Source organism: Hylobates moloch, unplaced genomic scaffold, assembly GCF_009828535.3.
Source record: "Hylobates moloch isolate HMO894 unplaced genomic scaffold, HMol_V3 SCAFFOLD_3, whole genome shotgun sequence".
Taxonomy (NCBI): Eukaryota; Metazoa; Chordata; class Mammalia; order Primates; family Hylobatidae; genus Hylobates; species Hylobates moloch.
The window spans coordinates 78121867-78191730 of record NW_026652278.1 but is presented as its reverse complement, the minus strand read 5'-3'; the positions used below and the strand labels follow the sequence as shown (position 1 = coordinate 78191730).

The following is a 69864-nucleotide window of genomic DNA, read 5'->3' as shown; positions in this document are numbered from 1 at the left end:
GGATTTTTTTCTCAGTATAAGTTTCTGGAGATTCACCCAGGTTGTTGTGTATATCAATAGTTCATTCTTTTTGATTACTGAATACTATTCCATGTACGTACATACTACAGTTTGTTCAATCATTTACCTTTTGAAGGACAGCTATGTATATTCCACTGTGGGGCAAAAAGGCTGTTATCAGCATTTGTGTATAGGTCTTTTTGTGTGAACAGAAGGCTTCATTTCTCTGGAATAAATGCCCGGAGGTGTACTAGGTGGTATGGTAGTTGCACTTTCAGTTTTTAAGAAAACTACCAAGCTATCTTTCAGAGTGGCTGTACCATTTTACATGCCCACCAGCAATGTGTCAGTGGTGAATTTTCCGCATGTTCTCACTGGCATTAGATGTTGTCTCTGTTTGTACTTATTTATTTATTTATAATGACTGGGTCTTACTATGTTGCCCAGGCTGGTCTCAAACTGCTGTGCTCAAACCATCCTCCTGCCTCAGCCTCCTAAAATTTTGGGATTACAGGCATGAACCAACATGTGTGGCCTCTTTTTAATTTTAGTCATTTTAATAGCTATGTTAGGTTACCTCGCTCTGGTTTTAATTTGCATTTTCTTAGTGGCTAATAAGGTTGAACATCTTTTCATGTGCTTATTTGCCATCCGTATATTCTCTTCAGTACAATATCTCTGCATATATTTGCCCATTTTTAGTTGCATTATTTTTTAACTGTTGAGTCTTGAGGTTCTTTATATACTCTAGACACTAGCACTTTGTCAGACATATTGTTTCCAAATATTTTCTTCCATTCTGAAGCTTGTCTTTTCATCCTCATAACAGAGTCCTTTTGCAGATCAAAAGTTTTTAATTTGATGAAGAGCAATTTATCAGGTTTTTCTTTTAAGACTTATCCTTTTGGTATCAATTCTAAGAACACTCTTCCTGGCCCTCTATTCTGTAGATTTTTCTCCCAAGTTTTTTACTGACAGTTGTATAGTTTTACATTTTATATCTATATCCGTGATCTATTTTGAGTTAATTTTTGTATAAGATGTAGGACATAGGTCAAGGTTTAGTTTTGTTTGTTGTTTATTTATTTTTGTCTGTGGATGTCCAATTGCACCATTTGTTGGAAAGATTATCCTTCCATTGAATCGCTTCTGCACCATTGTCAAAAACAGTTGGGCATGTTGATATGGGTTTGTTTCTGGGTTCTCTGTGCTGTTCCACTGACCTGTATGACCATCCTTCTGCCAAATTACACAGTCTTGGTTACTGTAGCTCTGTGTCTTAAAATCGAATAGACAGATTTCTCCTTCTTTATTTTTCTTTTCCAAAAACTTTAAAGTAATCTTGCTTTTTTGCCTTTCTTATGAATTTGAAAATAATCTATAGCTACAAACATTTTGCTAGGATTTTAATAGTCATTGCTTTCTACCTGTATATCAATTCGGGGAGAATTAATATTTAACAGTGTTGAATAGTCCAGTTCATGAACATGATGTGTCTTTCTGTGTATTCGGATCTTCTTTGATTTCTTTCATCAGCATTGCATAGTTTTCAGTATACAAATCCTGTACATGCTATTTTATATTTGCACCTGAGTATTTAATTTTCTTTGAGCAATTATAAGTGGTATTGCATTCTAATTTCAGTTTCCACGTGTTGCTAGTATACAGAAAAAATTTGCTTTTTATATGTTTATGCTGCAGCCTGCATTGATGGTGACTTAATTCTGGGAGCTTATTTGTAAGATGCTGTGGGATTTTCTATGCAGACAATCATGTCATCTGCAAAGTGAGGCAGTTCGATTTCTTCCTTTCTAACCTGTACGCATTTTATTTCCTTTTCTTGCCTTAATTGCTCTAGCTAGAAATTCTAGCACTATGTTGAATAAGATTGGTGAGAGCAGACAGCTTGCTTTGCTCCTGATCTCAGGAGGAAAGAATTCAGTTTTTCACCATTAAGTATGTTAGCTATAAGTTTTTGTAGATTGTGTATCAAGTTAAAGAAGTTCTCCTCTATTCTTATATTTCTGAGTTTTTGCTATGAACGGGTGTTGAATTTTGTCAAATACCTTTTCTATGTCTATTGATATGATCATGGGATTTTAAATTCTTTAGTACGTTAGTATGATCGGTTATAATGATTAATTTTCCCATATGAAAATTAGCCGTGTATGCCTGGGAATAAACCCTGTTTGATCATGGTATATAATCCTTTTTGTATGTTGTTAATTTCTATTTGATAATATTCTGTTAAGGGCTTTTGCATCTATATTCATGACAGGTATTGGTCTGTAGTTTTATTTTCTTGTCATATCTGGTTTGGGTATCAGGTTAATACTAACTTCATAAAATGAATTGAGAAGTGTTTCCTCTGCTTCCATATTCTAGACAATATTGTATAGAATGGGTATTCATTCTTCTTTAAACATTAGATGGAATTCACTGATAAAATCATCTGGGTCTGGAATTTCTTTTTTAAGAGTTTTGAAATTATAAATTCAATTTACTTAATAGTTGTTGGGTTAGTTACTTTGTTTTTATTTTTTAGTTTTTTGAGATGGAATCTCGCTCTGTCACCCATGCTGGAGTGTAGTGGTGTGATCTCGGCTCACTGCAACCTCTGCCTCCCAAATTCAAACGATTTTTATGCCTCAACCTCCCTAGTGGTTGGGATTACAGGCAAGTGCCACCACACTGGGCTAAAGGGCTATTTAAATAATCTATTTCATATTGGGTGAACTGTAGTAGTTTGTGCTTTTTTGAGGGATTGATCCATTTCATCTAGGCTTGGAGATTTATGAGTGTAGACTGTAGTATTTCCATATTATCCTTTTGCTGTCTGCAGGATCTGTAGAGATATCCCGGTTTTATTCTTGATATTTGAAATTTTTGTTTTCTCTCTTTTATTGTTTGTCATCTTACAAGAGTTTTGTGAATTTAGCTTTTCCAAAAAAAAAAAAAGTCTTTGTTTTATTGGTTTTCTGTAGATTTGTGTTTTTAATTTCAGTGATTTTGCTGTTATTTATTTATTTACTTTTGAGATGCAGTTTCACTCTTGTCGCCCAGGCTGGAGTGCAATGGCACAATCTTGGTTCACTGCAACCTCCGCCTCCCGGGTTCAAGCGATTATCCTGCCTTAGCCTCTGGAGTAGCTGAGATTACAGGTGTGCACCACCACTCCTGGCTAAATTTTCTTGTATTATTATTTGAGATGGGGTTTCACCATGTTGGCTAGACTGGTCTCGAACTCCTGTCCTCAGGTCATTCACCCGCCTTGGTCTCCCAAAGTGCTGGGATTACAGGCGTGAGCCATGGCGTCCAGCCAATTTTGTTGTTATCTTTATTATTTGCTTTATTCTGCTTGCCTTGGGTTTATTTTGCTCTTCTTTTGTAGATTCTTGAGGTGGGAGCTTAGATAATTGAGTTTAAATCTTTTCTCTTTTCTAGTGAATGTATTTAGTGCTATTAATTTCCCTCTCAGCACTCATGTAGCTGTGTCTCATGCATTTTCATGTGTTTTATTTTTTAATTTTCATTCAGTTAAATGCATTTTAAAAATTTCCCTTGATGCTTTCCCTTTCACTCATGAATCATTTAAAAGTATTTTGTTTAGTTTGCAAATGTTGGAAGATTTTCCTGTTATCTTTCTGTTGTTGATTTCTATTTTGGTTTGTTATGATTAGAGAACATACTCTATATCATTTCAGTTATTTTAAATTTGTTGGCCGGGTGTGGTGGCTCACACCTGTAATCCCAGCACTTTGGGAGGCCAAGACCAGCCTGGTCAACCTGGCGAAACCCCGTCTCTACTAAAAATACAAAAATTAGCTGGGTGTGGTGGCACACACCTGTAATTCCAGCTACTAGGGAGGCTGAGGCACGAGATTTGCTTGAACTTGGGAGGCGGAGGTTGCAGTGAGCTGAGATCATGCCACTACACTCTGTGACACAAAATATTACCTGTCATGGTATATGTTCTGTGGGCATTTGAAAAGTATGTATATTCTGCTGCTGGTGAGTAGAACATTCTATAAATGTTGATTAGATACCATTCCTTGATGGTGTGTTGAGTTTTTGTACATCCTGGCTTATTTTCTGCCTAGTTGTTCTCACAATTATTGAGAGGGAGTTGTTGAAGTTTCCACTGTTTAATTCTGCTTTCAATTCCATCAGTTTTTGCTTCACATATTTTTCAGCTCTGGCATTTGGTGCATACACTTTCAGAATTATTAAGTCTTCTTGGAGGATTTACACTTTATCATATATAGGGTTCTTCTCTCTCTTTGGCAATTTTCTTTGCTCTGACATCTGCTTTATCTGACACCAGTGTAGCTGCTCCTGCTTTATTTTGTTTAATATTTCTTCTCTCCCCTCCATTCTGCTGTTGAGCCCATTCAGAGTTTTTTCTTTATATAATCTGTTTCCTAGATGAGTTTTTCTAATTCTTTGCATTTGTTTCATGCATGTTCCAAATTGTTTGTTAAAATATTGGCCGGGTGCGGTGGCTTACGCCTGTAATCCCAACACTTTGGGAGGCCAAGGCAGGCAAACTGCTTGAGGCCAGGGGTTCGAGACCAGCCTGGCCAACATGGTGAAACCCCGTCTCAAATAATAATACAAGAAAATTTAGCCAGGAGTGGTGGTGCACACCTGTAATCACAGCTACTCGGAAGGCTGAGGCTTGAGAATTGCCTGAACCCGGGAGGTAGAGGCTGCAGTGAGCCGAGATTGTGCCAATGCACTCCAGCCTGGGCAACGGGGCAAGACTCTGTCTCAAAACACACACACACACACACACACACACACACACACACACACACACACACACACACAATATACATATATATATGAGCTACTTTAAAGTCTTTGTCAGATAATCCTAATCATCTCTTTCTCATCTTAGTGTTGGCATCTATAATTGTTTGTTTTTCATCTAGTTTGAGATCTTCCTGGTTCTGTATATGATGAGTAATTTTCGCTTGCAATCTGGATATTTTCCCATAATATGAGCCTGTGGATCTTATTTAAACTTTCCGTTTTAGCTGGGATTCCCTGGCACTTTTCTGGCAAGGGAAGGAGGGGTCACCTCTTTGTTACTTCCAGGTAGAAGTAGAAGTCCAGGTTCTCCACCTGGCCTCTGTCGACATCTGAGGTTGGGGGAGGGCCCCTCATTACTGCCAGATAGAAGTGAAGTCCAGGCTGATCATGTGGTCGCCACTGACAATTTGGGGTGGGCTTATTACTGATTGTTGAGCATAAAAGTCTCAGTTCCCTACTTGGACTTACCTGACACCATCTCAAAAGGGGGCTTTGTTGCCTTTTTACAGCTCTGACAGGGTAGAAGTCTAGGCTCCCCATTCAACCTTTGCTGGGCTGGTGGGGGTGGGGGCCATGGTCTTTTCCATGGAGTTTTGCTGGAGTGGAACAGCTATTGCCTAAAGGCTGCCCTTTTCCCATTTATTTGGCTAAACACATCAGGCCTTTATTGGGGCTGTATTTTTCTTTCTTTTTTTTTTTTTTCTGCGTTAATTATCTTGACTGAGCTACTGGCTTCTTCTTTAGTTTCAAATCTGGGGTAAATGAGGCAAAAAGAAAACCCAGAGAACTCACCACTGTGTCATTCTTCCATCTTGAGATGTCTAGGCAGCTTTTCCTTCTTTGCGTCTTTCAGTTTCCTGTGTTTGTTTTATACATAAAATGTCGAGGGTGTTTAGTGGCACTTAGCAAGAGGAATAGGGAAGGGTTCCTCTATTTCGTTTTCCTGGAAGCAGTTCTCTCATTGTGGTTTTAGTTTGCATTTCTCTAATGCCAAATGATGTTGAACATCTCTTCTCGTGCTTATGTGGCATCTGCAATTCTCTTCCGTGAAATTCAACTATTATCTTAAGCTCTTATTCTCTCAACCTTCTGACCATCTTATTTCCTGCTTTGTTAACAGCAGATTTTCCTCTTCTCAAAGAAAATTGAAGTCATCAAATGGGAATTTCCTCAAATTTCTAACACCAATCCCACAAATGAATCAAAATTTGCCCCTTTCAGCCTTTCTCTCCTGCTGCCTGGGGTCCTACCCCCTTCCTCTTTTCAGAACCCTATGCCATTAATTATTGCTTATCTTTCCCATATATTCAATTACTTCTCAATCAACCTTTCCCAAGAACATTTAAACCTGCTCAAGCTTCACTTTGTTAAACAAAAGCACACTGGACCTCCCCTCCCTTGTGTTATTTTGTTTCTCTCTTCTATCTCAGTCAAAATTTCTCAAAACGAACACTTCATTTCTACAAAAAAAAATTTTTTTAAATAGAGGCAGTGTCTTACTATGTTGCTTAGGCTGGTCTCAAACTCCTGGCCTCCAATGATCCTCCGGCCTCAGCCCAAAGTGCTGGAATTACAGATGTGTGCCTCCATGCCTGGCAAAACAAGCACTTATCTTTCCAGTCTGGCTTCTGTTCTCTTCCCCTCACCGAAAGCTCTTGCTCCGGTCAATGAAGGCCACCAAGTCACCAAATCCAGTGGGCATTCATCCACCCTTACTTTACTTAACGATTCTTTTTTCTTGAAATACCCTCTTCCTTATACTTCGGGAAACTCTCACTCCAGGCTTTCTTCCTGGTGCTCTGGATACTCATTCTGGTCCCCCTTGCAGACTCTTCCTCCCCACCAGGCTATTCAGTGTAGTGGATTCCTCAAGGCTCAGTCAGGTTCTTTTCTCTCTTCCATTTAAAACTTCTCCCTGGGAAACCTCATCCACCACCAACGCTTCAGTTACCAACTCCATAGCAAAGACTTTCACATCTATATCCCCACCCAGACTTCTCTGAGCTGCAAACTCTCATATTCAATCACCTTTTCTAAATCTCCACTTGGCCATCACAAAGACACATCAACCATAACAGTGCCAGACAGAACTCATGCCCTTCCCCCATAAGCCCAGTCACCTTCTGTTGCTCTTTTCTCCATTTCCACTGCCACCACTACTGTCCAAGCCATCACCATCTTTCACCTGGATGTCCATAAATAGCCTCAACTGGACTCCCTGCATCCCCTCCACCTGGATGGATGGATGGTTCTTTGTACCACAATGCCAAAATAGAAATTGGATTATAACAGCTTCTGCTTAAACCCTTTTAATACCTCCAATTACACTGAGCATCAAGCCCCAAATCCTTTTTATCAAGCCCCAAATCCCCCCCCTTTTTTTTTCTGAGACAAGCTCTCCCTCCATCACTCAGGCTGGAGTGCAGTGGCACAATAATAGCTTACTATGGCCTCAAATTCCTGGGCTTAAGCAATCCATCTGCCTTGGCCTCTTAAAGTGCTGAGGTTACAGGTGTGCACCACCATGCCCTGCTAATTTTTTAAATTTTTTGTTTGTAGATACAGAGTCTTGCTGTGTTTCCCAAGCTAGCCTCGAACTCCTCGGCTCAAGGGATCCTCCTGCCTTGCCCTCCCAAAGTGCTGGGATTACAGGCTCAAGTCACTGCACCTGGTCAGCCCCAAATCCTCAACCTGGCCTGTAAGGGTTTCTGTGTTCTGGACCCTGTCTCTTGTCTAGTCTCATGTCATATCATTCCCTCCCTTTCATTTATCACTTAAGCTCCAATGGCCTTCAATCGGTGCCTTTACCCTCATCTCAAAAACACCCCAACTAAAAGGGTATGATGTTCTCAAACCTCAGCAATATGAAGGTCCAGAAAGCCAGAGGGGAAGCCACCTCCTGTTCTAAATGTGAACATTCTCTGCTTCAGAACCTTGAATTATGATTCCGCTCCTCCCAGCACTGCCCATTTCCAAATCTGTCCTTCATCCGCCCGCCTGGAGGCTTCCACCACTGCCTGTGGATTGTTTCTGTCTTCTGTCTCCTATTCAGATCAATACACTCCTAATGGATCCTGGCATTGGGACATGACATCCTTACCAGCATTGCTTCTGTGGCTCTGTTATGCTGAAGCATAGTGCTTGGTCACTATGCTTCCATGCTACAAGTCACGGAATAATGCCCTTTACACCCTGACATTCAGCTTCTAGTAGCCCCCTTCCCTTTCATCCCCAAAAGCAACCTTTCCCACCCAGCTCCGAACTTGAACATGGGGAAAATATGAGAATTTTTGTGCAAGATGTCTGCTAGAAATTGATTTAAAAACGACAATAAAAAATGTATTTAGGTGTAGAAGAAGCTTCTACTGAAAAACACGTGAACAGATGGGGCTGGGGGATTTTGTGATTATTACGTAAAGCCTGTATAGAGGAGAGGAAGACACTGTGAAGGAGTATCAGGATGTGAAGTAGGACCTTTCTGCTCTGCTGAGACATTAGTTTTGAAAATAATTTTGCATGTACTATGCTTCAGGGCCTTGAGAGTTAAGAAGGGGAGAACTTGTTTCACTTCCTCAGGGAAGCCTTTGTGGATCCCTCCTGCTGCTTTTGAGTTTCATCTTTTCTGAGTTCCCATTGCACTTTCCATTAATTCATTAAATTAATTAATTATTAATTTTTATTAAGAGATAATTTATATACCATAGAATTCATTCTTTTAAAATGTACAATTTACTGGTTTTCAGTATATTCAAAAAGTTATAAAATCATCACCACTATTTAATTTCAGAACGTTTTCAATATCCCCAAAATAAGCCTCATACCTAGTAGCAATTACCTCTCAAACTCCTGTTCTCCCAGCCCCTGGCAACCACTAACTTACTTCTGTCTCTATAAATTTTCCTATTCTGGATAGTTTGTATAAATGAAATAATTCAACATGTGATCTTTTGTGTCTGGCTTGTTTCAATGTTTGTTCGTATTGCAGCATGCATCAATACTTCATTTTTATGGCTGAATAATATTTCCTTGCATGGATAAATTACATTTTACTTATCCATTCATCAGTTGACTGACATTTGGGTTGTTTCTACATTTTGTCTATTGTTAAAAATGTTGCTATGAATACTGGTATACAAGATTTTGTGTAGAAGTATGTTTTCAATTATCTTGGGTATGTACCTAGAAGTAGAATTGCTGAGCACATGATAACTGTATTTTTAACTCTTTGAGGAACTTCCAAATTGTTTTCCAAAATGCTGTACCATTTAACATTCTTACTAGCAACGTATAAAGTTTCCAGTGCCTTCACATCCTTGCCAACACTTGTTATTATTGACCCTTTTGATTTCAGCCATTCTAGTAGATATGAAATGACATCTCATTATGGTTTTGATTTGCATTTCTCTAATAACTAACGAAGTTGAGCATTTTTATGGGCTTATTAGCCACTTGTGTAACTCTTTGGAGAAATATCTATATAAATGCTTTGGCCATTAAAAAATTGGTTATTTGTCCTTTTACTGTTGAACTATAAGAGTTTTAAAATATATTCTGAATACTAGTGACTTATAAGATATATAATTTGCAAATGTTCCCCCAGTCTGTGGGCTGTATTTTCATGTTCTTGTGCATTTTTTGAAGCACAAATGTTCTTAATTTTGGAGAAGTCCAGTTTAGCCATTTTTATTATTGTTTGGCTTGTGCTTTTGCTACTGTATGTAAGCAACCACTGCCTAATCCAAGGCTATTAATATTTATGCCTATGTTTTCTTCTAGAGTTTCATAAATTTAGCCTCCGTTTTCTCACATAGGCAATGCAGATAATAAAACTTAAGATCATAATATTGTAATCTTAGTATTGTTCAGAGGCTTGGATATGTTGACACATGGAAAGCCCATAATAAAGGGTTAGACTCTGCTGTTTCATAATTACCAGTGTTTATTCTTCTTACCGTCCTAACTTCAAGGAGTCCTTTAATCACTTCCTGTTTAACTTGAGAAGATTTGGCAAATACACCTGCTAACAGCAACTGATAAATAATGTTATCTGCAGCTTTCTAATGCCTGAGCTTCTACAAAGGCCTTCTTTAAACCCAGGTAGGCTGAACAACAAGGTACTCTATCCACTGGGCTCATGCACTAACATCACTGTGAACAGAGGACAACACCTGCTGTCTGTGGCACTGGCCAGGTGTGAAGAGAGGGACTATGAGGCCGTTTTCCTGGAGTAGTTGGGGCATTAGAACTGGGGGAAGGCAGGCAATCTTAGAACTTACCTAAAAAGAGATGCAACCCACCGACTCCTAGAAGGCAAAGCAGAGTGGGTTGCAGATTTCTAAGGTGGTAGTCATGGGGGAGGAGGCTTATCCCCATTCACCATCTTAAACATTTGATAGGAGAAGTTATGCTGGGATTTCTTTAATTTATTTATATTTCCTGGTGTGTGTTTTTTTTTCTCAAAGAAAATGCTTCAGTTTTTGTGTGTGTGTGTGTGGGTGGGTGGTGGTGGGGGGAGACGAAGTCTTGCTCTGTCACCCAGGCTGTAGTTCAGTGGCACAATCGTGGCTCACTGCAACCTCCACCTCCCAGGTTCAAGCGATTCTCCTGCCTCAGCCTCCCAAGTAGCTGGGATTACAGGCACATGCCACCATTCCTGGCTAATTTTTGTATTTTTAATGGATATAGTTTTTATCATGTTGGCTAGGCTGGTCTTGAACTCCTGACCTCAAGTGATCCGCCTGCCTCAGCTTCCCAAAGTGCTGGGATTACAGGCATGAGCCACCATGCCCAGCTGAAGCATAAGTCACCTACTTCCAGCCGGAATTGAACCAGTGACCTAAGGATTGCTTCAGTTTTTTAAAAGAAGTTTGAAAACAACTGATGTAATCCAACCCATCATAAATGAAAATGCAGCCCAGAAAAATTCAGTGACTCACCCAAAGTCACACAGGAAGGGAGCAGCAAAGCTGGAACTCCAAAGTAGGTGTTTGTTCTGACCAGGAGACCAAGATTCTTTCTATGTCACCTGCTGCCTCCCTGTTAAGTCACCTCCCACAGCATCTGAAAAATTCTTAGCATGTGCTGACTTGAGTCATAGAATATCTTTGGTCGTAGATATATTGTCCCCAGGAATTGATTTATCTGATCATAGATGTTTGGATCTGCAGGGTGTAGGGACTAGATTTAGGATCAAGAGGATGGATTCCAAACTCAGGTTCTGGTGGACCTGGGGTGCCACTTAACCTGTGCACATGTCAGCTTTTTCATCTGAAAAATGGGATTCTAAATTCTCTTCCTGCTACCTTTCTTTCATTGTTCTGAGGATTGCTCATACAAAAGACATGAAAAAGATGTGTAATTGTGATGTATTCATTTGGGTCGTCATTTGTTCCTTTAGTAGCAGAATACTGATGCTCATAGCTTTCTTTGGTTTAGAGAATCACTAGTTCTAACCTTCTCATCACAGAGTTTTTCTTCTGATTCCTGAGCTGTCAGGCAGAGGCTGTGCTAAGTGGCTGAAAGTTTGTCACTCTGTCCCACACCTAGAGGATGCCATGTGATGTGGGTGACTCCACCCAGGACAACTCCCTTCAGCTCTTGCTCATATTTCCAGATGCTCACTAGACTCAAATACCTGAGTATCTAAGAGGCATCTGTATTTACTCTCCCCCAAGCCTGGTTTGTCTTCCTCATCTTGGTATATGGCACCTCCAAAACCCTAGGTACCATCCTTATGTACTCCCATGTCCTCGATTCTCACCTCATTTACAAACGGAAATGAAAATTTTCTCTTCAGCATCCATTCTGCCGTCTCCCACTACTCAGCAACTATGTCATTTGTGTAGGTCTGACTACACCCCTACCTTTATTGGTCCAAGCAAATTAAAATAATTTCACCCCCTTACCTATGGCGATGGTTTCCAGTAAATCCCACCTAAGCTAAGCTAATCAGTCCATTGGCAGCTGGGGATTAACGGGAGTATTAAACCAACTATCATGTTAATTCTCTTGGAAACAGGGATTTGTTTAGAAGTGGTCCAATCAAGCCCCAACTCAAGAGTTTGTTTTACGGGTATTGGGAATGATGCTTGCTTCCTCCTATATGTGAACAGAACTAACTCACAAGCATGTACATATATTGTCCTTGGAGCCATCTTGGAGTTATTAATAAAGTTAGCGTAAGAATAAATGGACACATAGAGAGTGGGAGAGAGAAAGGGTAGGCCTGAGAATCACAGAAAAATAAACCTGGAGACCTGATCAAACCTTGCCTGAAGCCTCCACTCTTCCACTTTTCATTTGTGTGAATCTGTAAGTTGCACTTATTTTTCAGACTGTTAATATTTACATTTTCTGTTACCTGAAATCAAAAGCACTCAAACTGATAAACTTACTTAAACCACTAGCAAGTCATGTAATATCTGTTTCCAAAACTGTGTACCAAATCTGTCCATATCTCACTGTTATCATCACCACCACCTAGTTCAAGGCAGCAGCATCTTTGGTCTGGACTATTATAACAATCCCTACTTCAATTTTCAGCCTCTACTGTTCAGTGTAGCCCCCAAACAGCAGCGAGAGAGATCAGTTAAAAATGGAAACCAGATCTGGTTACTTTCTTGATGAAAACCTTTCAAAGATTTTCATTTGCTCTTAAAATAAAACTCGCTCTTCCCCTTCCCCGTCCTAGCCAGCCCTACTGGATGGACATGGCCCCTGCGTCCCCTGTTGCTTCTCTTTTGGCTTTCTGCCCCAGCCTTATGCTTCTCCTCGAACAGCCACTCCCTTTCCCACTTGCTGTTCGCTCTGCCTGAAATATTTTCCTTTTGCCCTCACCTGACAGCCTTATTATTATCCTTTAAGTCACAGCTCGAATATCACATCTTCAGAGAGGTCTTTCCCAACCACCTCTCCCAGCTTCCCTATCTGTTCCCTAGTTTATGCCCACCAAAGTGCTTATCAAAATTTGTAACGATTTCTTTTATATATTTACTTGTTTATTGTCAGTACAATGTAAGCCCCTCATGAGGACCTTGTCTGTCTTGTTTAAACTTTGTCCTCGACTTACAGTTAGGCTCAATAAATATTTGTTGAATTGTTGTTGAATGGTGAACATCCAACAGCTGCTCTGCAACGGGAAACGCCATAGGGAGGTGCACCAGAGCGCCACCCAGTGGCGCCTTAGGCCCGGCATGGAGGTTTTCAGAGCTCAGTCCAATGACACAACTTGAAACTTTGATCTGAATCATCTGGCAGGCAAGAGACAATGAACACCCAGTCAGAGGCTGGTAGGGTCATAATCGGTTGCTTTGGCTGAACACACTGCAACTTCAGTAACATCGGTTTACTTGGGAGTTTGTTAGAAATGCACCCTTGGTCCCTACCCAGGCCTACTGAAGCAGAATCTGCATTTAACAACAATTCGGTGATTTGTGTGCACCGAAGAGTTTGAGAAGTGCTGCTCTACAGCATCTTGGATGTGCACTGCCTGCATTGATATCCAAAAATCCCTGTGCCAGGAGGCACAAACCAAGCTTTCTCATTTCCTGTATGACTTTAAGCAGTATTGTTAACCTCTTATTCTTTAGTGTCCCCGCTAAAAGCCCTGGCCCTATTATCTTGTAGATGATATCATGATAATAAAATAAAAAGCCTTGGGCTGAGGCTCTCCCGCTGGCCTATGGTCTTTGGAATTTGGAGGATTAGTAAGAGAAAGATGAGAGCAAGCCATGGAACAAGAGCAAGTGAAGAAGAATGAGCACCTAGAGAGAAATATATATTCATATAAAACAGCAAACAGTGGCCTCAGGGATAACTCAGAGTAAGTCTCAGCTAAATCACTCCTCATGAAACAGAACTGTTCATACCACTCCCCAAAAGTGGTGGTTCTCATGCATGGCTACATATTAGAATCACCTGGGAGCTTAAAAAGCCCAAGCCAGCCAGCCCTTTAAACCTACCACATCAGAATCTCTGTGCCAGGGACCTAGACAGCTATAATCTGTAAGGCTCTCTGGTGCTTCCCAAGTTTTAAGGTGCACACAAACCAACTCTAGGGAGTTGTTAAAATGAAGATTTGGATTAAGGAGTTCTGAGCTGGGCGCTGAGACTTGAGGGCTTGAGACATTTCTTTTTAAAAAATTTTTACTTTATTTTATGTATGTATGTATGTATGTGTGTATGTGTGTATGTATGTATTTACAGAGACAAGGTCCCGCTGTATTGCCCTGGCTGGTGTCCAGCTCTTGGACTCAAGTGATCCTCCCATCTCAGCCTCCCAAAGTGCTGAGATTACAGGCATGAGCCACCACGCCAAACCCTGAGACATTTCGAACAATCTCCCAAATGAGGTTGTGGCTTCCGGTGCAGGGATAACACGTTGAGTCACCAGGCCCCAGATGATTCAAATGTGCAAACAAAGTTGAGAACTGTGCTTGTGAGGATGTTGTGGGGATTAAATGAGGGAGTAGTTGGGACAGCTGTGGTGTGTAATTGCCAGTCAATTATGATAATTCTCCTACACACCCTTTACTTGAGTGACAGCAAGGAGTAGATGATGAAGTCCCTGATGGAACGTATCTAATATCTATTGAGCACCTACCATGTACCATGCGCTTTAAACTATGCCACCCAAATGAGTCCATTTTTGTGGATGTGGAACAAACGCAGAGATAAAAAATTTGCTTGAACTTGTTTAGACATTTGTTAAAAAATACTATTCGATGACACTTGTGAAAGCATGGTAAAGACTTTATTCAGGACCATTGCTATAGGCGTAGGGACAGCTGCAATGGAATGTTGCAATGGGCGAGAGAGATGGACAAGTGGGAAACGATAGCCCAGGAGCAGGGTGTGGTTTGCTGGATGGAAAATTACTAAGATGAAACATCAAGAATAAAGGGGATTCTGGCTAAACCTATGGAACAATATTCTTGCTGAAGACAGGCCAGGGTGATCAGAAATCACCTGGGGGATGGTGCAGGCTGAGGAACCTGATCAGATATCGAGGGCTGATGGTTCTTGCTAAACTAACTCAATAGGGCTTTTGCTACAACTGGATGTTACAAGGAAGTTCAGAGATGGGCTTAGAAGGTTCAAGAGCCTGACTCAAGTTTGGTCAAGCAGAGAATCTCTGTCACATTGAATAAATGGTAAATCCTGGATTCATGCCCAGGGATTTTCAACACCCAAAGCTGAGCCCTTTCCAATCTGCCAAGCTGGCTGTGATCTAGAAGGCGAAGGCGGTGCATGTGTTGGACAGCTGCAGAGGGCAGGGCAGCTGAGCTGAGGATGCTGTGCAGGGGACAATGGAGGCCATTGTGAGAGCTGCCAGGTGGACGGAGGGAAGAGCAGGTGTGTGATGTTGGGGCCAAGGAGCAGCTTAAGAGGGAAGCAGCAAGTTACCTCAACCGAGAACAGAAGGAAGACTTAAGGATTATATCTCTGGCCTTCACCCAGGGTTTTCCCAGCCCTCGTTACCTTAGAAACATTGCCCACAATTGCCAAATGTCATTTATTGTGCCTCTGCCTGAGGTGTGGGGTGCTTCTGTGAACCCTCCTGCCCCACACCCCAGTTTGCAGTGTGCTTCCACCTATGATCACAGCATGAGGGATAATCACCACCACTTTTCAGATGAACAATCCCAGGTCGGAGAAATCCAGGGACTGCCCTGACTTATCAGTCAGACAATGACAAAACCCAGGCCCAGACCTCTTATCAAAATGCTGTGCCGTGCGGGGCTTTGGAGCCCTCCATTTGGCTAGACATTCAATGGCTGTTCTACAGGCAAAGAAAAGAGACTGATTTCACCGGGCCATCAAAGACTCTTCTGGCCAATGGGCATGACACTGTTTCCTTTAGGAAGGAGAGAGATGTGGAATCATGTCATCATTTGAGGTAGAAACAGCTAAGCGTCAGGCTTCTTCTGTACCACGAACTGGCAAAGGAAAACGTGTCAGAAATCCTGCAGGAATCAATAACCCGTCCACGCGGCCTTGCCAGGAGACCCCCCAGGCTCTGCGGAGAGGCGCTACCATCAGGGCTGGCCAATCAGGATGCACTGATCATTGAGAGGGCACTGCCACCTTGTGGTACCTGCTGAGCACTGCGCCACCCTCACGTTCTGCCCAGTGCGAGTATTTATGCATCTCAGATCTCTGCTTTTCTCTTCTTCTCTCTTCATTTACCTTAGATGACAGGACAGATAATAGTGATATTTACAAACATAGGGAACACAAGAAGGGCGACAGTTGTGGTGGGAAGGAGAGTGAGCTTGTATTTGAGAGAATTGGACCAGGAGTATCTCTGACAGGGAGAACAGCAGAAATTCTATTAATTATGTGGCAAAAAGAAAGATATGAATAAATTAGGCCAACTTCTTTGCCAATGAATTTATTTATCTATATAGAAAATTTGCAGGATCCCTTTTCCCTTTAAGAGGGAATATAGATACTGTATAGTTCAGGCAGTATTTAGTTGATATCTACTTTCTTGCTAGCCAATCAAATGCACAGCCGTTTCCCTCCCCAGAAAAATTGTGCCAGTGAAGGTCTCCGGAAGGGGCCAATCCTTTACCTTGGTTACAACTTTCTACTTTATTTGTGACATCAAGTCCATTTGGCAATAGGCAGAGCCATCTTTCCCAGCAAGAGGATGAGGTAGGTGATAATATTCTACTGTACTTACATTTCTTTGTGAAAGAACTCAAATACATTCTACAATCAATGGATCTTAGAGTGGGAGGGGATCTTAGAAGCCAAATTTTATAACTTTTGATTGGGATTTTTACAATCACCGGGCTCTGCAGAAGTGGCACTGGGTGTTCCGGGGCTGGGGGCACCAGCTGGGCTGTTGATCCCCTCCATTATCATCGGTTTCAATGATGAGCTTTGATGTAACATTGTATTAGTTTGTTAAAGCTGCTGTAACAAAATACATAGACTGGGTGGCTCAAGCAACAGAAATTTATTTTGCACATTTCTGGAGGCTGGAAGTCGGAGATCAAGGTGCCGGCAGTGTTGGTGTCTGGTGAGGGCTCTCTCCTTGGGCTGGGCCAACTTTTCACAGTGAGCTCACATGGTCTTTCCTGGACATATCCGTGGGATGGAGGAAGAGGGAGCTCAGGCTCTCCGGTGTCTCTTCTCATAAGGACACAATCCTGTGGGATCAGGGCTCCGTTTTTATGACCTCATTTAACTGTACTGGGTTTCAACATAGGTGTTTCAGGGGACACAAACATTCAGTCCATCACAAACATCTCGTTTGGAGAAAAACATTCGATAGTGTTTGAGAATCTTCTGCCTGTGTCAGAGCCCCGGGGGACTGAGATGATGGAGGGGATGGGCCAGAGGGGGTCTTGACTCCCAAGGTTACCCAGCGAGGGGATGGCAAGGCCTGGTCACACTACAGGAGTGCATGTTACGGGGCCTTCCTCTGTGGATGCCAATTTAGGGAAAACTGTTCTTAGAAATAATGGTGGTTTTCTTACATAGGACTATGTGGTTTTAAAAAAAGAGAGAAAGAAAGAAAAGAAAAAAACCCGGCGATTTCCAAGTCAAACAGAAAATTTTAAAAATCCAGAATGGGGCTAAAATCGGCTACACATTGAAATTCAATGGGGAATAATTCTCTTGAAATACAATTAAACCAAGTGCACAATGAAGTGCAGAGTGCACGCTTAATTTATCTAGAGTCAGGGATAAGTGTTTAGTTTTTTGATAAGGACTTGCGGAGATTCTGAAGGAACTTTCTGGGCTATCTTGATAACACTTATTATTATACCTGATTTCACTTACTTGGACACGGCTGTACCGTAATTTCTATCTTTGATTTCCTAGCTATTGTTAACACCTGTATTTTACTCACAAATGTAACGAAGAGACAAAGAGACAGTGGACATTTTCTGGCAGTATCTGGAAAGGATCTTGGTACTGCGTCATCACATTGAGCACGTGTCTGACACACAGCAGCTGTTCAGTAGATATGTATTGGATGGATATGTGAATATGTCACAACTAAGAGACACAGACAGGGATTCAGGGGGTCAAATGGATGCTGGCTTACAAATGAGGAAGTGATTGCTGGAAGTGGCATTTTCTGGTGCTTGGTGCTTGCTGGTTCTGGAAGTCCACCTCCTGGTGGCCTCTTCCTAGTCTAGTCTGTGTGTCTGCGTATCAGTGTGGTCTTTGGTGTAGAGTGTGGCTAGAGGCCAGGGCAGGAGAAGGTTAGGCTGGTTCCCCGGGCCTCCAGTGAAGATGCCCTGAGCCCTTGAGCTCTGCAGATGAGGCTCTAGCACTGTCTCTGCTATTTTCATCCTTCTTTCTTCCTTTCTGACTTCTCCAGACTTGGTCTTCTCACCTTGCTCTTGTCCCCTTTCCACAATGTGGCCCCAGTTCTCCAGGGCTGCACGGAACGTAGAGAGAGCACTGTGGTGCTAGTGATGACTAACATGGGTGGGGGGACCTTGTTGGTGTGTCCCCCTAAAATTCATTGTGTCTTCAGGGGGTGGCATTAAGGGGACACAAGTGGATGGAGAAAAAAGACCTAGGGGTGCCCAGGAAAGGGTGAGCAGTTGCTCCAGAGGAGCCTCGGAGGGAGGCAGGAGAGGAAGGCTGGTGGGGAATGACGTTCAGCAAACTCAGACTGATGGGGTTTATCTATTCCTCCCCTCCGCTCTGTGGGATGGAGGTTGCTTCCTCCTGCCTCCATGGTCCTGGGTCAGCTGCGCCTTCATCATCAGACTTCCTCAGTCACCTTGCCCACCATCTCCATTTCCCTGCAGGGCCCCGGGTCTCACCAGATATACAGATATACATTCAGGGATGGGGACTCCTGCATCAGTGTCACAAACCCAGAGGCCCACAGGCTCTGCAGGGAACATACAACTACAACTAGGGATAAAACACTTGAAGGAGGTAGAAGTAACATTTTTCTTTACATGTTTTTGTGATTGCAAAAGTGGAACATATTCATTGTAGAAAATCAGCAGAGAGCTTGAGGACTGTGAATCCATCACCCTAGGGATTGGGCAGAGCAAAGCAAGCTTGAGAAGGATTTAGGTCTTTGAAGGCTGTGGTCTAACTTCTGCCAGGCCAAGTGCCAGGGATGGGCAGACTTTGATTCCTATCCCAGCTCAGGGACTGTGCCAAGGGCCCACAGGGAGGTGGACTTCAGACAGGATTCAGCCACTTCCTTTGTCCTCTTCCCCCAGAGGCAGCTGAGCTGCTTAAAGGAAGGCAGGCGTGCAGGGGAGGTTGTGGGGTGAGTGGGAAGGAGGGCAGAGGAGAAGCCCTGCACGCAGTGTCACAGGGGACAAAGATCCTAAAAGTGCTTGGGAACATGGGCAGAAGAGCCCGAAGGTGATGAGTCTCCCCAAGCCCACTCCATGAGTGGGAATTGGGGGGTGTGGGCCGATATGGGGCTTCTGAAGTGAATAACTTCAGGCGGGACTGTGGTCATTCCTCACCAGTTACTGCTTCGGCCCTTCCCATCTCCTGCCAACCTAGGCCAGGGTGGCCATTCCCAAGCCCTCCTTTCCCTCCTGCGGGAAGCCTTGGGGATGCAGGGCTTGAGCTTAAGCCATCTCTGAAAGCAGCCTGACCAAACCACCTTCCTCCCTGCCTCTCCTCTGATCACAGATGAGGACGCTGATGTGTTTGGCCTCATCTTCTTCTCTTGGGGACCCAGGATGGCTCTTGTCACAAACCCAGAGGCCCACAGGATCCACAGGGGACACAGGCATTGAGGTTGACAGACGAGCATGTGTCCTGGGCAAAGGGCCGAGCTGCCCTGAGCTCTACAAACTGTAACCATGTAGGAAGGCAGCCTGGTAAAGCCTCATCCTCTGACATCTGGATTTAAATAAATTATCCTGATTTTTAAATGTTGGCAACGAACCTCAAAACATTTTAAAGCAATGTGCAGGCCAAGCCCCATATTACCAGAGCCTGTCTTTGACTAGTATGTGCTGGTGGCTGATACTCCATGAGCACTTACCATGCCAGGGAATGTTCTGGTCCTTTCTGTGCAGTCAAGTTGCCACTTCCGTCATCTCACCTCCCAACTTGGGAAACGATGCACAGGCAGAGGAAGTGACGGGCAGCAGATCACGATTTAATACGTGGTGTTTGAATGCTGGCAGCCTGGCTTGAGCTCCCATAAGCAAACCCTGGGGCTTTTACCCCTTTCTATGTAAGACTGAGTCCCTGCAGGGCATGGCCAAGACTTAACGAACAGCTCTGTTTTAATGAGTATTTTCTATGTGCTTAGTGAGTACATGTTATCTTCAAGCCTCACAACAACGCTGTGATGTCCGTATTAACATCCTTATGTTAAGGGTTAGAAGGTTTAGAAGGAGTGATGTTAGGACACCCTTTTCAATAAATGGTGCTGGGAAAATTAAATTGCCATATGCAGAAGAATGAAACTGGACCCATATCTCTTACTATATATAAAAATCAACTCAAGGATAGACACAGTGGCTCATGCCTGTAATCCCAGCACTTTGGGAGGGTGAGGTGGGTGGATTACCTGAGGTCAGGAATTTGAGAACAGCCTGTTCAACATGGTGAAACCTTGTCTCTACTAAAAACCCCAAAAATTAGCCAGACACAGTGGCGCATGCCTGTAATCCCAGCTACTCAGGAGGCTGAGGCATGAGAACTGCTTGAACCTGGAAGGCAAAGGTTGCAGTGAGCTATGATGGCGCTACTGTACTTCAGCCTGGGCAACAGAGCAGGGCTCCATCTTAAAAAAAAAAAAAAATCAACTCAAGATGGATTAAAGACTTAAGTGTAAGAACTAACACTATAAAAATCTTAGAAGAAAATCTAGGAAAAACTCTTCTGGGCATTGGTCTAAGCAAAGAATTCATGACAGAAACCTCAAAAGCACAAGCAACAAAACCAAAAATAGACAAATGGGACTTAATTAAACTAAAAAAGTTTCTGTACAGCAAAATAAACCATAAACAGAATGAACAACCTGCAGAACAGGAGAAAATGTTTGCAAACTATGTATCCAATAGGGGACTATTATCCAGAATATATAAGAAATTCAAACAACTCAACAAAAAATTCCAAATAATGTCATTAAAAAGTGGGCAAAAGACATGAATAGACATTTTTTCAAAAAGAATACATACAGGTGGCTAAGAAGCATATGAAAAAATGCTCAACATCAAAAGTCATCAGAGAAATGGAAATTAAAACCACAATGAGATCTTATCTCACACAAGTGAGAATGGCTATTATTAAAAAGTCAAAAAATAGCAGATATTGGTAAGGATGCAGAGAAAAGGGAACACCTATACACTGTTGGTGGGACTGTAAATTAGTACAACCCCTATGGAAAACAGTATGGTGATTTCTCCATACTGTCTTAAAAATAGAGCTCATTTGATCCAGCAGTCCTACTACTGGTATCTACCCAAAGGAAAAGAAATCAGTATATCAAAAAGAAACCTGCATTTCTATGCTTATCACAGCTCTGTTTACAGTAGCAAAGATATGGAATCAATCCATCAACAGATGATTGGATAAAGAAAATGTTATATATATATATATATATGGAATGGAATACTACACTGCCATAGAAAAGAATGAGATCATGTCTTTTGCAGCAACATGGATGAAACCGGAGGTCATTATTTTAAGTGAAATAACTCAAAAACAGAAAGTCAAATACCAAATGTTCTCACTTGTAAGTGGGAGCTAAATAATGTGTATACATGGACATGGAGTGTGGAATAATAGACACTGGAGACTCAGAAGGGTGACAAGGTGGGAGGGAGTGAGGGATGAGAAATTACTTAATGGGTACAATGTATATTATTAGGGTGATGGTTACACTAAAAGCCCAGACTTCACCATTAGGCAATCTATCCATGTAACAAAACTGCACTGTATCCCCTTAAATTTATTATTATTTTTAAAAAGGAGTGACTTTCCTGAGGCCTCTCAGCCTTGAGTGTAGAGGGCTATGACCGACACTCAGGTCCATCTGGCTCTTTCGGTGCAGCCTGGTGTCTTTCTGAATCCTTCTGTCCAGCCTAGGGCCAGGCTCCACGGGGCCACTGGGGAAGGTGGGTGAGTGTCTGGGCTTGGCCACTGAGGCTGCTGGGCAGGACTCCTGGAACAGCTTCCTGGCCTGGGGCTCAGTCCAGGGTAGCAAGCTCACTTGGCTCGGTCCTTCTCACTCTTCTGCGGTGAGAGGCACTGCCAGATTCCCCTGCAGACCATCTCATTGCCCAGGGCATAGTTGATGGCGTTGATCGTGGGCACCATTTTGGCAATGAGGGCGGGCACCTGTTGTGGCAGAAAGGTCCAGAAAAGAAGCTTCAAAGCCACTGATCCTCTCTCTGGTCCCACCTGGCGACCCCAGTCACCCTCCACCTACAGCTGCCAATCATTTAGTTCTGCAGTCTTGGAGCCTACCCTGACTAGTTAGTGGAGATGCATGGCTCACGGAGTCCATGGAGCCATACTCTTCTCCAGACCCACCTGCTCCCAGCCTGAGGACTAATCTCAACCTCTAGTCACAGAGTCTTTATCTGCACCATCTGGCTGGCTGTCCCTGTCATCTCACATGAGGTTTGGGCAATGTCAAGCAGCAGCCTGGTATGACTCAGGAACGAGGTGGGGGATTAAGGGGCAAATTAATGCTCTATGCATTGTGAGTATCCAAAGGAAGAAACACGGGGAGGAAGAGACTGACACAGAGGCCATAAATCCAGAAAGTGAGATGAGGTTAGACAGAGAACAAAGACGGAGAGCGGTGTAGTTTTAGGTACTATAAATAACTGTACCATCTGCAGTTTGGGGGAGATGGAAGTCACATCTGCGATGACCGCGTATAGATACAGGATGGCATAGGGGCCCCAGCCGAGCAGCAGCGTCCTTGCTGGCAGAGTGGTGTTTACCTGGGGAGAAATTGTCACAGGAGATGTCAGCTTGCTCCAGGTGGCCCACAACCCCATGTGGCTGAGGAGACCAGGTCAGCACTCAGCAGGGCTGGGCAGCATGGACCAGGCTTCAGGAGGGGGCTGAGTCTGCAGGGGAACTTGGGACCAGATGGGCCTTTCTGTTGTTTTAAGACTGTGTGACCTTAAGCCTTTTATTTAAACTTGCCTGACCTCAGCTGCTGTGTCTGTAAAATGGCCTGACAATACCTGACGTGGCTGGAGGCCGAGACTGGGTGGATAATGACCTTCCTCCTGGGTCTGTACTCTTTGTTTGTTTGTCAAATACAGAAGGGGGGGGTCTCACTATGTTTCCCAGGCTGGTCTCGAACTCCTGGGCTCAAGGGATCCTCCTGCTGGGATTACAGGCATGAGCCACTGTGCCTGGCCCGGGTCTGTGCTCTTTAAGAGGAATCCTGGGCTCTGTGACTGCGTGCTCAAGAGGCCCCAGGCTGAGCTGCCGTCAGACCTCAGTCCTAGAACCAACTCGTCATCCACAGCTACAGCCACCTGGCGAGACCACCCTGTCTGGGCTCCCAATGTGAAATACAATCAGCGGGGAAGGGGCTTGTCCGGAGAGCGGGAGATGCTGGGGTGCCGCCTGGGGCCATGAGGGGGCGCAAGACTCGCGCTTTAATTTCAGCAGGAGCTGCCAGGTTCCAGCCCCGCACAGACACGCGGGCGTGCAAATGCTGACGCTGAAGTTCTTGCCTGTTTTCTCCCTGACCTTTCTTTAACAAAACGGGTGATTAAGCTGGAAGAGAACATATTTTCTTCCATCTTGATTATTAAAATATGTTGACCAAGAGACTTTTTTTCCTCTTAATTGTCCCTTATTTGGGGAAAAAAACCCAACAACAACAAACAACGGAGCTCAGCACTACGGGGCCCTCCCGGGAGCGGAGGCCGTAAGACGTGGAATCCCCTGGGGAGGCTGTGCGGTCTCGGGAAGCCGCTCAGCTTGGGATGAGGTCCCTGGACCCCTGCGTGTGACCTTGGCGATGCCCACCAGAGACAATGGTTTAAAGTCAACCCAGAAAAATGAGGAGATCATGGTGGTAGCCTTGTCTCCTGGCTGCCTGAGCCTCCAATAAATGTGAACTTTGCGCCTCCAGACAGTGCTTGGGACCGGCATCGCGGAGGACAGCCTAGAGGCGGCGCCTGTGCCAGCGGCCAGCTGGGAGCCAGGGAACTGGATTCTGGTCCCAGCAAAGCCCTTTCTCTCCTTCTGACCTCTGGGGAGCATCGGGGCTCCAGCTAAAATAGATTTGCACAGTCCTTTTCCAAATTACAATAAATAAATAAAGTGGCAGATGAAGTGACTTAAAAAAAAAAAAGCGTTTCTTTCATGCACTGTGATTGACCACATGGGTGGTGGAGTCCCAGACCTAGGTTTGAATCCAGGTGTGTGGTTTTTGGTGAGTTGCTTAGTTAACCCCCATCTCAGCCTCAATTTTTTAGTCCGCGACACAGGGGTAAGAAGACTTCCTTCTGACCGGCGCGATGGCTCAAGCCTGTAATCCCAGCACTTTGGGAGGCTGAGGTGGGTGGATCACTTGAGGTCAGGATTCAAGACCAGCCTGGCCAACAGATACAAAAGATACAAAAATTAGCCAGGCGTGGTGGCCGGTGCCTATAATCCCAGCTACTAGGGACGTTAAGGCAGGAGAATCGCTTGAACCCGGAGGCGGAGGTTGCAGTGAGCCCAGATTGCCATTGCACTCCAGCCTGGGCAACAAAGTAAGACTTTGTCTCAAAAAAAAAAAAAAAAAAGAAAGAAAGAAAGAAAAAAAGGCTGGGCACGAAGGCTTACGCCTATAATCCCAACACTTTAGGAGGCAGAGGCGGGCGGATCACCTGAGATCAGGAGTTCGAAACCAGCCCGACCAACATGCAGAAACCCCGTCTCTACCAAAAATACAAAATTAGCTGGGTGTGGTGGCGCATGCCTATAATCCCAGGTACTCAGGAAGCTGAGGCAGGAGAATCGCTTGAACCCGGGAGGCGGAGGTTGCGGTGAGCGGGATCGCACCATTGTGCTCCAGCCTGGGCAACAAGAGTGAAATTCCATCTCAAAAAAAAATAAATAAATAAAATAAAAAAGAAAACCTCTTTCCTTATAGAGTGGTTGCAAAGATGAAATAATATTAAGATCTGAATTTGTTCTAATCTTTGTCGCTTGTTACGACTCCTTTGCAAGAGGTCATCCAGGTGACCAAGTTAAAATAAAACTGTGGCAAGGGAATAGTAATGCAGAAACTAAAAAATGGCCAGGAGGACTTATTTTGAAGTATTGTATTTCCTGGACAAATGTGCTTGTAGGTTTGATTTTTATCTTTTGGGCACCACCCTGCGACTGTGATTGAATTAAACATCTCAAAGCAGTTTAAAAGTAGCATTTAAAAAGCCTGTAACTTTGTGCCAAACCTCAGATCCTTGGCAAGAATTAAGTGGAACAGCACAGATAGTGTCCGGTAGGGAACTCTGGTCCCCAGAGTTACCGGATCTGTGTGAATCTGAGCAGTCCTGATTCTTGCTCCCCAGGCCCTGGCCATCTGAGCAAAGGGAGGGTGGTTTCCAGTTCTAACATCCTATGCTGTGCACAAGCTGGATTTTCTCTTGATCATTGAAAACGCAGAAAACCCCTGGTTGCTGTCTGTCACATTGTTCATATTCCCTGGTGTCCCTGAGAGGAACCGAGAAATTTCTGCTGCTCTTGAGGCAGGAGAATAGCAGAGGGAATTGGAGGTTAAAGGGTGGACTGAGTAGAAGCAGAAGCAAGATGAAGAGGCGGTGAGCAAGAAGCAAGACAAGAAACAGAAGTTGAGCAACCAAAACACAAATAAGATTAAAAAGTGAGTAAGAAGCTCCCATGGCCAGCTAGATCTGGACCAAGCCTGTCAGGGACAGCTCCTCAGAGATGGGCATGTGCATTAGAGAGAAAAAGTATCCTTAAAATGACCCCATATGATAATAAGCTTATTAAAGCTGATGCGTATGGACTGCATATCATGCATGTACTTAAGATTATGTGATGGAGGTGACAGGCAAGCACATAAGGGCCAAAGTAACTAAGCAACTCACCTATCAATCAAAAGGCAGATGCTGGCTAGAGATTAGGCAGCCTTGGGAAGAGAAGAAAAATAAACGTATAAAAGAACCCCAAATACACCAAATTGGTGCCGATCTCACTTCGCAGAGATCGGTCCACCCTCCCCTCTCCGAGAGTGTAATATTGTGCTGAAAAAGCTTTTGCTGCAAAAGCAATGAACATTTGCTTTGCTATTTGTGTGTGTCACATCCAATTCTTCGTTCGGGACACCAGGAGCCTGGAGCTGCGCTGCACCATCAGACAACACTCCGGGAGGGGGTCCTTACCTGGAGATGGCCACTCTTCCCCAGTTTCTGCTCCATGAGACTGTAGGACGTGATCGTGATGAAGAGGGGCATGGCGAAGTTGAAGAAGGACATGGTGAAGAGGAAGCTGGTGAAGTTTCTACAGGGAGAGTGGGTGGAGGATTGGGGTTACCTCTCAGGGATGGCCAGCTGCCCTCAAGGACCCACCAGCTCTGCTCTAGATGATCAGATGTGGGGAAATGCCCCATTCAGACAAGCACTCAGTGTGGTTGTTCCTGGGGGTCCCAGGTGAACTCCCTTTAGGAGCCAGGGAGCTACGAGGTCCCCCTAGAACTTGCCTTTAGAAGCCAGGGAGCTCCGAGGAGGAAGAGGCCTCTTTCTTGTTCAAGTGCTCAGCCCTGCTTTCCTGTTTGTCCCCCAAGCATGAAGAATGGGAAATTTTAGTTTGGGAAACATGTTCACCCAATGGTGGGGATGTCAGTGGACCAAGAGGAAGGAACATTCAAGGAGCATTCTAGGCCCAAAGGTTTTAAAAGGAGACTGGATAACAGGAAGATTGGATACTGTGTCACTGAAGAAATGGTTGAAGGGACCACAGAAGAGCCTGGGTTCCCAGGTAGTGGTCATGGGGAGTTGAAGGGAATGGTGGGAGTCCCAGGGAGACAGATTCCCATTTTCTGAAGGGGAGACTATGTCACCTTGGAGCTGTCCACCAGGGAGGGGCAGCTGGAAAGACTGGACCCTGGCTGGGGAGTGCCACAGAGGGACACTTGGACCAGGCCAGGCATTCTCAAGAATGCGTCACCTGGAAAGCCTGTCATCCAGTGCAGATGCCTCATGATTAAACACCATGGGTAAAGCAGATGAATGCAACTTGGCTCTGGTGGAAGCAAGAGGGGCTGGAGCCCATGTGACCATTCCTCAAGGCAGTTCCTAAAGGATCCCCCTAAGCCCTTGTCTCCCTAGAGCCAGCCGCCTGATGGGGCAGTACCAGAACAAGAGCCCAGTGAGGGTGGCGACCCTCATGCATTCAGTCCTATTTCTCCAGGGATTGCCTCATAGCGTATGCTCAGGGCATTCCCTCCCAATGCAAGAACCTTAATGTTCTTTGAATCTATTGTACCAAGGGCATGGCTCCCTCTAGAAATTTATGAGGTCAGAGCCATGATGGCCGACTGTGCTGAAAATGGCAAAGAGGTGGTGCGGCTTGGTGACTGTTATCACTGACACAAGCCAATGGCTCCCTGTATGATGTCTCTTTTTGGGTTCAACTCTGGGTCCCAATTTTCATAGCATTCCCATCATCTGGCCAGTTTTCAGAACAGGCTTTTTCCAGTCCCACTGTCCACCTGCAGGTGGGTATCATGACTAAGGAGTTGAGATTGTCTGGCAAACGTTGACATTTCCCCATTTGGATTTTCAGCTGGGGCACCCTTGTTATAGGAGTTCAAAGCCAAGATTCCCATGGATAGGAGCCTCGAAGCTGCTCCTCCCACCTCACCTGTCCCCCTTGGAGTAGTCCAGGGTGCAGCATGTCCCCAGTGGCTCATAGTCATAGTGACCCCAACCCAGGAGGGGCAGGGCTGCCCAGAAGGCAGAAGACAGCCACACGAAGAGCACCAGAGAGATGGCTGAGTTCCAGGCCAGCTGGCTGCCTGCACAGGACAGAGGAGGAAGAGGAGGTTGTGAGGAGAAGATGGCCTGATAGAGTGAGAAAGAATGGGACTTCCCAATCTGGAGGAGTGTCCCTTTGAGTGATCCACCCGCCTCAGTCTCCCAAAGTGCTGGGATTACAGGATTGAGCCACTACATCCTGCCAGAAGGAGGTTTTCTTATCTCTGTGTCATGGTCTAAAAAATTGAGGTTGACAGAGGGGTTAACTAAGCAACTCACCAAAATGGGAACCCCAGCTCTGATGCTTAATAACTCAGGGCCTTAGGCAAGTGAAGAGCTTCTCTGAGCCCCAGTATTCTCCCCCACGTGGGAATGATAATCCTTGCCTCAGAGGATTGTTATGAAGAATGAAATAGATAATGGATGGTGAAGGTCTCCAAATAGATACACTATACCATCTTCTTCAGAGGACAGAGACAAGGAGGGAGTGGCAAAGAGACAGATATGTTTTCAGAGACAAAGTTCAGGAAGAAGCATAGGCAGGGGTTCAGGTGAGGGTCACAGGGGATGGAGGCAGAAGTCTGGACTTACCACCACCCTCAGCACTTGCTCAGAATCAGGCCAGTGCCCTTGCTTCCAGGACACCCTCTGAGAATGCTTGACTTGGGGATTGGGGCTCAATCTCAGTGCCAATGGCAGAGGCTGGGTCCCAGCAGCATCTTTTGATGTGAACCAGCCATGCTGATTTGACCTCCTCTAGTCCCTTCCCTGAAGCCTCCCTCTCTGCTGCAGTGTAATTGGGTCCTTCCCATCCAGTGGTTCCTCCTGGATCTGGCTTCAGGATGCACTTCCCAGGTGTCCTCCTCTGTCTACTGTTTATTTGTCATACTCCTTTGTATATAAGATATCAGAGCAGAGGACAGTTCTCCAGATAGATTTTGATCGGGAGAGAAGAGCATTTCTACACCCTCCCTCATCTGACACTTTGCTTCTACTGATACGGCTCCAGATGGAGTTTGCTTGGATGTGACCTTCTGATATGAACTGAATGTTTGTGTCCCCTCAAATTTATATGTTGAGGCACTAATCCCCAATGTGATGGCATTTGGAGGTGGGGCCTTTGGAAGATAACCAGGCCATAAGGGTGGAGCCCCTGTGATGTGATTAGTGCCCTCATAAGAAGGGACACAATTAGCTGGATGTGCTGCATGCACCAGTAGTCCCAGCTACTCAGGAGGCTGAGGTAGAGAATTGCTTGAACCCAGAAGGTGGAGGTTGCAGTGTACTGAGATGGTGCCACTACATTCTAGCCTGGGCAATAGAGTGAGACTGTTTCAAAAAAATAAAAGAAGGAACACAAGTGACAATCTCTCTCTTTTTATGTGAGGACATGGCAAGAAGGTGAACATCTATAAACCAAGAAGCAAGCCCTCACTGAACCTGACCATGCTGACACCTCGCATTTGGACTTCCCAGCCTGAATAACTGAGAAATAAATTTCTATTGTTCAAGCCACCCAGTCGATGGCATTCTATTATAGGAGCCTGGGCAGACTAAGACAGCTCCCATCCCAACTGTGGGCATGATAATTATGTGCATGGATAGGAAGACTCAATGTAGTTAAGATGTCAGTTCTTCCTATCTTTTTTTAAAAAAAATTTTGAGACAGAGTCTTGTTGTGTCACCCAGGCTGGAGTGCAGTGGTGTGATCTCAGCTCACTGCAACTTCCACCTCCCAGGTTCAAGCGATTCTCTTTCCTCAGCCTCTCAAGTAGCTGGGATTACAGGCTCATGCCACCATGCCCAGCTAATTTTTGTATTTTTAGTAGAGATGGGGTTTCACCATGTTGGCCAGGCTGGTCTTGAACTCCTGACCTCAAGTAATCTGCCCACTTCGGCCTCCCAAAGTGTTGGGATTACAGGCATGAGCCACTGTGCCTGGCCTTTTCTTTTCTTCTTCTTCTTCTTTTTTTAAATTTTTTAAATTTTTAATTTTTTTTTATTTTATTGAGGCAGAGTCTCATTCTGTTGCCCAGGCTGGAGTGCAGTGGTGCCATCTCGGCTCACTGCAACCTCTGCCTTCTGGTTTCAAGCAATTCTCTGTGGGCACAACAATTAATATCTACCTGGATCCTTGTGCTGCCTCAGACTTTCAGCTTTAGAAACAGATGGCCAAGGTGACATGCCTACAACCACCCAGGGATGGAGTAGATGAATTCAGTCCTCCTCATTCCCCTTTGCCTGCCTTCACACTGCTCTGCCATGCTCTCAGTATAGAAAGGGCTTTGATCTAAGGCCTCTGGCACAGGGATCAACTGTTCTATATTGAGGCAGAGAAGCCTGTTGCTGTCTGAGATGGCGGTGTTTTGTGTGTGTGTGTGTGTGTGTGTGTGTGTGTGTGTGTGTGTGTAAGATGGTCCAAGGGAGCATTAGGGGTGGGGGCTGGGATGTAAGTAGTGGGAGAAGCGCTCTGAGGCCAGGTGGACAGGAGGGCTAACCTATCGCCACTCAAAATGATGAGACCGACGGCAGCATTTTGGCCTGGAGAGAGGTATATGACAGGAGAGACCCATGAGGGGCAGTGACTTTGCAGGGAAGGGGGCTGTCCATGTGACTATGGCAAGGGAAGGAAGTTCTGTGGATTCCAAAGAGGCCATGCCATGGTTTGAGGCTGTGCTGGCCATAGACCTCACGGCAGCCTCTGTGCTGGGCAAATTCATAGCTCAGGACTTGGAGGTACCAGGTCATGCCCAGTGCTGGCTCTGCCCTTAGTAGCGAGGCAAGCTGCTTAACTTCTCTGTGCCTCTGCTTCCGAGGCTGTGAGCTGAAGGTTTGCTAGGAGGATTAGCTGAGCTACAGGTCCCCAAAACATGTTTATGTACCACTGGTGGTGAACAGGGTTCTAGATAGTCTCTGGTGAACAGGTTTTTATTTTAATTGTATTAAAATTATAAGAACATTAAACCTGTGATTTTGCAGATGTTTAGAATGAGCTTGTAGCAGGTGTTTACATTTTAAAAAATGAGTCACTTTTAAGAAAAAAAAATCAAGGAAAAATGGAGCAGTTCGTACACTGTTATGGCCAATTATGAAGATGGTATTTGACAGTGCAGCTTGGGAAATCTAGAGCTGGACAGTTTTCATGAAGCCTTATGGAAGTGTGGGGTGCCAGCATGCCCAGCTACACACATACACACAGCCTCTCTGCGCCTCAGTAGTGCCTGTCTGCAAGAGCATTTTCTGTATCCCTGATCTCATTTGATTTTCAAAATAAAACTGAAATTGGTTATTAAAATAATCTCAGCCGGGTGCAGTGGCTCATGCCTGTAATCCCAGCACTTTGGGACGCTGAGGTGGGTAGATCATGAGGTCAGGAGTTCAAGACCAGCCTGGCCAATATGGTGAAACCCCATCTCTACTAAAAATACAAAACTTAGCCAGGTGTGGTGGCACGTGCCTGTAGTCCCAGCTACTCAGGAGGATGAGGCAAAAGAATCGCTTGAAACCAGGAGGCTGAGGTTGCAGTGAGCCGAGATAGCACCACTGCACTCCAGCCTGGGCAGTAGAGCGATTCCGTCTCAAAAAGAGAAAAAATCATTTCGCAGAGGAGGAGACTAAGGTTCAGAGAGGATCCCTGACTTGCCCAAGGTTGCAGCAATGGCAAGAGAGCCTCAACAGCGCTCCTGCACACTCTCCCACCTTCCTTCCTTTCCTGAAATGAGTGCCTATGCATGCACACTCACACCCACCCACACTTCCCTGTACTAGGAAACATGGAGCAGTAGCTAGTTCTGACTGCCCCTCCCTGCCTCTTATCCTCTCCACACCGCATCGGTGTCCCTCCACTCGAGGAGCCCAGATACATACGGGTGCAGTAGTGGTGGTAGCGCCCCCATGCGATGGCTGCACTGCTGCAGATGCTGGCTAATGCTGTCACAAAGCCCTGGAAGCCGTGAGCCTGGCAGCCGTCCGAGCCATAGGGCCAGCGCCTGTGGGAGACACTGGGCGCCAGTGACCTCTCTCCTCTTACCCTTTCCACCTCCCACACCTGTCAAGTACAGATTGGAGTGTGTGTTCCTGAATGCTGCCCTGCTTCTCCGAAGAGGGCCTTAATATCGGTGTCTTTCCTATGAGGCGTTAGAGCTCAAGTAAATGGCTGAAGGGGTGGAGCCCAATGCACACGCTCCAGGCTGGGTGACTTTGACTGCACCACGGTTGGGCCATAGGCCCTCTCTGCGTGATCAGATCCCTCTGTCACAGGAGAGCTCATGCCTGTATTTGATAGGTGGGGAAACTGATGTTCAAAGAGGCAAAGATACTGAAGCCAAGGTCACACAGAAGATGAAGGCAAAGTCAGAGGGGAGATCCCAGGCCTCCCCAGCCTAAAAGGCCAAGCAAAGGTGGAAACTTCAATTCTCCGTGGGAGGAAGAATTCTCACTGATGCAGACCCCCCAGGCTGGTCAGCACTGAGCATGCACATCCAGGTGAGCTCCAGCCTCCGTCTGTAGTGTCCAAAACCAGAATGAGAAGGTCCAGTCTGCTTCAGAAAACAATTTTATAAACACCTTCTGAAGCAGTGATGGAAGACCCTGGTTTATGTATAAGGAGGTATTAGACACTAGCCAAAACCCTGTTTGCGTTCACAAACATTTACTTAGAGTCCTAGGTATCAAGCATTATTTTAAGTTATTTACACATAATAGAAGTAAATACTTCCAACCACCTATATAAGTTAGGAAATAATACCTGATTTATGGAAGAAGCCCAGAACTAGAAATGCTGAAGCCAGAATGCAAACCTAGGTTGCTTGGTTACAGAACCCACACCATTGATCTCTACAGCCTACCATCTCTTTCATCAGGTTTCAGCAAGCCCTGTCTTCCAGAAATCAGCTGTCGTTCTTCAGAATCAATCTGGAATTCAGCCCATTTTAGCCTGCCCACCCTCTGCCCTTGGCCAATTTTCTGTAAGTAGTAAAAATGCCCTGGGGCCAGAGGTCAGGCCCCAGGCAGGACCCCAGAGCCTATGGACTGGGGAGGGGGCTGGTACCGGAGAAGGCTGGATGTGGCTGCAACGAGGGCATTCAGGCTGATCCCACTGTCCGCAAGAGCCAAGCTCAGCACCAGCAGGTGGCAGGGAGTCCGCAGCTCCGGGGTCTTGCAGAAAGAGAAGATGGTCAGGGTATTGAGGCTGAGACCGGAGAGAGCTGAAAGGAAGGGTGGGGGCTGGCATTGGGGCTGCTGAGGCCCAGCTGGGGTCAGAACAGGGTGCGTAGGGTGGATGGAGCATCAGCAACCTCCGGGACAGACAAGGAAGACAATCAATATAGGGTAGCACGCTTCGTGCTATAACAATCATAATCACTGACACCTGCCAGGCACTTAGCACACACCAGGCACCAGGATAAGCACTTTATACGAGTCATCTCATTCAGTCTTCACTTGGATACTCTCTTCTCCATTTATAGCTGGGAAACTGAGGCTCAGAGACACTAGCTAACTTGCTGTAAGTGCACAGCTAGTAAGCGGTGGAGCTGGAACTTGAATTCAGGCCTTTTGGATTTCAAAATGCCTTATCCAAGGACTGTAGAGAAAAGTCAGAGAGGCTCCAAGGAAAAGAGTCGGTGTTAGAGCTGGGAGCTGCCCAGGACGCCAGGCATGGAAGTGAACATGAACGGGGCGTACTCTGGCAGCAGAGAGACCCGACCTTGAATTCTGGCTTGGTTGCCTCGCTTGCTGCTCCTTAAGCTCTCTGAACCTCAGCTTCCCCTATCTAAAGTGAGGAACAGGAAAAATTCCTGCCTTCAAAACTATGAGAAGCACTTACCTGCGGGACAGTGCATGGAAGAGCATTCCAGGAGGGAATAGCATGTGCAAAGACATGCTATGGTACAATGAGATACCACCTTACTCCTACAAGAATGACCATCATTAAAAAGTCAAAAAAACAATAGATCGATGACATGGATGTGGTAAAAAGGGAATGCTTATACACTGCTGGTAGAAATGTAAATTAATACAACCTCTATGAAAAACAGTATAGAGATTCCTTAAATAACTAAAAGTAGATCTGCCATTTAATCCATCCAAAAACACACGTGCACATCTATGTTTATTGCGGCACAATTCACCATTGCAAAGATATGAAATCAATGTAAGTGCCCACTGACCAATGAATGGACAAAGAAAATGTGGTATATATACATCATGGAATAATACTCAGCCATAAAAAGGAGTGAAATAATGTCTCATTACAGCAAGTTGGATGGAGCTGGAGGCCATTATTCTAAGTGAAGTAACTCAGGAATGGAAAACCAAATACTGTTTGTTCTCAGTTACAAGTGGGAGCTAAACCGTGAGTAAGCAAAGGCATTCAGAGGATATAATGGACTCTGGAGACTCAGAAGGGGAAGGCTGGGAGAGGGGGTAGGATTAAAAAAGCCTACATATTAGGTACACTGTACACTACTAGGGTGATTGGTGCACTAAAATCCCAGAATTTGCGACAATGTAATTCATCTATGTAAACAAAAATCACTTGTACCCCCAAAGCTACTGAAATTTAAAAAATATTTTAAAAATAAAATAAAAACCAAAGCATTGTATATATAATGACATTTCTGATCATCAAACACGAAATAAAAATGTAAATTTAAACCCCTTCCAAAAAATAAAGTGGTAAAATTTTATGGCATGTTTGAGGACCTGGAAGGATGCTAGATTGTAGGGTTCTCAGGAAAGGGAGACACGGGCTGGGGCCACCAGATAGTCGTGTCGAGAACCTTCAGGACCAATCTAATGACTATCACTTCCTCTCCATTGTCAGTTCTCATTAGATGAGAGAACGTGCTGATGATTTCTCTGGGTCTGCTTTGAACCAAAGCTGCATTCTCCATCAACTTAGCTTGCATTGGCCCAGATTCAGGATTGACACTGTCTCTAGCTCTGGCCTCAGTGAGCATCTTAGGGATTCTAGGTTGAGGTAGGTACCTCGCGGCCCCAGGTTGCCTCCAGAGGGGAAGTGCTTAGGCTCATAGGAGTAGACACAGTGAAAATAGTGGTGGGGCTGGAGAGGATGGGAGTGAATGAACTTATATACCCTAGAGTCTATTTAGGCTAGCACTTTATACCCAGTATCCCATTCAATCTTTACAACCACTCATTCGCAATGTCAAGGCATTGAGGTCAGAGAGCTGAAGGGACTTGGTTCCAGCCACACAGAGCAGGTGGCAGAGCTGTCTGTCCCCAGAGCCTTTTGGGGGACTGATCTTATGTGGGATTCTTAGCAGGATTTCCAAGGAGTGGATTAAATTTTTTCCCGGCTGGAGGGACATGAAAAGTCCTAAAGCCTGGCTCTTGATCATCTCCTGGGCAGATGTCCCCTCTCAAAGTCCCTCCCTCCCTGACCCTTGCCTGGCTTCCTCTCTGCTCCCAGTGGGTAGTGTGCTGCACCTCACAGGTTCAACTGTCAGAACACCCCCCAAGTCCAGGCACAGAGGGGAAGGCAGCCAAGGGGACCCGACACTCAGCTGGGTTTGGGGACCTCTCTCTCATCTCCTTGCCAGCTCCATACTGGTGGCCTGGGTCCTCAGAACCCACTGGGCCCCCACTGCACCCCAGGTTCTGCTTGGCTCACCTTCCACCAGCAGCACCATCCCCACAGCCAGCACCTCGAGCTCCCCGAAGCCGGTGGGCAGGGCACTGGTCTCTGCCATCCTCACTCTCCCTCACTGCCAGTGGCCCAGCTGTCTCTGGCTTCCCACAGCCAGGGCCTCCCTTTTAAAGGGCCATCCCATGTGCGTGGAGGCACATGCAGGTTATTATGCTGGACCTTGGGCTGTTTCTGGATGCCTCCCCGCTGCAAATGGTCCTCTTGGCCCAAGCAGAAGGAACCCATTCACGAGTTGGACAATGCAGCCTTTGTGAAGCCAGAATGGAGCCCTGTCTCATTCATTTCAGCCCCATTGCACAGGATTAAGGTCGGGGAATCCAAATGGCGTGTGGCTGAGAGCCTAATTGGAAAAGAGTTGCATAATCAAGGGAGGGGAGCAGGAGGAGGGATTTGAGCCGCAGCTGTTCCCGACAAGCCCGGTGCCTGTGTGTGTGTGTCCTCAGGCTCACATGAGTATACTCCAAAGCTCTGGGGAAAGGATGAGGCTTGGGAAGTCGCCTGCTGTCAGAGGAAGAACCCCAACTGGGACCAGAAAATGGAGTTCTGGTTCTGAATCTGCCACTAACTAGCTATGTGGCTTGGAGTGGGACCACTGGACTCTTCCATTTACTTTTCTGCAATGTCAATGTCTTTTGTCTGTGGCCTTTGTATAAGTCCTGGTTAGATATCATGAATATAAACCTCAGGGCTGCATTTCCTGTCTCCCATAGAGCACTTGAGCCACACAAGCATAAAAAATGTCCTAGGACACTGTCTTAGAACAGAGGGGCTGCCGTCTTGTCAGTCTCCACCCCTGAACCTGCCCAGCCTTGCCGGCCCCACTAAGAGCTTTGGCTGCTACAAATGACTTCTTGGTACACTGGCTCTTTATGCACTGTTATGCTCTGGCTCATGATAAAATTTACACCAGGAAACACTGATCTAGGACAACTTAATTCATTTTCAGATAAAGAAACCAAGCTCCAGAGCACTCTGAGCAACATAGCTAATATTGAGTGAGGTCAGGCACTGTGCTAGGGGATCTTCTCATGAGTCCTACAAACAACTCCATGAATTAGATACTATTATCCTTTCCATTTCAGATGAGGAAACTGTGGCTAAAAGCAGTTAAGAATCTGCCTGAGGCCATGCAGTAATTTATGGATGGAGCTGGAACAAAAGCCGATCTCCTATTCCTCAGGCTCAGGCACTTTTCAGTGGCATCTTCTGACTCACCTGGTAGAGCAACCCGCTATGTTCCAGGAACGCCCACTTCCCAGGCCTTTCCGGGAACGCCCACTTCCCAGGCCTTTCCGGGAACGCCCACTTCCCAGGCCTTTCCAGGAACGCCCACTTCCCAGGCCTTTCCTCTCATGAGTCCTCACTTACATGGAAGCCTAATCCCTCCGCAGGGCTGAGCTTATGGTTGCGCCCTCCAGAGCGTTCCCTGTTCTTTCTCAATTTCTTTTTTTGTTTGTTTGTTTTTGAAATGGAGTCTCACTCTGTCGCCCAGGCTGGAGTGCAATGGCGCAATATCTGCTCACCGCAACCTCCGCCTCCCCGGTTCAAGCCATTCTCCTGCCTCAGCCTCCCGAGTAGCTGGGATTACAGGCATGTGCCGCCATGCTCGGCTAATTTTGTATTTTTATTAGAGACAGGGTTTCTCCAAGTTGGTCAGGCTGGTCTTGAACTCCCGACCTCAGGTGATCCGCTGGCCTCGGCCTCCCAAAGTGCTGGGATAACAGGCATCGGCCACCACGCCTGGCCTTCTTTCTCAATTTCTACCTTATGGTGTTGGTTAATACATATGTCAGTCCTTTTTCCATGCCTTCAAGATCACAAAAGCCTTCACGAGAGAAGATAAAGCAGGGCAAGGCCAAGATTAAAGGGTAAAGTTCATTTGGGCAAAAGACACAAGGAGGAAGAAGCAGAGATGTGGGAACAGGCAAGCCGGTGGCTGGGTTTGGGGAGGAGGAGGTATAGTTGGGAAGCACTGAGAAAATCCTACTGGCTGCATTGGAAGGAAGGAAAGAATGAGAAGCCAGTATTGTTGAAACAGACCTGGCACGGAGCTAGGCATTTTATGTGTGCACTGGGGCCCCAGATATCTTTGCAGGTCATACCTCACTGGTCTAGGCCTGCCTGGAGCCACAGGCATGAAGGACTGGGGAACCTTCTAGAAAAGCCAAACAACATAGGTAGGGCATGCTGGACCAGAGAACAATGCCTCAGGGTCAAATGTGAAGAACCAATGAATGAGTCGACTGAGTGTCTACTACTGGGAATCATCCCTGGTCAGTCCCCACTGGCATCTTGAGAAGATATGGCGGGGCAAGATAGGGTTAGGAGAGAATAGGTAAAAATTGAAATTAGGCTGGGTGCAGTGGCTCAGGCCTGTAATCCCAGCACTTTGGGAGACTGAGGCAGGAGGATCGCTTGAGGCCAGGAGTTTGAGACCATCCTGGGCAACATGGCAAGACCCTGACTCTGCAAAAAATAATTTTTTAAAAATAGCCAAACATGGCGGTGGTTGCCTGCAGTTCCAGCTACTTGCGAGGCTGAGGCAGGAGGATGGCTTGAGGTCAGGAGTTCGAGGCTACAGTGAGCTATGATTACACCATTGCACTCCAGTCTGAGTGACAGAGCAACCCTGTCACTATAAAGCAAAACAAAGCTTTATGGATGGAGAATTTCCAAAGGCCCTTATTAGAGGTTGGGGTTCTGTCTCCAAAAAACCCTGAAAGTGCCTTCTCTAAGAACTCTCTGAGCTACCTCTCTGGGGCCCTCCTTGGAGTACAGTCCATTGAGGAGAGGGATGCTCTTGTCCCTTATGTGGAGACATCTCCACCTTTGGCATTTGTAGTAATGGCCAGAAGGGCTCAGCTGAAATAGCATTGTATTGAGTCCATACCCATGGGGCACTCAAGGCAGGCAGCTGTTTGCCTGGCAGCCTGGGACAATTTGTGGGCTCATGAGAGACACCTCTGATGTCTCCCCAAAATATCTGAATCTGTCCAGTTCCTCTGTAAGCAGGGTCTTATAAGTACCAGTGAAATTGGGCACTTACAACTTGTGAGAGAGCTTCTGTTCCCACAGGCCGTCAAGGCCTTGGAATTTGAGTTTAATTTTCACAAACACCCTGCATGGAGTAACTTTATTTCTCTTTGTCAGATAAGGACACAAAGGCCAAGAGATCATGTGACTCACCCAAGGTCACAGCCCATTAATGGAGCAGCTGGGATTTGACCCCAGGAAGCCTGGGTCCAGAGCTTAGCCTCCTTCCAATGCCTTTAGCACCGTCAGGAAGAGTTGCTTCATTTCACTGCTTTTTTGCTATGAGACAGTGTCACAGGAAAGAATTTCCAAAGGCCCTTATGGAGGCGGGGGTTCTTTCTCCATCTTCCCTGGCACTCCAGTGGGGTCTGTGTTGTCCGTGGCCTTGTTGGGATGGGATGCTTTGCAGATGACAGTCTCATGACTGCTTGCCTCTGGAAAGCTGCCTACTTGTCTTGCTTTGCTGTGCCCTGGCCTCTCTGGGCCTGTGGCTATTGCTATGGAAGGGGGTCCCCCGCCCCCACCCTCAGGACTGAGTGATTCAGAAAGCAATAAGCCGCTGAGTGCTGCGGCTGGGACTCCCCTCCCTAATCCCCAGCCTGTCCGTGTTTATCCGATGGCCTCAGGAGGGGGTGTAAGGGACTGGCGAGCAAGTGGGCAGCTGCTGGGTTTGCTGGGCTTGTGGGACGGAGCGGTCCAGGGACAGGCCCCTGCCCGGGCCAGAGAGGAGCCAGGAGCCATGAGGGTGGCATTAGGCATGCTCTGGCTCTTGGCCCTTGGGTGGCCCCCCCAGGCCCGGGGCTTCTGCCCCTCTCAATGCAGCTGCAGCCTCCATATCATGGGTGATGGCAGCAAGGCCAGGTATGGTACCGGGTGCATGGGATGGGCAGCCCAGCCTCCATTGCTGTGCCAGCTAGGTTGGGTTGGGAGGAGTTGGAGCTGGGGCCCTGGGTGAGATCTTCATCTCCCTTGGCCCTTGAGGACCAGGGATCCTATGGGGTGGTGTGTGCTGCACTGTTTTCCAGCAAGCAAGGGGGTGACTCTGTCCGAGAGGTACCAGGTATCTATACACATGGGCCCGAGGGTGAGGCACAAGTATGTCAGTTCTAGGAAGTCCTTCCTAAGTCCTCCTGCAGGCTCCTGGTGAAGAGCCCTCCTTAAAGGTCCAGGAAATCTCCTCCCTTACTGCTTTTTCTTCTCCTTTATTTTTTCTATTCCCTCTTCTTTTCTATATTTCCCCAGCCCCTTCTTTCCCAGGCCACTTGCACTCTCTTGCCTGACCTCTCTACAATGTTCAATCATATCCCAGGCATTTCCTACAACCCCACCCATGATGGGACCACTTGCCTCTCATTCTTTTCCTCTTCTCCATCTTTGCTGGCCAGATCCCAGGAGTCTCAGCCTCAATCCCTTTTTATGAGTGCTCCAAAAAGCCAGGAGTGCCCATCCCATGACAAGCATGCTTCCTTCCATCCCCAGCCTTTTCCTTGACTTTCCCCATCCTCTGTCTGATCCCTCAGAGTACCTCCATTCTCTCCTCCTCTCCTTCCATCGGGACATTCCCATGCCACTGTGGCTTGTGGACCCTTGCTCTTCCACTACTGCTCATTTTCTTGTTTTCTTTAGCAACCTTTAAATCATCTTTTCTCCAACTTCTTTAGCTTATCCATTAAAGACCTCTGCATGGTTTCTGAGCCACTGATGGTTTCTGATCCTAGGAACAATGTTATCGGAGCTACCCTTTTAATAATCTTGGCAATGAATGTCGAGTTGATTGGGGGATGAGAGGAGACAGAGAATGGAGAAGAACCACTAAGAAAAGACACCTCAAATGATCTGAGAACCAGAATGAGCTCCATTGTAGCCCAAGTGTCCAATGCATCAACTCATATGGAGGGTAAGGATCCTGTCCCCAAGAGAAGCCAGGCTGAGCCCTGAACAGGCTGCTGTTTCCAGCCCGGGCAGTGTCACTGGAGTGACAAAAAGCCTCCTACCACTCATAGAAGGCATAGAGCTGAAAGCCACATAGCATCATTGACGAAACCGGTCCTGGAACCCAGGCATTCCGATTCAGTATTCAGAACACTTATCTGGTGATGCTGCCATGGGCAGGGACCAGTGATAAGTTCCAGGCAGCAGAGTTAGCCTTAAGATGGAAAATGGGTTTCTAGGGCCACTGATGTAAGTCAGTGGGCATTCCCTCCTCTGAAGCCAGAGCTCTTGGTTCTACCCGCCTGACCATCCCATGGCTAACATGCACCAGCCCATCTGCATGGAGGGTCCTATGAGGCCATGAAAGGTGGTAGCAGGCCCTGAGGTCCCCTGTGGCTATGGGCACAGACTGTGCAGTTAGACCAAAGCTCCTTCTGCATCTCAGAAGCCTTCCTCAGATCCCTCTCTAACCTGGGCCTCTCAGAGAGCCCAGCCTTTATGTCTGAGCTGTTGTATTGTGAAGTGTGTGCCTGTGAGCACTGGGGTTGCCTGGGAGGAGCTGGGCTGTGCACCTGAATGGATTTGTGCCCATGCTGTTCGTCCCAGTTTGCCTCTGGTTTTACCCCACCAGGAGTTGTGCTGGAGGTTTTAGCTGTGGTGTAGGCTTGCATTGGGTTCTCATGGTTTCCTTTAAATCCCCCTTTTACCATTTTCTCTCCTGTCCAAGAGAAGTTTTCCAATCACCTGTCTTTCTCTCACCTACATCCAGACCTTCCTCCTTGCAATACCCAAACCTGTATTATTACTTTTTTTGAGACAGGGTCTTGCTCTGTCACCCAGGCTGGAGTGCAGTGGCACAATCATAGCTCACTGTAGCTTCCAACTGCTAGGCTCAAGCCACCTTCCCCCCTCAGCCTTCTGAGTAGCTGGGACTATAAGCATGAGCTATCACACCTGCCCAAACCTATTTTAGTATCTGGAAATATCATTGCTGTAAATGCTCTTTCTTCCTGAGCTAGATTACACACTGTATGGAGACAGGGGCTATGAGGCTGATTCTCTTCTGAATTGCCCATCACTTAGTAGGAGTTCCATGTATATTTGCTCAAAAGGAGCGAGTAAGAATATCCGTGCTGTTTGTGGACACTGTTTATAAGAAAAAACAAGCCCAGCCCAGCTGCCTTTAAGTGGAGTATATGAGTTATGCTGAGGGATGCTGGTGATATGTGTGTGCACCTCCAGGAAAGCCTGATGTGACCAGTAGGTTATGCTATTACAAGAGAACAACCTCCCTTAGACGGGCCTGTTCAGTGGTTGGGGGGCTTAGGATTTTGTTTTTGGTTTACGTAGTATAAAACAGCCCTGAAATGTAGGCTCCTTGAGGGCAGGGACTGCCTCTTGTTATCTCTCTATCCTCTGCTTTAGTCTCAAACTTAATAGAATAAGGTTTAAGAAGTCGTGGTTTGGATAGAAGAGCTGATAAGACTGACCCGATCTACTTGCAGTGCTGAGATGCAAACATTGATGACAGTGATCCATACCCTTGGGCTCATGCAGGGTGGCAGGCAATGTGCTGGGCTTCCACATGCATTACCTCATTTAAACCCCATAACCACCTTGTGGAGTCTGTTTGATGGCAAAACTGAGGAAAAGAGAGGTTACCTAATGTACTCAAGGACACACAGCCAGCAAGCAAAGAGCCCAGGTGTGAATCCAGCTGTGGGGCTGCCAAGTCCTGGCTCTTAAACACCTTGATCATCGCATGGCTCCCCAGAGGTGGGAGAGACTTGAGGTGCTTTCATTTTTGATGTCCTTGGTATATTTTTTGTTAAATGATAAACCAAAACAGTTACGAAAATTGAGGTATAATTTAACAAACGAACACTTTTTTTTTTTGAGACAGAGTCTTGCTCTGTCACCCAGGCTGGAGTGCAGTGGGATGATCTTGGCTCACTGCAACCTCTGCCTCCCGGGTTCAAGTGACTGTCCTGCCTCAGCCTCCCGAGTAGCTGGGACTACAGGCGTGCACCACCATGCCTGGCTAATTTTTGTATTTTTTAGTAGAGGCAAGGTTTCACCATGTTGGCCAGGCTAGTCTTGAACTCCTGACCTCAGGTGATCCACCAGCCTCCACCTCCAAAAGTGCTGGGATTACAGGCGTGAGCCACTGTGCCCGGCCAAGTGAACACTTTTAACACACATTTGCAAAGCAACAGTGCACAACGTGATCATGGGGTTTATTAATGCTGTTCATTCTTAGTGCACTGTGGGTGCTGCGGGCTGTTATGGGTCGTAACAGTTTAAAGGTGGGGTCTTGCAGGACCCTGAAGACCAAATCACTTTCCTGGGACCCTTGTGAAAGGCTCTGAGAGCAAGACCTCTGCAAAGGGAAAAGTGGGGCTGCTTGCTCCGGGCCCCTCTCCAGGTCTTCGTCATGGCTTGGACTCTGGTGTGGGTGTCCGGTGATAACAGGCAGAACTGGAGGCCTCGCGAAGGGAGGTAGCGGTGGGAGATCCCAGACCCGGCAGGATCCTTGCTCAACTATCCCTCATTTCTGCCAGCAGGGCAGTAGTGTGCAACGACCCCGATATGACCCTGCCCCCGGCGTCCATCCCCCTGGACACCTCCAGACTGCGCCTGGAGCGGACGGCCATACGCAGGGTTCCTGGCGAGGCCTTTAGGCCCCTGGGCCGCCTGGAGCAGCTGTGGCTGCCTTACAACGCCCTCAGCGAGCTCAACGCCCTTATGCTGCGGGGCCTGCGACGTCTGCGGGAGCTGCGGCTGCCGGGGAACCGCCTGGCCGCCTTCCCCTGGGCCGCGCTCAGGGACGCCCCCCAGCTGCGGCTACTGGACCTGCAGGCCAACCGCCTCTCGGCTGTGCCCCCTGAGGCCGCGCGCTTCCTGGAGAACCTCACCTTCCTCGACCTCTCCAGCAACCAGCTGATGAGGCTCACGCAGGAGCTGATCGTCTCCTGGGCTCACCTGAAGACCGGTATCTTCCCTCCCGGCCACCACCCCAGGCTGGTCCTAGGTAAGAGGCGGCAACCGTCACCTGGGGTCTTAGGCAAGTTACCACGCTTCCCTGAGTTTCGATTCTTTATTTGGAAAATTGAAATCATACCTTCCTTCCAGGTTTCAGCAAAGACAGTGAGATCCACAAGAGCGGCGGGTTTAGGAGCTCAATCCACAAGCCAGACTGTGGCAGTTCACATCCCAGTCATAAGAGAGGTCTTTCCAGGTCACACAACCAGGAGAAGGCCCCTGAGACTCAATTTCCCAACTCAGAGCTGAATGGGTTAGTACACTACACCAGCTGGACCTGCTATTTCTTCGGTTCCTTCCTGTTCTTAACAAACCAACAGCTTACCATGTGAACTAGATCTCCTTTCCTGCCCAAGGCACCTGCCTGGTCTTGAGAATGACAGAAGGGGCATAATTCATTCTGGAAAATTGATCTGAATTATACAACTCATACATGAATAAATACAAACGTTTAAAATATTGCAGAAGAGGTTAAAGACGCTTCTGTCCTCTCTCCCTATTCCAACCACCTCCCAAAAGTATTTACTATTATCATATTTATATGCAAGCTCCCTATCTGTTCAGACACAGTTCGTATGCATATGTATATACATATATACACATACATACATGGATTCAGGAAAGTTATATGTGTGTTTTACATAAAAGTTTGTCATACATACTAACCAACGCTTTTTGACCCAACACTATATCTTGTAGATCTCTCTAAATTACTACAAATGGATCAAGTTTATTTTTAAAACTACTGCACAATATTCTATAGTATACTATATCTGCACTATGTTATAAATATATTTATACTATAGTTTATTTAGCCATTCACCCTTTAATGGACTTTTACATTGTTTCCATTATTTTGTTCACGCCTATGATGCAACAGAGAACATTCTTGGCAATACATTCTTGTGCACATCAATGTTTCTCTAGGATAGGAACTGAAAAGTGGAATTATTAGGTCACAGAGTGTGCATATTAGACATTTAAAAACCCATCTGGGTTGGATACGGGGGCTCACACCTGTAATCCCAGCACTTTGGGAGGCCGAGACGGGTGGATCACTTGAGGTCAGGAGTTTGAGACCAGTCTGGCCAATATGGTGAAACTCTGTCTCTACTAAAAATACAAAAATTAGCTGGATGTGGTGGTGGGCACCTGTAATCCCAGTTACTTGGGAGGCTGAGGCAGGAGAATCGCTTGAACCCAGAAAGCAGAGGTTGCAGTGAACCGAGTTTGCTCCACTGCACTACAGCCTGGGCAATGAGTGAGACTCCATATTTTTGAATGCCTTCCAATTCTAGGTGCTGGGAATACAGCAGAGAACAAAAGAGATGAAAACGTATACACTCATGGAACTAACAATTAAAATGGCCAAAATGTTTAACTTTTGCCAGTCTGGCAAGTGGAAGTTTCACTGTTGTTTAACTTTGCCTTTTACGTTCATTCTTTCTGGCCCTATTGTGATGAAATGAAAGCCAGGTAGCTCACCACTGGAGCCAGGCATTGATGAATCTTAGGTAGCAGATATATCATTAAGTGCATTTAACCAATGATGCAAGGCAGCAACCACTGGTGAGATGGGGTGAGGGGGAGGTGGGAAAAGGAACTGGCACCCGTGGGTTGTACTCAAAGAGACCTGAGAGACATGAATATACAGTCAGATCTGAACGCACCCACCCCAACCCTTTGACGCATGTATTAAATATATCTATGTGAATGTATAAGATATCATTGATTATTAGATATACTATTAAATTCAATAAGTCTTTGGGGATTAAAAGGACATCATATCAAGTGCATTTATCTTGCATTTCAGTAATGTAACCCTATAAGAAGGAATTGTGCCTTAGAATTGAGGACACATAGTACCCCTCATTTATATGCACGTGGTACCCCTCCATCTCTATAATGTTCTTTGACAGAGTGGGTACAGTGATCTGCTTTCGGCTCTGTAAGAATGTTCAATTTTAGAGTAAGGACAGTAGGGGATATAGCCTAGGATTTGATTTTCTGGCCCTTTCACCCTGCTGTTTATGCCCATTTGAGCCTATGTCAAAAGGACCATGGCTCAGAGCAGCCACCTTCATTGCTGGGATGATGCTGAAAATATCATTTATACTGGAAGAACTGGCATCAAGGATCAGGGGTCAGTGATGCATTTCTAGAAATGGGTTTTGTCATATTGCAATTATTGTGGAAATACTGCCTGGCCAGTGGCCTGGAAGGACCAGTCCGAGAATGGCAACAGTAATTGCCAGTTTTGTCAGTATGCTGTATATCTACCCAGTACTTAATATGATTTATTTTTGATTATGTTTAAAGCAACCCTGAAAAGAAAGTAATGCTATTATTGAACACAAAAAAATCAAATTTCTGGTCATACTACTAGCAAGGCAAGGAGCTGGGTCCAGAGGCCAGTTCTGCTGACTCTGAATGAGGACCTGCCTGTCCTTCTAGAGGGGAAGGGGTGCTGGGCCTGAGGACCTTGAATATCTATCTGAATATCTTGTCTTCTTTTTTACCCCTGCAGGGCTACAGGACAACCCCTGGGCATGTGACTGCCGACTCTATGACCTGGTTCATCTTTTGGATGGCTGGGCCCCAAAGTTGGCCTTCATTGAGACCGAACTGAGATGTGCCAGCCCACGCAGCCTGGCCGGAGTGGCCTTCAGCCAGCTTGAACTGAGGAAGTGCCAGGGCCCAGAGCTCCATCCAGGAGTGGCTAGCATCAGGTCCCTTTTGGGTGGCACAGCATTGCTACGCTGTGGAGCTACCGGAGTCCCTGGGCCGGAGATGAGCTGGAGGAGGGCCAATGGCAAGCCCCTTAATGGCACAGGTATGTGAGCTACAGGGATGCTGCACTGAGACCCCAGACTGGGGAGGGAAAAGCAGTGCCCCAAATGGGGATTTGGCAGGGCCAGAGGGAAGTTGTCTAAGCAAAGCTGGGCTTCCATCTGTCTGAGTTGAGTTTGACAGGGGCTTCCCAGAGGCAAGTCACTGTGACAACAGATTCAACAATGACAATGGCTCTTGACCTGTCCTATCATATCCCACCAGCCACTCTATAGAGACTCAGGGCCCATCCTGAGAGAACAAAAAGCTGACTTTTTTGGTGGAAGACCCTCTTTTAGTGTATTAATATTTATAATAAGTTTCCCAGTTTTAATATTAAACCAGAATTACCTGGAGTAATTAATGATGTGAGCTACCATCTATCGAGCTCTTCATGTGGGTCTAACACAGTGCTAAGTGTATTATGCACATAATGACATTGAACTTCAAAGAGCAACCCAATTTTCCTTCTTATTTTGCACATAAGTAAACTGAGGCTCTCAGAGGCTAAATGCTACATTACAAGGCTCATACGTGGAGGAGCTGGGATTCCAGCACAATCTAGCTGATCACCTTTGCAAAATTCCAGGGCCCCTAAGAACATAGTGGGTTGGCTGGGGGCTCACACCCAATCCTAGCACTTTGGGAGGCTGAGGCAGGAGGATTGCTGGAGTCTAGGAGTTACCAGCATGAGCACCATAGTGAGACCTTGTCGCAAAAAAAAAAAAAAAAAAAACCTGCTGGGCATGGTGGCATGTGCCTGTGGTCCCAGCTACTCAGGAGACTGAGGTGGGAGGATCACCTGAGCCTGGGAGTTCCAGGCTGGAGAGAGCCATGGTCACACCGCTGCACTGCAGCCTGGGTGACAGAGCAAGACACTATCTGAAAAAAGCAAACAACAACAAAAAAACCCATAGTGTGAACTTGTCAGATTTAGAAGGCATCATTCTTAGGCTCTGCCTCAGCCTGGGGCTCCAGAGGCTCCCCACATTTGAGCCCAAGGTAATAGTGATCCCCTTGGCTAGTCTAAGAAAAGTTGAATGACTGCCAGTGTTTTCTCAGGATGACACCTGAGGGTGCACCACCTGGGGCTGTGAACTTGGCCCTGAAAGACAGCTTGGGGCAGACGGGCCCATTCGTTCTCCCACACATGCCTGTTTTCCTCCTAGTGCACCAGGAAGTCTCCAGTGACGGCACGAGCTGGACTCTGCTGGGCCTGCCTGCAGTGTCCCACCTTGACTCCGGAGACTACATCTGCCAAGCCAAGAACTTCCTGGGAGCCTCTGAGACTGTTATCTCCCTGATTGTCACTGAGCCGCAGACTTCCACAGAACACAGTGGGAGCCCAGGGACACTATGGGCAAGGACAGGCGGTGGAGGGGAAGCTGCTGCTTACAACAACAAGCTGGTGGCCAGGCATGTCCCCCAGATTCCCAAACCCGCTGTCCTGGCCACTGGACCCTCTGTGCCCAGCACGAAGGAGGAGCTGACCCTTGAGCACTTCCAGATGGATGCCCTGGGAGAGCTCTCTGATGGGCGGGCGGGACCCTCAGAGGCACGAATGGTGAGGTCTGTGAAGGTGGTGGGGGACACTTACCACAGCGTGTCCTTGGTGTGGAAGGCACCCCAGGCTAAGAACACAACTGCCTTCAGTGTCCTCTATGCAGTCTTTGGGCAACACAGCATGCGGCGGGTGATTGTGCAGCCTGGGAAGACCAGAGTGACCATCACTGGGCTGTTGCCCAAGACCAAGTATGTGGCGTGTGTCTGCGTGCAGGGCCTGGTGCCCCGGAAGGAGCAGTGTGTTATCTTCTCCACCAACGAAGTGGTGGATGCTGAGCACACTCAGCAGCTCATCAATGTGGTGGTGATCAGTGTGGCCGTCGTCATTGCCCTGCCTCTCACGCTGCTTGTCTGCTGTGGTGCTCTTCAGAGGCGCTGCCGAAAGTGCTTCAACAGGGACTCCCCTGAGGCCACAGTTACCTACGTCAACCTAGAGAGACTGGGCCACAGCGAGGATGGCTTGGAGGAGCTGTCCCGGCACAGTGTCAGCGAGGCCGACAGGCTGCTCTCAGCTCGTTCCAGTGTGGACTTTCAGGCCTTTGGAGTCAAAGGGGGCAGGAGAATCAACGAGTACTTCTGCTGAGGGACGTGCCTCCACAACTCACACACCTGCCCACCCACTCTCCTTCTTTAACTCTGACACCCGAGTAGATGATCACCCACTCTTACTGGCTCGGGTACCTGCTTACCCAGATACTTACACACAGCAACAGCAGCAGCAGCTACTGCAACAACTGCGAACACTTGTTAAGCACTTACGACAGGATAGAAAGTGTTCTAAGTGCTAAATTCTTGTAACAATCATTTGCAGCAGGCACCACTATTCTCTCCATTTCCCTGGAGTGGGGGGTTAAGAAACTTGCCTGTATCAGTCAGTTTTTGCAGTATAACAAATGAAAGCAAAATCTTAGTGATGTATGGCAGTGAACACTTACTTTCACACTCGCAGGCCTGTGAGTTGATTAGGGTGGCTCTGCTCTGTGTGTTTCATTTGGAGCCTGGGCTGGAGAGTAGCAGTGGGTAGCTGGGGCAGGTTTCTCTCACGGTGAGGTTGGATGATAATAGAGGAATGATTGTTGATGCAATGCCTGTTAAGTTCTTAGTTCGGAATTGGTATACTGCCACTTCCGTCCATATTCTACCTGCCAAAGCAAGTTTCATGGCCAAACCCTTTTAAAGGGGCAAGTAAGGACACTTCTTCCCTGGAGGTGATGGTAGAGCAAGGAATATGTGCTGAACAGTGATTTAATCTGCATTGCCCAGGATTACACAGCTAGGCAAATTTAGGTAGCTCTGAGATTTGGACCACACAGTTGGGATCCACGGTTAAAAGTCCTTACCATCCTCCTATACTGCACCTTGATTACATTTATGCTAATTCATAGGCACTCACACACACCGTCTCTCTATGCATTAGCCATATTGGTAGTTACCCATCCTCACTAACACACACACTGCACTCATAACCCACTGTGCCCTCACTGAATTCTAATATTCTCTGGGTGCTATTCTGCCTAGAGACAATCATTTGATTTTTCGATAAATGCTAGAGTTTGAGACAGTGCCCAAGAGAACATTGCTCATTTGCTTTCAGAATGTCAGGCTGGAGGGATCCAAGAGACCTCATTACACTCTATGCTGTCTGGCACATTCACCTCTGCCCCATGCACCAGCCTTTGTGATTCTTACCAAAACCTACCTGGGTTCTTGAGGGTGTCTCAGAGCCTTCCTGGTTGCTCATCAAGTTACTTCAAAGGAAAATTGCTGTTCACATTTTCTTGGAACTAGGAAACCACTGAGATGTTGTCTCTGTGCACTGGGGAAAGTGAATGTTCCCAGCAGAAGGCTCAATTTGTTCCTCATTTATAGAGCTGATCTCTGGCATGAGGAGCATCCAGGGTACCTGTGCCAAGTCCTTTGGGTAACAACTGAAGAAATTTTGGGACAGCAAGTGATCCAAGAAAATTGTTTTGCTAGTATTATGCAAGAGACTCCAAGTATTTGCAAGTATTATGTCATGTGATTTATTAGATATAAGCCAGTGTGATGCAGTGCTTCCTAAAGTTACTGTACTCCCCCTCGCATTTACAAAAGACTTTACCACATATTTCACTCAGTTTTCTCACATTTGATACTCATGACAACCCACTATGGAGGCTGGGCTGTTTGATTTTACAGACAAGGACCAAAGAGTTGAATGATTTATACAAGAAAGTGATGAATTCTCTTTCGGAATCCAGTTCTTCGACAACTTTCTCATCAGGCTGAGGGTCTTTATTCAGTATCAATCCCTGCAGTGTGGTCCACAGCAGGTTCACTATAGAAATTAACTTTTTAAAAATCACTGAAACCTGGGATCAGAACCATGAGAGCACCCATGCACATGAGCATGGAATTTCCATTCTTGGATATCTTCTGCCACCACCTGGAGGGTGCACCTGACTATAACTTGTGGACCATAGACATTGGTAAGAGAGGCTGTTTTGTTGAAAGATGACAAAGACACTGTGTACATTGGGAGCCAGCAAACATTTTTCCTGTAAAGAAAAGCAAATAGTAAATATTTTAGGCTATGTTGCTACTACTTAACTCTGCTGATGGGATGCAAAAGCAGCCATAGACAATATGTAAATTAGTAGGTATGGATGTCTTCCAATAAGACACTTTTTACAAAAACAGGTGACAGGCTGGGTTTGACCCTGAGATTGTAGTTTGTTTACCCCTTATGAAAATTTAGAAAGGTATTTCTGGTGAGTTTTGGAGACCCAAGACTCAATTCTGACTCTTTGATAAATGAGAGTGATAGACACCCGCAAAATTAGGACAAATGTACACTCAGTAGATGAAAGCAGTCATCTGTTGAAGTGATCAGGATGTTGCCTTTAAATGATTGTCTAAACCAATCACGATGGGACAGTTATTGACTTAAAGACAAGTAACATTTAGCCAGTTTTATTGAGTCTTGTTTGAAGAAAAATCAGGAACTTAAAAGCAAGAAATCTGTAGTATTTATCTGATGTTAACAGAGACAGAAAGAGAGAGAGAGAATTCAATCTTGCCAATGATCCAATGATTTATTGGGACCTATTTTCATGGTCTGGATGGAAAGGCCTCTGATATGGTTTGACTGTGTCCCCACCCAAATCTCACATTGAATTGTAATAATCCCCACGAATCAAGGGTGGGGCCAGGTGGAGATCATTGAATCTTGGGGGCAGTTTCCCCCATACTGTTCCTGTGGTAATGAATAAGTCTCATGAGATTTGGTGGGTTTATAAATGGAAGTACCCCTGCACAAGACCTTTTGCCTGATGCCATGTAAGACATGCCTTTGCTCCTCCTTGCCTTTTGCCATGATTGTGAGGTCTCCCCAGCCATGTGGAACTATGAGTCCACTAAACCTCTTTTTCTTTATAAATTACCCAGTGTTGGGTATGTCTTTACCAGCAGTGTGAAAATGGACTAATACAGCCTCCAAGATGATAAGCCTCCCAAAACTCATCTGTCAACCTTCATTTGTGTATCCTGTCTTCCCTGGTTTGCTCTTGTAGAGAAGAATCATCCTGGATTATGCTCATGAATATTCAAGTCATGAGAAGAAACACATTCTTATTGTAAAAAATAAAATGATGTCTGGCTTACCTTAATCTTTTAGTATGTGAGTCTGATGAGTATGAGTTAGTCCCTGAAAATTGAATGCCCTCTGAGTATCCTGGCAAAAGAATTTCTGGCCTACCAATGCTGAAGACCAATCTGGGCCATGGTGAGACTGCAGCATAGCTGGCCTTGGAAGCCTGGTTTGGAGGTTGGCTGGAATCATAGCATCTTCATGATGTCTTTTTATGACTGCAGCATGGTTATATTCCTCATGATTAAGCAGAGAATATGTCCAAGGTCACTTGCCCATTGAAGTTGCTGGGTACAAAAAGGCAAATACAGAAATTGTGCTCTGAAAGTGGATGTGGGCTATCAAACCTAGGCTATCAATCAAGGGATTCAGTGAGCAGTTTGTCTAGAGGACAAGAGCTGGAAATTTTTGTCTTAATTATCATTTAATCTAACAAAGGCAAAAATCAACATACAGGTACCTGAGCATATTTATTCACAAGGGCATTGTAGTTAGGATAGGTTAGATTTATGCTTAGGCAACCATTCCCAAATTTCCATGGCTTAACACAGAAAAATGTATTCCTGTCCCACAGACTCTACTTAAGTTTGGGAAATACAGAAGGAGGGAGGGCTCTGCTTCACTTATTTACTCAAGGACATGGCTGGGAAGACTCCACCATTTAGAATGTCAGTGGTTGCCACAACAAGCAAAAAGATAAATTGGGAGATCATGTTAGGGCTTTTCAAACCTCATTTCTTGTAACATTTCATTAGCCAGATCAAGAGTCTTGTAGCCCACCTACTTCAAGGAGGCTTGGAAAGGTCTTTTGTGTGTCTGCCACAGGCATACCTTAGAGCATGGGTAGCTGAGGCAGCATCTCAGACATGCTGGCAGCAGAGGATGGGGGTGGGAACAAGTCCTAGCTTTACAGAAACGGAGTACAGCGTGTCTGCTCCCTGATAGGATGCCCCGTTCTCTGTCTGAGTTATCCCAGTGTTTTACTAATATTGGGAAGGTGAGTGGCATTTTCCAATTGAATAGACAGGACACTATCCTATTAAGATTCTATTAAGACAAGCCAGGGAGCTGGCTCCCTGCAGCCATTTATATCTAAGCATTTCACAAGCACAGAGTAATTCCTCCCCCACGACTCTGTTTCTATGGAGAATTTTTTTTTTTTTCATTGATTAAGTTTATAGTCTTGGGCACAGTTCATGGTGCCTCAAAACAATTACAATAATATCATCAAAAGACCACTGATCAGAGATCATCATAACAGGCATAATAATAATTAAAAAGCTTGAAATATTGCAATAAATACCAAAATGTGACACAGACATGAAGTGAGCATATGCTGTTGGAAAAGAAATGGCACCAATAGACTTGCTCAATGTGGGGTTGCCACACACCTTCTATTTATAACAAAAACACATTATCTGTGAAGTGCAATAAAGCAAAGCGTCATAAAAAGAGTTTTCTTTGTAGGCTTCTCAAAAAATTAAAAATATAAATACTATATGACCCAGCAGTCCCACTTATGGGTATACATATCCAAAGGAAATGAAGTCAGCATACAGAAGAGATATCTGGATTCCCATGTTTATTGCATCACTATTTACGATAGCCAAAATATGCAGTCAACCCAAGTGTCCATCAGTGGATGAGTGGATAAGAAAAATATTATACACACACACACACACACACACACACACACACACACACACACAAAATGGAGTACTATACATTCATTAAAAAAGAAGGAAACCCTCTCACTTGTGACAACATAGATGAACCTGGAGGTGAAGTGAAATAACTCATTTGATTAAAACAAAACATACTCTCTACCCTGATGATGTTCTAAGCAATAGTATTAGAGAAAGGTTTGCGTTGTTAGGTATATTTCTTTCTGACATGCATTAACTGTTAAGGAATAACTTTTGTCAATGAACTACCCAGGACCGTCACAGCAGCATACTTTGAGAAGCTCTGACGTCTAACTGTAGCGCCTGTGATTTCTATGGAGAATTTTAAGAGCCTAGTTCTGAAAAGCATCCTGCAGGAGGGAAGATGGGTTGTAATATTCTCAGACCCTCTTGCCATTGTTGTTAGGGTCTCTTGAGTTTAGGGACTATACTTAACCACAGATTGTTTAACATAAATAACTTGACCCACGCTAACTTTAATTGTCCTGGTCTCCTGCCTCAGTTTCCAAGAGAGCCACTCCCTCTGTTCATATGCCAAATAAGGAAACCAGAGAATGAGGGGGTCAGGAAAGGAGTAGGGGGCAGTAGAGAAGTGGCCTAGATGATTCTAGAGACAGCATGCCAGTGGGTGTGCTTCACAAGCTTCCCGCAAACTTCTGGAAAGTCGGATGGAGCTGGATTCATTTGAAAAGGCAGGCATGAGATGGACAGAGAGGAAATTGTGGGGGAATGGAGGACTCTTAAGATCTTTATCCTTTGGGGTAAGGGGAGAGAAAGAAATCCACTAGTGGTTTGGACTCTGGAGTGATAATTGCTCATCAGAGTTTTCCCCCATCAGGGCAAACTGGCCAGGCCCTCACCACCCTCAGTCACTGAATGTGGGATGTGGCTGCCTTGGGAAGGACATGACCTCATGCAAGCACTCCTTGCAGCTGAGCATCCACTTATCCCTTGAAGGGGGATCTAGGCAGCACATCGCCATATGTATGACAAACTTTCTGCCAATAGCTCTCTCTTTGTTTTGGATTTTTACCTCCAGACAAACCCAGTGGTCCCCCCAGGTTTTAGATTTAGACTGTTTGGAAACTCCTGCAAATATATCTGGCTTGGACGGAAAGCCTGGAGTGTAATCAGCTTAGCTGGTGACCCATTTCCCCCTTCACTGGTTAGCTAAGCGGATTTTCTTTGCTGAGGCCTTTTGTAGGGTACAATGTATAGCATGAGTCTTAAAGGAACTCATGGAATTTCAGTATTCAACTGGAAGTGCCCTAGTTAATAGGGATGTAGACTTTTCAGATCTTAAAGAGTTTGTTGGTGGGAGGAGGATTAATGGGCACCAACTGTGTGCTAGGTGTTGTATTTAACATAATCTCAAACTTTTCTAAAAATATGGCTGGATGCAGTGGCTTGCACTTGTAATCCCAGCTACTTGGGAGGCTGAGAAGTTTGAGACCAACCTGGGCAACAGAGTGAGACCCCATCTCTGAAAAAATACAAAAATTAAAAAATAATGAGAAATAAATTCCTGGAAACACTATGAGGTATTTGTTAATATTCTCACTATGCAGAGAAGACTCACAGAGATTAAATTACATTCCAAAGATCTCGAGACTCAGAAGCACAAACAAGAGAGAAGACTCCTTGGGACAGGGTCTATAATAGGTTTGCCCTCAACCCTGTTTCTTTCATTGAGCAAGAGTGTAGCTTAAAGCAAATGACCAGTAAATATTTGTGGAATAAATGAAGAGTGAAAGAGCAAGCATATAAAATTGTATATATCTCTTTTTAAAATGTAGGTTGTCCATTTTGATGAAGTGAAATACACAGTATTAAGGAAAGGTTGTGAAGTCCAAGAAAATAATCTTTTGGTTTAATCAGAAAATACCATCTTGTATTTGAAACTGGTGGCCCAAGCTGCAGAAGCAGCTGTCTTAAGGCAGTAGGAGCATGACTACACCACCCGTGGTGTTGGAAAGAGAACAAATGATGGGAATGAACACAGAATTACTTTGTTACTCATCACCTATTTTCACTTTGAGAAAATGATTGGAAATTCTAGGTTTCAGGAATCAACTGCAAATGATGAAGCATTAGTTGGATTCTGGCCACATTCCCTGAACAGTCGTGCTCAGAATAGCACTGCCTGCTTGTTTCTCAGACTTCTTTTTAAGACACTGAGAAATGTAGAATCTGTATGGAATTGGATATCTGACCTGGAGTTTGCTTTTCAGACTCAAGAATCACTCAAATGTTGAATTTCCTGACCCTAGTTAAGAGACATTGATCTCCCTTCGTGTGTTCTGACTGAACCTGTGGTCTGGGCTGTAACAGACCTCAGAGCTCCCATGGGCTTTCCTGCTGCTGTGCGACCTACATCACCATGGATTACCAATAATAGGATTTGCCACTCGGAAGCTGGGGCGATACTTATTCAAAACTCACAACGTATTTTCTTACAGAGAAATATGGCTTCAGTTTTTCATTACTTCCTGTTAGTTCTGGTCTTTCTGGATACACATGCAGCTCAGCCTTTCTGTCTGCCAGGATGCACTTGCTCAGAGGAGAGTTTTGGCAGGTGCGCTCTGCTGGCCAGATGTTAGAGGGTTATGGGGAATGGGTTTTCTTTGGGGATGATGTGGAGTGGAAGCAGGCTTAGAATTGGCAGGAAATCAGCAAATCTCTATGAGACTCATTCTAGTTGGGACTGAACTTTGCTGAACTGTGCATTTTTACCAAAATGAGTCTAACTCTTTTATTTCAATGAATAATAATATTTTTATTCTGATTCACATGTCTAATGCCAGGATCAGCCTGACCCCACTTTCCAGTCCCCTGTTGTTTATCTTAAAGCTGTTCTGGTTTCTTGTACAGGACTCTGCAGTGCACATCTGTCTCCTTGGGAAAGATCCCTGGGAACCTTTCTGAAGAGTTCAAGCAAGTGAGAATTGAAAACTCACCCTTATTTGAGATGCCCCAAGGGTCTTTCATCAACATGAGCACCTTGGAATACCTTTGGCTCAATTTTAACAATATCAGTGTGATCCACCTAGGAGCCCTGGAACACCTGCCAGAACTGAGGGAGCTGAGACTGGAGGGGAACAAGCTCTGCTCAGTACCATGGACAGCGTTCCGTGCCACCCCTCTCCTGAGGGTCTTGGATCTCAAACGCAACAAGATTGATGCACTCCCTGAGCTGGCTCTTCAATTCTTGGTCAGCCTGACCTACCTTGACCTATCCTCCAATAGGCTTACAGTTGTATCCAAGAGTGTCTTCCTGAACTGGCCAGCCTACCAGAAACGCCGGCAGCCTGACTGTGGGGCTGAGATTGTCTCCAGCCTGGTGGTGGCCCTGCATGACAACCCCTGGGTATGTGACTGTCGCCTAAGGGCGCTTGTCCAGTTTGTCAAGTCCATTACCCTCCCAGTCATCCTGGTGAATTCCTACCTGATATGCCGGGGCCCTCTGTCCAAGGCAGGGCAGCTTTTTCATGAAACTGAGCTTAGTGCTTGCATGAAGCCACAGATCTCAACCCCCAGTGCCAATGTCACCATCCGGGTGGGACAGAATGTGACCCTGCGATGCTTGGCACAGGCCAGCCCTTCACCATCCATTGCATGGACTTATCCCCTGAGTATGTGGAGAGAATTTGATGGTAAGCCACATGCACCCTCTCAGTGTATCTGGAGGGAATGGAGAGGTCTGTAGCAAACCCATCCTCATTAGAGAGGTTCAAAGCTGGATCAATCACGAAGGGTGGGTGCAAGTAAGATTGGGATAGCCCTGAATTATGCTCACTAGAACAGAAAAGATTCCAAGGTAGTGTTCCACTATTGGCATTATTTTAAATGTTTGCATACAGGTCTCTTTGCATACGGAACATATACACATATATAAATACATATTTCAGGGCTAATTTAATATCTTATGTAAACATTATAAAATTTTATATGAGCAGATATAGTCTTTTGGAATCTTCTAGATGCAAAACACTGGACTATGTATTTTAGAATTCTAGAATTTTTGACTAGGATTTATTCTAGAGATGATCTATTACTTATTTCCTTGACTTGCCTGAGCAGAATCACCTGGGGTGCTTGTTTGAAATAACATTGACATAAAATTGTTCAGACCTTATTGGCTTGAATTTGTAATACTGGGACCCAGGGAAAGGAAGTGACCTCTGTGGGCCCTGGGGCTGGAATTCAAACCTGCCTCTTCCTTCCTGGAACCCTCTGCTCTGTTTTCATACCTCAGCTGGGATTACCTTTAATGCCACTCTGTAGGGTTGGGCATATCACAAAGCCGGGGATGGTCTCCCTGGGGGTATCCCAAAGCTGAAAAGAAGAATCTTTGTACATTCCTTGTGTCCTGTTTTCTGTTCTCTGTCTAGAAGACAACTAGGAATAGCTGGGTAAAACTTGGGAAATATAGTCATTTGCCCAGGTATTTGTTATACATTATGACAAAACTCTGGATGGTTTAAAAAATACCCAATTAGCTGAATTTTCACATTTTATATTGTTTTGATAATACCTTATTGGTTTGGCATTCAATACTGATGAAAGAAAAATATAGGATTTATTGTTGTAGCTTCTTTGAAAACCAAGAAATGCATCCAGGTGTTGTCTTTCGTGGTGTTCTATAATCACTGTTTGGCAACGTGTTATATAATCTCTCAGTAAAAATATAAGCTAAGACTTACTGAACACTTACTTTCAAACTAATGAGGTAGGTGATTGCTTATCATCCCATTTTATTGACAAGAAAATTGTCAAGAGAATTTAAGCAACTTGCCCAGGACCACACTGGATAGGAGCTCCATTAGGGATAGGAGCCCAGGCATGTGGCTCCAGGCTCTGAGGAACTGTGCATCTGGAAGGTAAGAAGGCACTTCCTGAAACTCGTAATATCACACAATCACATAGTTGCAAGATCTCTCCTGAAAGCCATGGCTCAGCAACGCAAAGGTGGTTTGGCAGGTGCAGTTAGTGAATTTGAAAGAGTATGGTCTTCATTGATTGAAGAGCCAGGTCCCATATCAATTGTTGCTTCTGAACAACTCTCACTATGGGCAAGTTGATGGATTGCTCCAATCCTCAATATCCTATGTGTAAAAATCAGTTACTTATCTTACAGTAAGGATTGCTGGGAGGCAAACACCTGACACCAGGTACGAGGTTCATAAGAGGTTACCACCATCTTTTAATAACAACAATAACAAAAAACAAAGCAAAACAAAACAAAACTGGCATTGCTAGACACTTTCCAGCAGTCTATCAGATAAATGCACAGCTGTTTTGTTTTTCTTTCCACCCAGTGTTGACATCTTCTACTGGAGAAGACGCTGCTCTGTCGGAGCTGGCCATACCTGCTGCCCACCTGGTAGACAGTGGTAATTACACCTGCATGGCCTCCAACTCCATTGGCAAGAGCACCCTTGTAATCTCTCTCCATGTCCAGCCTGCCCAGGCCCTACATGCACCTGATTCTCTTTCCATCCCCTCAGAGGGCAATGCCTACATTGACCTGCGGGTTGTCAAGCAGACAGTGCATGGGATTTTGCTGGAGTGGCTTGCAGTGGCTGACACCTCTAAGGAGGAGTGGTTCACCCTCTACATTGCATCGGATGAAGCCTTCAGGAAGGAGGTGGTTCACATTGGCCCCGGAATCAATACTTATGCTGTGGATGACCTCCTTCCTGGCACCAAATATGAGGCCTGCCTCAGCCTAGAGGGCCAGCCTCCACACCAGGGCCAGTGTGTAGCTTTTGTAACAGGCAGAGATGCTGGTGGGCTAGAGGCACGTGAGCGCCTCCTGCATGTCACAGTGGTCCTATGTGTGGTGCTGCTTGCAGTGCCTGTGGGTGCCTATGCCTGGGCAGCCCAGGGCCCCTGCAGCTGCAGCAAGTGGGTCCTGTGTTGCTGTGTTCATCGCAGGAAAGCCCCCAGCTACCCCCCTGCAGCCCCGCAGTGCAGGGATGGCTCCTTTAGAGAACATCCAGCTGTCTGTGATGATGGTGAAGGGCACATAGACGCTGAGGGGGACAAGGAGAAAGCAGGAACGGAAGACAACAGCTGAACAACCCAGGCCATGGGGTGGAAATGGCTTGGGCTTCAAGCATCTGAAACCAACCCTTTGCAGCAGCTCCATCCATTTATCCAACAAGTATATATTGAGCACCCACTGTGTTTTAAGCACTGAACTTGACACAGGAAGGTTCAAGAGTAAAAAGGGAAATAGTGTCTTTATCTTCATGATAAAGGGGACATAGTCATTATCTTTGTAAAGTTAAAGTCAATGAAGATTTGTCCTATCAGATTAATCATTTTATTATACATGGTGTTTAGAAATCACTAAATATTACTCTTTGCATATACTTAGCCTTATAACATTTACATGTTTATACGTAGCGTCTATGTATAACATTTTACATATATTATCCTGTAAACGAAGGTAGACTTCTACCCACTTTTTATAGGTGAAGAAACTGCAGCCTGCACAGTTCAATGATACACCCAGAGTTCCACATCTGGCAGGAGGCAGAAGCCCCATTCAAAAGAGGTTCCAATTCCATTGTTTCCTTGAATGTCTGTATTGCAGTATTCTCGTGTCTTTCATTGTTTATAAAGTGTGACCCTCTCTCTTCATGACAAACTCCCAGTGAGATCACATAAATGTGATGTTCCAAAGAGCTGCCCATCAGGGTGGATGAGAGCTGTTGGGTAATGTGAGTCTGTTTTTGTGGGTGTCTGTTCCCCTGTGAGCACAGCCCTTGGTGCTGCTGGGCAGGCTGGAGCCATTAGCACTGAGGAAGAGCAGGGGATTGGCTGCAGCCCTGGGTCTGGCAGAGAGCAGACTCTGCAGGGCCATACCCAGAAGGAAGAGCACCCATATGTCTGCTGCTTTCCCCTAGTCAATGTCTCAAGCCCTCCTATGAAATCCAAGAGAGGTGGTCATTTCCTCTTAGCCGGACCCATGTGGAATGGAGGGGCCCCAAGAATCCCAGCATCAGCTCATCGTCCCTCTGAACAGCCCTTCTAGGGGAGACTATTCCTAGGATTTAATCCACATCTGTCTCCCTGCAGTTTCCCTCACTGGCCACATGGAAACCTTTTGAAGAGTGTAAACATGAACTAGCCCCATTGTGACGTCTCCACACATGTTTCCTCCTTCCCACCTTTTTTACCCATTCCTAATCATCCTTTTAGGCCTCTCTTAAGTGTGTACATTACATCTTCCACAGAACTTTCCTTGACTTCACACTTCTGGGGAAAAGGACAGTATGCACGGTGTGTCCATTGGTTGTGAGACATTTGCAGGCAAAGACTGACCTTCCTTACTGTGGCCACTGCACTCGTCTAATACCTGGATCGTGTTCATAATCAATGTTAGTTAACAATAAATTTTAAGAAATTGAAGACGGCTCTCATTTTCAGAATAATTGTCCACTCATTTCTTCAGGTTCTACTCATTTGTTTTCTTCTGGGCATTAGAAAAAAAAACCTCTAAATTAAAAAAAAATTTGGGACAGGGTCTCACTATGTTGCCCGGGTGGGGTCCCAAACTCCTGGCCTCAAGCTATCCTCCCATCTCAGTCTCCCAAGTACTGGGATTACACCTGGCAAAAAAAACTTCTAAATGAAAATTTTTAGTCACGCCAAAAGTAGAGAGAATCTCATTCCTCTTCTTCTGTCACCTTCAGCAAGTTTTAACATTTTCCAAGCTTATTTCATCTTGTCCTTGCCCTCAACATTTTTTCTAACTGGAGTGTTTTAAAACAAATACAAAGCTTCACACCTGTTTACCTGTAAATGTTTTAGTTTGAGGTCTAACAGATGAAGTTTTAAAAAGCATAACCACAATGTTATTATCACTCCTAAGAACATATATTTTAAAATTATATGGACATATATATATATATATATTTAGATATGCACATGTGTACAACACACACATACATGTAATGTAGTAGATAATTTATTTATGTGGAATTTCCTATGATAAATTTTTGAAGAAAAGTGGTTGGAGCAAGAAAAGAACTTGTACTTCTCTTGGCCTCTGTGTACTTCCTTCCATAACATCAAGGGGGGTTGATATGGTTTGGCTGTGTCCCCACCCAAATCTCATCTTCAATTGTAGTTTCCATAATCCCCACATGTCATGGGAGGGGCCCAATAGGAGGTAATTGAATCATGGGGGTAGTTTCCCTGTGCCATTCTCATGATAGTAAGTTCTCACAAGATTTGATGGTTTTATAAGGGGCTTCCCCCTTCACTCAGCTCTCATTCTTCTCTCTCCTGCTGCCATGTGAAGGACATGTTTGCTTCCCCTTCCACCATGATTGTAACTTTCCTGAGTCCTCCCCAGTCATGCTGAACTGTGAGTCAATTAAACCTGTTTCCTCTATAAATTACCCAGTCTCAGGTATGTCTTTGTTAGCAGCATGAGAACGAACTAATACAGTGGTCTATGGATCTTGAGGGTGCTGCCATCATGAAATAGCCTGGGCTACCATGAAGGAGAGAGTGGATGTTCAGACCTTCACACCAAGCAAAAGAAGCTTGGTGGTGCACATGAGACAGAGGGGTCAGGAGGAAGGAAGTGCTGTGGAAGAGGGGCAAGCAGTGCAGGCGGAGAGCCAGGAGCATGTTGGTGGGCAGGGCAGTATTCAGCTGCCTCTGTAAACATAGAAATTTAGGGAGAGAGAAAATGGTCTAGGGAGGATTTCTGAGAATCTGATACTTTTTAAGATGCTTGGGCTGCCCCTTGAAAAACCCTAGAGTAAAGATTCCCGTTACTCAGATTGAATAAGGCAATTTCACAGTGGGGATGCAAGAATAGACCCTGGCTGGAATGTGGTTTCTTGGGCTTAAATTTTGGTTTTCTTACTGGCTTTTTTGTACCGGGGAAGTTACTCTCTTTTCATGTACCTTAGTCTTCTCCCCTATAAAATAGAGTAATAAAATTACCTTAGTTTTCTCACCTGTAAAATGGGGATAATAACAGTCCTTACCTCATAGGGTTATTCTGATAATTATACGAGGCTTTTTTTTTTTTTAACATGTAAAGTTCTCAGAACAATACTTGGCACATAGTAAACCCTCAGTAAATGTCACAATAATAAATGTTACCATCATTTCAGGCACCTACGTCAGTTTGTGCTTTCTTTGAATGTGACTCAGCACGTAGACAGGGTCATTTGGAATATCAGATCTTATTAGGACTACATATGTGTATACTTATAAATATATATATGTAATAAGATGATATCTAGGCTAATATCCTTCACATGTTCTGTTTAATTCATGTTGAAAAGATGCTACAGTTTCAGATATAGTTGTCATGCCCTTGAGAAGTTTATTTATTTAGAGTTTAGACCATACAAGTTTAAGGCAAATGCCTTTGATTGAGGAGACATTTGTAAGCAGGGCTACTTGCTTTTAAAATGAAGACTCCCTAGGCCCAGGCGATTAACAATTTAAGAGAGGAATGTTGTTCTTCTTCTTTTCTTCTTTCCTTCTATCTTGTTAGAGACATACACCTAACACCTAGAAGAGAGCCTGGCACAGATGATATACTCCAAACTTGTCACCCTAGGAATGGCTGAGTAAATTATTGAGAAATGAATAAACAACTGAACCTCATTCAGGCCTCAAAAGGGGTACATGTGCATGATTTTATAACATCAAACCAATGTCCCCAATATCAGCCTGTTGCTACTCTGCCTTATTGATCAAAGGATGGTAGCTTAAGCCATGACCACCGAATTCTGGAAACTAGGCCCTTCAGAGAACCCCTCCCCAGGTTGTTTGTAAGTCTCCTAAGCGGTCCTCCATGTGGCACATGCCAGTCTCCCGCCTCATTCCTCATACGGCATCTTCTCCATTCTCCCTCTCCATCCCTTGGTGGCCAAGGCCCTTGAAGACTGTCAGGATGTGCCACTGCCTGTCAACAGATGCCAATACCTCTGGCAGGTGGACTGGCCTTGGATTCCCTCAACGCCTTCAGTTCCTAAAAATAGAATCGCCGAAATCCTTAGAGAAGCAGAGCATGGTGGCTCCTTCCCAGCTCCGAACACACTTTTCCAGCTGGATTCTGAGGGACAGCTGCTTGAGGACAGAGTTCCACAAGTTCTTAGGGACATCTCATTGTTCCTAACTGCCCTGGAATGTCGATGCCCGAATGCAGGCTGCCAGCTGCACAGGCCACAGATGCTGTGGCATCTGCCTTGTCCTCCATTTCCCTCTGGATCCACTCTCTTCTCTTCTCCTAGCATGAAGTAAAAGCTTCTGGACCTACAGGTGGGTGGAAACATCCCGGAGGATGATGATGCATGGAGGGGGTCCTCTCTTTCAGGACATGGTGTTCTAGTATGTGGGCCACAGTCACGGCAAGTGTCTACTAAGCTTGTGTAAGTAGATACAAAGCCGGTGCTAGGCACTTCACATATCTTAGCACTTTTCATCCTCTCTGCAACCATACTTTGCACCCTGTGTTAATGAGGAAAGTGAGGCCCGGAGAGACTTGACCTCTTATCCAAAGTCACAATTAATGGCAGAACCAGAATTCAGACCTAGGGCTGTCAAACTGTAAAGCACTTTGTTATTTCATGTGATTGGAAGATCTGAGCTCAGCCGCAGGAGGAAAATGACTCTGCAGAGTCCTTGGAGTCACATCCGTTTATTGTCCATGAGGCTACAGCTCCATTCCCAGGGCCAGGAATAGGCAAGCCTGCCCAGTGTGCCATTCCTGCCTCCCAGCTCTTTCCCTGGAGGCCTACCATGGTGCCAGCCTGGAGCTCTGCCTGTCCTGCTGGGACTGAGCAGGCAGCCCCTTGGCCCACCGTTCGTAACACAGGGACTTGGCTGGCCTCACCCCACTGGCGGGGTCTCTTCCAGTGCTGACCACACTTGCCAGTGCCTTAAGTTTGGCTGCACCCTCCTTCTCTTTCTTAGTGTGGCTCATGCTGGCTACTGGGCACTTCCCCATCCATGGCCAGTTTGCAAGATTGGCTCTGCCTTGGTTCAAGTTCCTGGGGTTGTCCAAGAGACCACCCTCGGTCCCGGATCCACTTGCAAGCCTGAGCTTCCAGCCCAGAGGTCTTTATGACCACTGTCTAAGAGACAACAGTGCTTCCCAAGATTTCATGCCCACCCTAGGCCTCCCAATTCCTGCCCTTGCCGGGCTGCACTGGTAGGGTGGGAGAATGGGCAATTAATTCTAGCTCCAGGTTCCATTCCTCTCCATGCAGCCCTGCCTGGGCTTGTCCTGTTTGGGAGAAAAGTCCAGTAGACAAGGTCTGCAAATGTCCTGCTGTTCAAGATATATGCATTGCAATTTGGACAAAATTTTTCAGCCTTCTTTAGAGTCAGATCTGGGGGTCAAAGAATGGAGCCACCCGCTGAAGGAGCCAGGAGGCAAGTTAAGCTTGGCCGTGTGTCAGAAAGACTGGTCTCCACAGGTCGGCAAACACAAATGAAAGCAGGGAGCAGGGGATCAGCATGTCTTTTGGGTAACAGACTTTATTTTCCATTTACAAAAGAGGTTCATTGCGTGCAAGCTGTAAGGATGCTGTATTCCCTGTGGAGGGCAAGCATGATCCAGCACAGTCCTCTCCTGAAACACTGGCTGGAAAGTACTTGTTTGCTCACTCTGGGCTCCTGGATTGCTCGAGTCCACCTCTTGCTTAATGCTGTTCAAGTTGGGGACTATAGAAACCCCAGCTAAGATTCTGCACACTGGCACATCTCAGTAACACCTCCAAACACAGACTCAGAAATCAGGAAAGCCACATGTGCATATGATCTCTTTAAAATCACCATTGTATTCTAAAAGCGTTGTTACTGAGTGGAGTCAAATGCAAAGAACTGTTCTACTTTTCTCTCTCTGTGCACACACCTAGATTTCCGATAGCAGGTTCCTTAAAGGAGGGCACAACCTATTTGTATTAACCCCAGAGGCCTTGTATGACTTCTCTCCTGGGGAAGGTTGTCACAAGCTGATGAGTTCTGCCCTGGCTAGACCAGATCCTTGCTACCAACCTGCTGTGTGGCCTCCGGCAAAGCATTCCCGTTCTTGGGAACTCATTTTCTTCATCTTGGCAAATTGGAGACCTGGAGCTCTGGTTCTCTCTGACGGTAGCTGGCCAGGACCACAGTGGGGATGGGATGAGGGAAGAACGGAAGGAGAGGTGTGTGAGTTACGGCAGGCCATCATCCAGTGGTAGCCCCTAAGCCTAGCACAGTGTCTGCTGGGGTGCCTGGCAGAGTAGCTGTGAGGCTTCTAATACTTTCTGGAAGAGCTGCACCCAGAGAACTGGGCTGCAGAAAAATACTTTGCATTCATGTCGCTTTGCACTTGGTTAAAGCCCCCATCACCACTATTTTCTTCAATCCTCACCCTAGACCTGCAAGTGAGGCAGACAGGGCTTACTTTCTTCATTTACAGATGAGGAAGAGGATGATCAGTGACTTTAAACAGCTTTCCCAAGGTTACGCGATGTGAGCAGAAGAGCTGGATAAAAACGGAAGTCTCCCCACATCTCAGCCCTGATAGTCATCAACTGCCCTGAATTGTCTCTTCAAGGATGGCTGGTGGGGCAGCTCCTCAGAGAGTGGCCCTGATGCTCTTCTAGATGCCTTTAGGGCTGCCTCTATAGCTCCAGCTTTGACATTTTTGGGCTCAGGGCAGTCCTGGCTGGAGACATCTGCCCTCACTCTTGGCGAGGCCCATCTTCCACCTCTGTGTCCCTGGTCCCACGTGGGCATACCAGGGTCCACAGTCTCTGCGCAGACAGAATGCTGTATGTTTCCAAATGCATCCCGGCACAGTCCCTCAGTCAGTGTGTTTTCCGTGCATCTTTGCTCTCCCCTTACCTACATTTGCTTTCCTACAGCCCACGAGGTTCGCTGACCTCCAGCCTGAGACAGTGCTGAGCCTCCTTTTCCTGCTCCTGCTCTCAGCTGTAGGCCTCAGGATCCAGATTCTAGTCAGTGTTGCTCCACGTGGCCAGGGCCCTGCTGCTTGAATAAGGATGTTTATGAGATCCCAGTAGAACCTGAGGGACTTTGAGGTCTGGGATGGGTGAGTAGAAGACACATAGAGCTGGCTTCTCGCCAATTCCAAGCCCTGAAGAATGGAGGGCATTGTAGTAGTGCCAAGGATTTGAGTAACGGGGAAGTATTTGCCAGTTGCATCCTATAGCCCAATGTCTTGCCCAAGGCCCTGACTAGAGCCCTGTCAGAGCGCAACTTCTTGTTGCGCCAGAAGGTGGCGGTAGAGATGAGGACAGTGGGAATTATACCATTGTACAAAACGGGTCAGTGACCTTAAGGAGCAGAGGAAGGGGAGCATAGTCCGAGCAGCAGGGTGGTGGGGGTCGGGGTGGAGGAAAGATAGGGAGTCATAGGGCACACACTAGAAGTAAGCCTTGTTGTGCACACTCTTCTTCTCAAACTTTTGCTTGAGCTCAGAGATCAGAGTTGACTGGACGGGGCTTCCCATAGTTTTGGGTTTTGGTGGGGGTTGGGTCGGCTGCGGAGTGAGAGAGCCAGAGACGGTAGGCACGGTCCACTGGGCTGCGCCAGTGCTGGGCGCCACGCTGGGTGGTGGAGGGAGAGCCGGAGCTCTCGGGAGCAGGGAGCTTTCTGGGCTGTTGTTGTTGCAGTTCTCATTGGGAGGTTTCTCTTTGAGCATGAACTTGGTAGAGGCTTTGGCGCTCTTGGACTTGAGCCACTCAATGCGGATGGTGCGGGGCGCAGGGCTGGGCCGCTTGCGGAGCACCCGCCGCACTGGCAGGACCTTGTTAGACTTCTTGTTGCGCCAGAAGGTGGCGGTGGAGATGAGGACAGTGATGGCCACTACGGTGGCCATGGTGCCGGCCAGCACACCCACGGCCTTCATGGGGTTGTCCTTGGTTTGTATCAGGAAGGCAGCCATGGGGCTCCGGGAGAGGGTCTGAAAGAGAAAGCCACTGTCTGCACTCAGCTGTTCCCACCTGATCCCTGGAGTACAGAGTAGGCGTGTGCTTCCTTAAGCCTAATGGTTTTTAAACTTTCTGGAGTCAGGAGTCCCTTTGAGGATCTGATAGGCACTATGGGCTTTTGTCCAGGAAAATGCACACAGAGAGAGCATGATGCATGCAGCTCTCCAGAAAAATGCACGCAGACCCAGCATGGTGCAGACCACTCTCTAGTACAATATGCTCAGACAGAACGCAATGCGAACAACCTCTTTTGGATTCAGAACTCGTGCTTTAGCTGGAGTCTGTCCTTGAGATTGTAGGAGATCACTTGCCTTTGATTGTGGCAAGTGGGGGAGGGGGTCCATCTGCCCAGATGTATCAGGAATCTCTTAAGTGACTACTTTTCTGCCAGACACTGAGCTGAGAGCTACACATAATGATTTCACTCTGCTTTTCAACACCCGTGTGAAGGAGACATCCTTATCTCCATCTTACAGGAAAGGTAACAGAGGCTAGCAAAGCCCAAAGTCACACCATTAATAAGTATTGAATCAGAAACTCAACCCGCTTCCAAAGCCTGTGTGTTTGATGGCACAGGCTGCCTTTGATAACATTGAGTGTCTTTTGGAGGAAGCCTGGAGATGGTCCCTCTCGCTCTGCCCACGTTGCAGAGAGGTCTGAGCTGGCCTGCTGACCCCTTTTTCCTGACCATGGCTTTGTACTCACCTCAGCATCTGTGATGTCAATCTTGAGTAAGGCTGTGGTGCTGAAGGATGGGGAGCCCCGGTCCTTGGCCTGCACCTCTAGGGACCATAGGCAGTCCCTTCCAGGTGTGATGTTGTGCAGGGCATCCAGGGAGCGGATGGAATTCTTGAGCCAGATCTCCCCCGTGTGGGAATTGATATCGAACACGTTGGCGGGCTCTGCATAGGTGATGGAATAGTCCACCAGGTTGTTGGGTTCCTCTGCATCCTCGTCTATGGCCTGTGCACAGGGAGAGACAGACAGAGCTGGGCTTTGGGGGGGACCATCCTTGTGTACACTGGCTAAATCAGCACGTCATATGGGGCTTGCTGGGTTGATGGGAAATGGTCCTGATCCTGTTTTAAGAGGATTGAGTTGGGAAAGGAATAGAACGCATGCCCTCCTATAAGCCAGGGTCTATGTAGGCCTTACACATGGGCTACCCGGTTCTATTCTCAGAACAAGTCTAGGAAGCAAATATTGGTGAATCCATATTACAGAGGCAGAAACGAAAGCTTAGATGCAAAGTGGCTTTCCCATGGATGCAGAGGTTTAAGAAAGGGAGTCAGGATTCAAAGTCAAGTCTGCTGGGTTTCAGAGTTCGTGCTTTTTGCCACATTGGCAAAATGACAAAGTGCAGTGAGAAAACCACTCTTTCGAAAGCAGGCAGACCAGCTATGTGAAGGCAAGCCAAACACTTAACCCACCTGGCCTGTTTTTTTCATTTGTTGAATAGCAATGTCTTCTTTCTCAGAGTTTAATTCTCTGTTGAGGTGGGGATGGGGATACACAAAATGTCTTAAAGTCCTTTGCCCATGGTGGGAGGCCAAAAAATTTTATCTTCAATGAAATTCTTATGCCCCAGTATCTCTTGCAGCTGCTGGACCCAGGCTTTTAGGGGAGCTCAGCTGCCTCCAAAACTCACCTCAATTTTCACTGGGGTCCCTAGCACCATCGTCTTCTTCTGAATGCTCTTTCCAAACTGAGGGGGGTGGTCGTTGACATCCAGCAGTGTGATAAACACCTCAGCTACGCTGTACTTGCCCTCCACGTCCTCTGCCTTCACATAGAAGTTGTACCTGGCAGTGGCCTCAGCGTCCAGGCTAGCCCAGGGCTGGGTGTAGATAAGCCCAGTGGATGGGTGGATCAGGAAGCTGCCAGGCAGAGCGCATAGGCATGGGTGTGCACGCATACACACATATGTGCATACACACATATGCCTGCAATAATGAGCTGCCTCCTGAAGCAGCAGTGAGATGTCATGCAGCTCCTCCAAAGTGTCCCACCTGCTCCCTCCTATCCTTGCAGTCTAAGTGAGGTAGATCCACACGTGGACTCACCCATCTGTCACTATCCAGCTTAACAACTCCAGTTATAGTCTTTCTCTCTTCCTATGGCCTGCCCCCTCCCCAGCCAGCCCTGCTTGCCTGGCTCCTGAGGTCCTGGGCCCTGAACTTCCTCACCCTCTGCCTCAGCTTTCCACTGCCTCTCTCCACTCCTCTTCATCCAGGCTCCTGTCCCTCCCAGGCCCCTCCTGCCTCTGCCACAGACCTCCTCCACCCTCAGCCTTCCAATCCCCTTGCCCAAGGCCCTGTCCTGGATTCTAGATCTACTTACAGGTCTGCCCCAGTCCCATAGATGGAATATTTCACTTCGCCCCAGGGTCCTGTGTCTGGATCCACAGCCTGGAAGAGAAAGAGCCCTGGGTGGCACGTGCCTCTTTGTCAGGGTATGTTGGCAGCTCCAATGCTCTGAGGGGTGCTTTCAACCACAAAGCAAGGGGATTTGGGATTTGCCCAACTGGGGAGAAATTGGTGGAGAGACCTGCCCGGGATCCCTAGTTTTCCTCCAAGAAGTTTTAAGTATTGAAACAGCCAAGAGATTTAGATCTGGAAAACATTCATCCCTCCTTTATAAATGAGGAAGAGGAGATGGGTCCCATGCCCTGTGATTGTTGTTTACACATATATCCTCATTACAGTCCTGTGAGGTGTTGTAATACCCATCATATGGATGAAGACACTGAGGC

The 69864-nt window shown here is 46.1% G+C and overlaps 4 protein-coding genes across 8 annotated transcripts in view; 2 read left to right on the top strand and 2 right to left on the bottom strand.

Annotated features, from left to right (window-relative positions):
* Positions 1-21719: 21719 nt before the first annotated feature.
* Positions 21720-42000, bottom strand: RGR (retinal G protein coupled receptor). 3 transcript variants are annotated; one of them, XM_058435789.1, is made up of 7 exons: positions 41871-42000; positions 32794-32950; positions 31611-31732; positions 27631-27784; positions 26151-26268; positions 22620-22733; positions 21720-22119 (listed from the first exon to the last, which is right to left on the bottom strand). In XM_058435789.1, the coding sequence occupies exons 1-7, from the start codon at positions 41965-41967 to the stop codon at positions 21988-21990; spliced, it is 894 nt and encodes a 297-aa protein (XP_058291772.1). In that variant the 5' UTR covers positions 41968-42000; the 3' UTR covers positions 21720-21987. The 3 variants fall into 3 exon arrangements, with proteins under 3 accessions (XP_058291772.1, XP_058291773.1, XP_032026758.1); XM_058435790.1 differs by having other exon boundaries at positions 32794-32900; positions 41871-41934; XM_032170867.2 differs by lacking the exon at positions 41871-42000 and adding an exon at positions 35380-35474.
* Positions 39173-48728, top strand: LRIT1 (leucine rich repeat, Ig-like and transmembrane domains 1). Its single transcript, XM_032170855.3, has 4 exons — positions 39173-39309; positions 42945-43411; positions 45950-46255; positions 47421-48728. The coding sequence occupies exons 1-4, from the start codon at positions 39188-39190 to the stop codon at positions 48395-48397; spliced, it is 1872 nt and encodes a 623-aa protein (XP_032026746.2). The 5' UTR covers positions 39173-39187; the 3' UTR covers positions 48398-48728.
* A 6795-nt stretch (positions 48729-55523) lies between these two features.
* Positions 55524-60649, top strand: LRIT2 (leucine rich repeat, Ig-like and transmembrane domains 2). Of its 2 annotated transcripts, XM_032170829.2 has the most exons (4): positions 55524-55702; positions 55999-56780; positions 58269-58298; positions 58446-60649. In XM_032170829.2, the coding sequence occupies exons 1-4, from the start codon at positions 55593-55595 to the stop codon at positions 59204-59206; spliced, it is 1683 nt and encodes a 560-aa protein (XP_032026720.1). In that variant the 5' UTR covers positions 55524-55592; the 3' UTR covers positions 59207-60649. The 2 variants fall into 2 exon arrangements, with proteins under 2 accessions (XP_032026720.1, XP_032026731.1); XM_032170840.2 differs by lacking the exon at positions 58269-58298 and having other exon boundaries at positions 55569-55702; positions 58446-60563.
* A 1813-nt stretch (positions 60650-62462) lies between these two features.
* Positions 62463-69864, bottom strand: part of CDHR1 (cadherin related family member 1) — a 23125-nt gene continuing 15723 nt past the window's right edge. The window contains exons 14-17 of one of the 2 annotated variants that reach the window (XM_032141579.1): positions 69453-69520; positions 68761-68989; positions 67818-68075; positions 62463-67084 (exon numbers count right to left, since the gene is read on the bottom strand). In XM_032141579.1, the coding sequence (XP_031997470.1) occupies positions 66545-67084; positions 67818-68075; positions 68761-68989; positions 69453-69520 (1095 nt within the window). In that variant the 3' untranslated portion in view covers positions 62463-66544. The remainder of the gene's footprint in view (positions 67085-67817; positions 68076-68760; positions 68990-69452; positions 69521-69864) is intronic. The other variant, XM_058436443.1, reaches the window with a different exon arrangement.

What these genes read in the sequence shown, in the direction of transcription:
- RGR (XM_058435789.1), bottom strand. Translation starts at nt 41,967, where the DNA reads ATGTGGAAGCCCAGCACATTGCCTGCCACCCTGCATGAGCCCAAGGGT. An exon ending in CAGCACTGCAAGTAGATCGG is followed by an intron (nt 32,951 to 41,870) that starts GTCAGTCTTATC and finishes CCTTCCTTTCAG; the next exon opens with CTCTCTCCGGTCTCAGCCTC. An exon ending in CTACCACCACTACTGCACCC is followed by an intron (nt 27,785 to 31,610) that starts GTATGTATCTGG and finishes TGTCCTGTGCAG; the next exon opens with GCAGCCAGCTGGCCTGGAAC.
- LRIT2 (XM_032170829.2), top strand. Translation starts at nt 55,593, where the DNA reads ATGGCTTCAGTTTTTCATTACTTCCTGTTAGTTCTGGTCTTTCTGGAT. An exon ending in TCAGAGGAGAGTTTTGGCAG is followed by an intron (nt 55,703 to 55,998) that starts GTGCGCTCTGCT and finishes TTTCTTGTACAG; the next exon opens with GACTCTGCAGTGCACATCTG. An exon ending in TATGTGGAGAGAATTTGATG is followed by an intron (nt 56,781 to 58,268) that starts GTAAGCCACATG and finishes TCTTACAGTAAG; the next exon opens with GATTGCTGGGAGGCAAACAC.
- LRIT1 (XM_032170855.3), top strand. Translation starts at nt 39,188, where the DNA reads ATGAGGGTGGCATTAGGCATGCTCTGGCTCTTGGCCCTTGGGTGGCCC. An exon ending in GGTGATGGCAGCAAGGCCAG is followed by an intron (nt 39,310 to 42,944) that starts GTATGGTACCGG and finishes TTCTGCCAGCAG; the next exon opens with GGCAGTAGTGTGCAACGACC. An exon ending in CAAGCCCCTTAATGGCACAG is followed by an intron (nt 46,256 to 47,420) that starts GTATGTGAGCTA and finishes TTTTCCTCCTAG; the next exon opens with TGCACCAGGAAGTCTCCAGT.